Source organism: Scyliorhinus torazame, chromosome 5 (genome assembly GCF_047496885.1).
Source record: "Scyliorhinus torazame isolate Kashiwa2021f chromosome 5, sScyTor2.1, whole genome shotgun sequence".
NCBI classification, from domain to species: Eukaryota; Metazoa; Chordata; class Chondrichthyes; order Carcharhiniformes; family Scyliorhinidae; genus Scyliorhinus; species Scyliorhinus torazame.
In genome coordinates, this window is record NC_092711.1 from 165,998,360 (window position 1) to 166,059,307 (window position 60,948).

Here is a 60,948-nt window from a genome sequence, read left to right on the forward strand (position 1 = left end):
AGAATTGTCTGTTCTGAATTTCTATCCTGTACTGACAGTGATGATTTTTGTAAAATCTTTTTGCAGGAAGTTAGAACGAGAGGAGTTTGAGGTGGATATCTCAAACTAAATATCACATCAAGAACTGGGAATCGAATATCATTGACCTTTGAATCTAGAAGGAGAAATGTTTGTCTATTCTGTCTGCTTCAAGAGATTTTAAACATCAGTTTGTTTGGAAAAGCACTGAGACACACACAAACCCACGTGAGATTGTTCCAGTGCACTGACTGTGGAAAGAGCTTTAACCAGTTACACAGCCTGAAAAAATACGATACCATTCACAGCAGGGAGAGACTGTATACGTGTTCTGTGTGTGGACGAGACTTCGACTGATCGTCCAGCGTGGTGAGACGCAAGATCACCCGGACCATGGAGAAACCATGGAAATGTGAGGACTGTGGGAAGGGATTCAAAGGCCCGTACGGGCTGGAAAGGCATCAACGCAGTCACATTGGAGAGAGGCCATTCACCTGCATGTGTGTGGGAAGGAATTTACAGCCCCATGCAGGTTGGAAAGGCATCAACGCAGTCACACTGGAGAGAAGCCTTTCACCTGCTCTCAGTGTGAAAAGGGATTCACTGACATTGGTAACTTGCGGAGACACGAACGAGTTCACACTGGAGAGAAGCCATTCACCTGCTCTGACTGTGCAAAGGAATTCATTCAGTTATCCTACCTGCAGAGACACCAGAGAGTTCACACCGGGGAGAGGCCATTCACCTGCACTGTATGTGAGAAGGAATTCACTCGGTTATGCCACCTGCAGACACACCAACGAGTTCACACCGGGGAGAGGCCATTCATCTGCACTGTGTGTGATATGGGATTCACTCAGTTTTCCAACCTGCAGGTACACCAGCGACTTCACACCGGGGAGAGGCCGTTCATCTGCACTGTGTGTGATAAGGGATTTGCTCAATTATCCGGCCTGCGTAGCCACAATGTCACTCACACCAAGGGCAGGCCCTTTAAATGCTCTGTCTGCAGGAGGGGTTTCAAAAGCTCACAGCTACTGATGTCCCACCAGTGCATTCACACTGAGGAGAGACCGTTCAGCTGCTCTCACTGCGCAAAGAGCTTTAGAACCTCATCCAACCTGATGAAACACGAGCGAGGTCACACCGGGCAGAGCCCGTTCACCTCTCCGACTGGGAAAAGATTCACTCGGTCATCACTTGCTGAGCCACAATGTCACTCACACCAATGAGAGACCCTTTAAATGCTCTGACTGTGGGAGTGGGTTTCAAAAAGCTCTCAGGTACTGATGGAACACCAGCGCATTCACACTGAGGAGAAACTTCAGCTGCTCTCACTGTACAAATAGGTTTAGAACATCATCCACATTGCGGAGACACCAGCGAGTTCACAATGGAAAGAAGCCATTCACCTGCTCTCACTGTGGGGAGGGATTCACTCAGTCATCCAACATGCTCAGACATCAAGGGGTTCACAAGTGATGTCAGGTTAGATTCTGCTGTTTTTCCTGCTGTTAATCACATCCAGGACTGAACCTGGAGTGGGTGGAGGGGTTTGTCTCCTCGTCAACTCCTGGTGCTCGGACGTGGCGACCCTGGCGAACTACTGCTGCCTGGACCTGGTATACCCGACTGTGAAGTGCCATCCATACTGCCTTCCACGGAGTTCACTTCTGCCATCATCACGGCGGTCTACATCCCACCCCAGGCGGAAGTGAAGTGGATTGGATTGGATTTGTTTATTGTCACGTGTACCGAGGTACAGTGAAAAGTATTTATCTGCGAGTAGCTCGACAGATCATTAAGTACATGGGAAGAAAAGGGAATAAAACAAAATACATAATAGGGCAACACAAGGTATGCAATGTAATACATAAGCACCGGCATCGGATGAAGTATACAGGGTGTAGTGTTAATGAGGTCAGTCCATAAGAGCGTCATTTAGGAGTCTGGTAACAGCAGGGAATAAGCTGTTTTTGAGTCTGTTTGTGCGTGTTCTCAGACTTCTGTATCTCCTGCCCGATGGAAGAAGTTGGAAGAGTGAGTAAGCCGGGAGGGAGGGGGCTTTGATTAGAAGAAGGCGCTTGATCAATTGTACACCACTATAAATAACAGTGAAACAGAATACCCGAAGGCCTTGTGCATAGTGGCCGGGGACTTTAACCAGACCAACCTCAAGAGTGTACTGGCAAAATTCCACCAACACATCTCCTGTCCCGAAAGGGACCCCAACATCCTTAACATCCTTGACCACTGCGACACAAACATCAAGGGCGCCAGGTCTGAGGCGTTCAACTCGGGCAACCCGGATCTATACAGAAATCTAGATACGACCTCCGCAAAGCCATCAGGGACTCCAAGAGACAATACCAGACTAAGCTAGAGTCACAGACTAATGACGTGGACTCTCTCGTCGGTTGTGGCAGGGCTTAAACAATATAACAGGCTACAAAGTAAAGCTGAGTAGAATCTTCAGCAACAGCGCACCCCTTCCCGACAAACTCAATGCATTCGATGCTTGTTTTGAGCAGGAAACCAACAAACTTGTCAACTGTAACAGCAGCCTTGGACACACCCATACCCACCGTCAGCCTCCAAAGTCAGATTGGCCTTCTAGAAAGTGAACCCTCGTAAAGCGATGGGTCCAGACGAGAACCCAGGTCATGAACCCAGATCCTGCGTTGACCCACTGGCAGGTGTGTTTGCGGAATCCTCAACCTCTCCCTACTCCGAGGTTCCCACCTGCTTCAAGAAGACCACCATCATACCGGTGCCAAAGAAGAAGCAGTCAACGTGCCTTGACATCGATCATTATGAAGTGCTTCGAGATGTTGGAGACATCAACTCCATACTCCCAGCATTCCTTGATCCACTGAAATTCGCACACCGCCACAACCGGTCCACAGCAGATGCCAACTCCCTGACCCTATACTCATCCCTGGATCATCTCGAAAACAAGCACTCCTACATCAGACTCTTATTGATTGACTACAGCTCCGCCTTCAACACCATAATCCCAGCCAAGCTCATATCAAAACTCCAAAACTTAGGGCTTGGCTCCTCCCTCTGCAACTGGATCCTCAACTTCCTGGTACATAGACCACAATCAGTAAGGATAAACAACAACACCTCCTTCATGATAGTCCTCAATACCGGGGCCCCACAAGGCCCCACTTAGCCCCCTACTACACTCATGATACACACACGACTGTGGCAAAATTTGGCTCCCGCTCCATCTACAAGTTTGCTGAAGACACGACCGTAATGAGTCGGATATCAAACAACGATGAGTCAAAGTACAGGAGGGAGATGGAGAACCTAGTGGCATGGTGTAATGACAACAATCTCTTCCTCAATGTCAGCAAGAGTAAGGAGCTGGTCATTGACTTCAGGAAGCAAAGCATTGTACACACCCCTTTCTGCATTAATGGGGCCGAGGTGGAGATGGTTAGCTTCAAATTCCGAGGTGTGCACATCACCAGCATTCTGTCCTGGTCCACCCACATCAGCGTTACAACCAAGAAACATATACTTCCTCAGGAAACTAAGGAAATTCAGCATGTCCACACCGATTGCCACATGGGCAGCATGGTAACACAGTGGTTAGCGTTGTTGCTTCACAGCGTCAGCGTCCCAGGTTCGATTCCCGCTTGGGGCACCGTCTGTGCAGAGTATGCATGTTCTCCCCTTGTCTGCGTGGGTTTCCTCCGGGTGCTCCGTTTTCCTCCCACAAGTCCCGAAGGACGTACTTGTTAGGTGAATTGGACATTCTGAATTCTCCCTCAGTGAACCCGAACAGGCGCCAGAGTGTGGCGACTAGGGGATTTTCACAGTAACTTCATTGCAGCGTTAACGTAAGCCTACTTGTGATAATTATAAAGATTATTATCATTGCCTTTTACCAATTATTACAGGTGCACCAACCTTTCCAGGAGCACCATAGAAAACATCTTATCTGGCTGCATCACAGCTTGTGTTATGGGCCAGAGTTTAGAAAACTCCAAAGTATATCATGGAGTTCACCTGACCTACAATTGTTTATTGATTTTGGTTCCGATGAGCACAAGGGCCGCCTTTCAGGTGTTATTCAACAGAGGCCTCAAGCACTTTTAATCAAAACAAGCTTTATTCTACGAATTTAGTTAACATTTTTATAAACACACACAGTAAGCATTTTTATAAATTACAAAGATAAATACCCCACACAGCTACAGTAATCTATGTATAACCCTGAATAAATTCCCCCCTTTAACTGTTCCAATTTAATAACAAAATCCCATAAACCAGTACCTCCTTTTCAAAGGTGTGGCCCAGCGCACAGCACTCAAAACCTGGTTTGGATGCTCTTGTTTCCTTTCCAAAACAGCAGGTTTGAATTCCTTCCAGAAAGCAATTATTTCTTTTCAAGTTATCAAGCAGTCTGGAAACAGCTTTTAAAATGAGGATAGAGAGACAGGCCAAAATACTCCTCTTTCTGAGTACAGCAGCCAAAAATGTGAAAGCGAAAGCAAAAAACACAGAGCCACAAAACAGCCCCAAACCAAAGCAGAAGTAAAACCAACTCCCAGAGCCACAGCCCAGCTCCACCCACACAATGACATCACTGAAGCCATGTGATAAGACAAAAACATTTCTTAAAGGGACTCTCATGACACTTGGTATGGCAACTGCTCAGCCCAAGACTAAGAAACTACAGAGAGTTGTGAACACAGCCCAGTCCCTCACACAAACCCGCCTCCCATCCATTGACTCTGTCTACACCTCCCGCTGCATTGGGAAAGGGAGCAGCAAAATCAAAGACCCTTTCATTGAGGTTATTCTCTTTTCCAATCTCTTCCATTGGGCAGGTGATACAAAAGTCTGAGAACACGTAATAACAGATTCTAAACAGATTCTTTCCGCTGTTACCAGTCTCCTGAATGACCCGTATGCTTCACCTGATGTCTACGTATTTAAATTGTGTATTTATCATATGTCCCATGTTTTTTCATGCATAAAATTATCTGTCTGTATTGTACGCAGAACAATACGTTTCACTGGACCTCGGTGCATGTGAATAAATTTAATCAAATCAAACTTTGTTCATTCTGACACTTGGTGAAGTGGGAGGGTCGGAGGGTTTCTTTCTGCTGGCTTGGCCGGTCTCACGATTTTGCTTCCAGTGGGCTGATGCTCTTTGAGCCTGGGAGAGCACATTTCCACTGAAATGATCCACAAAGGCTGAAGTACATTTATTTTATCCTGGATAGTAAATAGTGTTATTCCCCCACTACAGGAAAAAGAAACCAGATGGGTATTTACAACTATCGACAATGCTTTCATGGTCATCGATATCTTTTAATTCCAGATTTTTAATTAATTCAAATTTCACCATCTGCCGAACCTGGATCCCTATTGCATTAGAACATATAGAACATAGAACAATACAGCGCAGTACAGGCCCTTCGGCCCACGATGTTGCACCGAAACAAAAGCCATCTAACCTACACTATACCATTATCATCCATATGTTTATCCAATAAACTTTTAAATGCCCTCAATGTTGGCGAGTTCACTACTGTAGCAGGTAGGGCATTCCACGGCCTCACTACTCTTTGCGTAAAGAACCTACCCCTGACCTCTGTCCTATATCTATTACCCCTCAGTTTAAGGCTATGTCCCCTCGTGCTAGCCATTTCCATCCGCGGGAGAAGGCTCTCACTGTCCACCCTATCTATCCCTCTGATCATTTTGTATGCCTCTATTAAGTCTCCTCTTAACCTTCTTCTCTCTAACGAAAACAACCTCAAGTCCATCAGCCTTTCCTCATAAGATTTTCCCTCCATACCAGGCAACATCCTGGTAAATCTCCTCTGCACCCGTTCCAAAGCCTCCACGTCCTTCCTATAATGCGGTGACCAGAACTGTACGCAATACCCCAAATGCGGCCGTACCAGAGTTCTGTACAGCTGCAACATGACCTCCTGACTCCGGAACTCAATCCCTCTACCAATAAAGGCCAACACTCCATAGGCCTTCTTCACCACCCTATCAACCTGGGTGGCAACTTTCAGGGATCTATGTACATGGACACCTAGATCCCTCTGCTCATCCACACTTTCAAGAACTTTTCCATTAGCCAAATATTCCACATTCCTGTTTTTCCTTCCAAAGTGAATCACCTCACACTTCTCTACATTAAACTCCATTTGCCACCTCTCAGCCCAGCACTGCAGCTTATCTATATCCCTCTGTAACCTGCTACTTCCTTCCACACTATCGACAACACCACCGACTTTAGTATCGTCTGCAAATTTCCTCACCCACCCTTCTGCGCCTTCCTCTAGGTCATTGATAAAAATGACAAACAGCAACGGCCCCAGAACAGATCCTTGTGGTACTCCACTTGTGACAGAACTCCATTCTGAACATTTCCCATCAACCACCACCCTCTGTCTTCTTTCAGCTAGCCAATTTCTGATCCACATCTCTAAATCACCCTCAATCCCCAGCCTCCGTATTTTCTGCAATAGCCTACCGTGGGGAACCTTATCAAACGCTTTGCTGAAATCCATATACACCACATCAACTGCTCTACCCTCGTCTACCTGTTCAGTCACCTTCTCAAAGAACTCGATAAGGTTTGTGAGGCATGACCTACCCTTCACAAAGCCATGCTGACTATCCCTGATCATATTATTCCTATCTAGATGATTATAAATCTTGTCTCTTATAATCCCCTCCAAGACTTTACCCACTACAGACGTGAGGCTCACCGGTCTATAGTTGCCGGGGTTGTCTCTGCTCCCCTTTTTGAACAAAGGGACCACATTTGCTATCCTCCAGTCCTCTGGCACTATTCCTGTATCCAATGATGACATAAAAATCAAAGCCAATGGTCCAGCAATCTCTTCCCTGGCCTCCCAGAGAATCCTAGGATAAATCCCATCAGGTCCCGGGGACTTATCTATTTTCAGCCTGTCCAGAATTGCCAACACCTCTTCCGTACGTACCTCAATGCCATCTAATCTATTTACCTGGAGCTCAGCATTCTCCTCCACAACATTATCTTTTTCCTGAGTGAATACTGACGAAAAATATTCATTTAGTATCTCGCCTATCTCTTCAGACTCTACACACAACTTCCCATCCCTGTCCTTGACTGGTCCTACTCTGTCCCTAGTCATTCGCTTATTCCTGACATACCTATAGAAAGCTTTTGGGTTTTCCTTGATCCTTCCTGCCAAATACTTCTCATGTCCCCTCCTTGCTCGTCTTAGCTCTCTCTTTAGATCCTTCCTCGCTACCTTGTAACTATCCATCGCCCCAACTGAAACTTCACACCTCATCTTCACATAGGCCTCCTTCTTCCTCTTAACAAGAGATTCCACTTCTTTGGTAAACCACGGTTCCCTCGCTCGGCACCTTCCTCCCTGCCTGACCGGTACATACTTATCAACAACACGCAGTAGCTAATCCTTGAACAAGCTCCACTTATCCAGTGTGTCCAAAACTTGCAGCCTACTTCTCCACCTGCGTGAGACCCACGCAGACACGGGGAGAATGTGCAAACTTCACACGGACAGTGACTCGGGTCCTCGGCTTCGTAAGGTAGCAGTGCTAACCACTGCACCACCGTGCTGGCCCTTGCTCATAGCTAAATCTAATATTGCCTATCCCTTTGTTACATCTGGAACATATTGCTGCAGGAAACTATCCTGGACACATTCCAGAAATTCACTCCCATTCTGACAGGTGCTTGTCTGCCTCTCCCAATCTGTGTGTCAGTTATAATCCCCCCATTAATACTACTCTGCCTTTGCTACACACTCGCCTAATTTCTGCCTTTATACAATCTAGCGCCTCAGAACTGCCACCAGGGGGTCGATACACAACACCCATTACAGTTTTAGATTTTTTTCTTCCTCAGTTCCACTCCTATGGTCTCCACTGGATGCTTTCCCCTCATTGTTTCCCCCCTCACCATTAGAACATAGAACGATACAGCGCAGTACAGGCCCTTCGGCCCACAATGTTGCACCGACATGGGAAGTCAAAAAACAAAAGCCATCTAACCTACACTATGCCATTATCATCCATATGCTTATCCAATAAACTTTTAAATGCCCTCAATGTTGGCGAGTTCACTACTGTTGCAGGTAGGGCATTCCATGGCCTCACCACTCTTTGCGTAAAGAACCTACCTCTGACCTCTGTCCTATATCTATTACCCCTCAGTTTAAAGCTATGCCCCCTCGTGCCAGCCATTTCCATCCGCGGGAGAAGGCTCTCACTGTCCACCCTATCTAACCCCCTGATCATTTTGTATGCCTCTATTAAGTCTCCTCTTAACCTTCTTCTCTCCAACGAAAACAACCTCAAGTCCATCAGCCTTTCCTCATAAGATTTTCCCTCCATACCAGGCAACATCCTGGTAAATCTCCTCTGCACCCTCTCCAAAGCCTCCACGTCCTTCCGATAATGCGGTGACCAGAACTGTACGCAATACTCCAAATGAGGCCGTACCAGAGTTTTGTACAGCTGCAACATGACCTCCTGACTCCGGAACTCAATCCCTCTACCAATAAAGGCCAACACTCCATAGGCCTTCTTCACAACCCTATCAACCTGGGTGGCAACTTTCAGGGATCTATGTACATGGACACCTAGATCCCTCTGCTCATCCACACTTCCAAGAACTTTACCATGAGCCAAATATTCCGCATTCCTGTTATTCCTTCCAAAGTGAATCACCTCACACTTCTCTACATTAAACTCCATTTGCCACCTCTCAGCCCAGCTCTGCAGCTTATCTATGTCCCTCTGTAACCTGCTACTTCCTTCCACACTGTCGACAACACCACCGACTTTAGTGTCGTCTGCAAATTTACTCACCCAACCTCTAGGTCATTGATAAAAATGACAAACAGCAACAGCCCCAGAACAGATCCTTGTGGTACGCCACTTGTAACTGAACTCCATTCTGAACATTTCCCATCAACCACCACCCTCTGTCTTCTTTCAGCGAGCCAATTTCTGATCCACATCTCTAAATCACCCTCAATCCCCAGCCTCCGTATTTTCTGCAATAGCCTACCGTGGGGAACCTTATCAAACGCTTTGCTGAAATCCATATACACCACATCAACTGCTCTACCCTCGTCTACCTGTTCAGTCACCTTCTCAAAGAACTCGATAAGGGTTGTGAGGCATGACCTACCCTTCACAAAGCCATGCTGACTATCCCTGATCATATTATTCCTATCTAGATGATTATAAATCTTGTCTCTTATAATCCCCTCCAAGACTTTACCCACTACAGACGTGAGGCTCACCGGTCTATAGTTGCCGGGGTTGTCTCTGCTCCCCTTTTTGAACAAAGGGACCACATTTGCTATCCTCCAGTCCTCTGGCACTATTCCTGTATCCAATGATGACATAAAAATCAAAGCCAATGGTCCAGCAATCTCTTCCCTGGCCTCCCAGAGAATCCTAGGATAAATCCCATCAGGTCCCGGGGACTTATCTATTTTCAGCCTGTCCAGAATTGCCAACACCTCTTCCCTACGTACCTCAATGCCATCTAATCTATTTACCTGGAGCTCAGCATTCTCCTCCACAACATTATCTTTTTCCTGAGTGAATACTGACGAAAAATATTCATTTAGTATCTCGCCTATCTCTTCAGACTCTACACACAACTTCCCATCCCTGTCCTTGACTGGTCCTACTCTGTCCCTAGTCATTCGCTTATTCCTGACATACCTATAGAAAGCTTTTGGGTTTTCCTTGATCCTTCCTGCCAAATACTTCTCATGTCCCCTCCTTGCTCGTCTTAGCTCTCTCTTTAGATCCTTCCTCGCTACCTTGTAACTATCCATCGCCCCAACTGAAACTTCACACCTCATCTTCACATAGGCCTCCTTCTTCCTCTTAACAAGAGATTCCACTTCTTTGGTAAACCACGGTTCCCTCGCTCGGCACCTTCCTCCCTGCCTGACCGGTACATACTTATCAACAACACGCAGTAGCTAATCCTTGAACAAGCTCCACTTATCCAGTGTGTCCAAAACTTGCAGCCTACTTCTCCACCTTATCCCCCCCCAAGTCACGTCTAATGGCATCATAATTTCCCTTCCCCCAGCTATAACTCTTGCCCTGCGGTGTATACTTATCCCTTTCCATCCTTAATGTAAACGTCACCGAATTGTGGTCACTGTCCCCAAAGTGCTCACCTACCTCCAAATCCAACACCTGGCCTGGTTCATTACCCAAAACCAAATCCAATGTGGCCTCGCCTCTTGTTGGCCTGTCAACAAACTGTGTCAGGAAACCCTCCTGCACACACTGTACAAAAAACGACCCATCTAATGTACTCGAACTATATCTTTTCCAGTCAATATTTGGAAAGTTAAAGTCTCCCATAATAACTACCCTATTACTTTCGCTCTTATCCAGGATCATCCTCGCCATCCTTTCCTCTACATCCCTAGAACTATTTGGAGGCCTATAGAAAACTCCCAACAGGGTGACCTCTCCTTTCCTGTTTCTAACCTCAGCCCATACTACCTCGGAAGATGAGTCCCCCATCTAGCATCCTCTCCACCACCGTAATACTGCTCTTGACTAGCAGCGCCACACCTCCCCCTCTTTTGCCTCCTTCTCGGAGCTTACTAAAACACCTAAACCCCGGAACCTGCAACATCCATTCCTGTCCCTGCTCTATCCATGTCTCCGAAATGGCCACAACATCGAAGTCCCAGGTACCAACCCATGCTGCCAGTTCCCCTACCTTATTTCGTATACTCCTGGCATTGAAGTAGACACACTTCCTCTCCACCAGAATTTATTGGTGAGGGTCTTCCCAGAAGTCCGCGGGTCGACTTCCTGTTCCCACCTTAAACACTAGAATTTTTAAAAAAATTTATTTAAAGGAGAAACTTACCTCCCAGAAATCACTTCCGCACTGCCCCCGCTGAAATGGACTAGCCTGCTCCGCTCCTGCTGAAATCGACTTGGCCTGCAAGGTAAGTAAGTTGTTAATCTGTACTCACCTCACCACAGACAGCGACCTTTTAAATGGTCCCCTCTGCCTCGCAGCCCCCGCGCTTTTTCAAAATTCCCGCGCTGATTCTAAGGTCCCAGCTCTCACTCCCGAACTCAACAGCTGACCTGCAAGGTAAGTAAGTTAATCTGTAATTATCCTGGGACTCTGGATTACTGGTCTGGCTATTGTTTCCCGAGCTGTGTTTTGTGAGAGATGAAGTCAATATAGCCAATAAGTGAGCTGTTTTCGAGTTTCCTTGACGTCCTGTACTTTCCCACTAACTTACAGACAAAACAGCAGCAACTGTACTGTGTATAAACGTGTGTTATTGTAACTACTTCCAGAGATGCTTTGGTTCGCTGAAGCATTCCCTGCATGTTTGTAATAAAGATTCCCAAACTTTAACCAACTCTGGACTCCGAGTGACATTTGTCCCACAACAGTCTGGTGTCAGGAACAGGATCCACTGACGGCTCTGATTAAAGGAAAGTCCCCGTGGACAGCAGATACCGGGGTGAGTATTGTTTGTTTTATACCACCCGTGTATAGTTCAGTCTGACTGACCACTGGGGATTCCTCAGAACCTCGGAACTGTTTCTGGTCTGTTTCTTTGACATCCATTCAATGTAATTTCAATAACTGGAACATTTCAGGCAGGGAATTGTCGGTTTTACACCAAGGATATGTTAGGGGGCGATGCAGAAGTCCCCGTGACCGAGAGGGTTTTGTAGCTGCTGAAAAATGAGGGGATAAAGCCGTAAGGGAGGTGAAACAGCAAGATTTGGCAGTTGGACAGAGTTTGGCGTGTGTTCAGAGGTCCCAGATAGGGGTCAGCCAGCATCATCACATCAATGGATCTGCACAGAAAAGGTCCAACCGGATGGCGTTTATAAGGCCCAAGGTGCGGTTAATGGCGCAGGGATTTGAAGAAGCTTTGGGAGATAAAGAGGTCAGAGTGGACTCACCCACAGTGGGAAAGGTCATTCTGAAATTTCTTTGGCCCTTTCGTGACATTTTCCCGAACTTTCAGTCAAGAAACATAAAAGCTGCATTTGCGCTGGGGGATCACCTCCAGAGGGCAGTGTTTCTGCAACCTCCTACGGTGCCAGATGTAGATGGAAGACTTTGGAAGTTCAATAAGTTTGTCTTATGTTTTGAACGATGTTTTGTTCAATGTATGGCACTTCTCAGTTAGATCAGTTTTGTTCAAGTCTGGTTGTCTCTACCTGAAGGCAGAAGCTGCCGTGCTTTATTGGTACCATGGCAGGAAACTCTCGGGCATCTTTATGATGCATGTTGATGACTGCCTATGTGGTGGTACTAGTGAGTTCCAAAACAATGTTACTGACAGGATCAGAACAACATTTAAGGTTGGAGTCAGACTTCTGGGACCTTTAAATAAATTGGATTGGAAATCGGGCAGTGTGGGTCTGACGTGACTTTACATCAACAATCTCACGGAGACAGTACGAACCCTGTCACAGTCAATGGGGCCGGGGCCTCACAGAAAGATGAAGATGTTTCCAAAGCTGGGACTGAGCTGCTGCAAAGTTGAATTGACGAATGGGGCACACAGGCAAGGCCGGATACAAGTTTTGATGTCTTCGAGCTGAGTTCTGTAATGAACCATCCAGAACTCGAGGATATTTAACGGGCAAACAAAACATTAAAAAATACAAGATGGAGAAATGTGTGCTGAAATTTCCATCTTTGGGTGAGCTGCAAGATTTAAAATGGATTTTTTTAGTGATGCCTCACTCGGATGAGCCTGGCTCAGTGTCTGTACACTGAGTGATGTTTAAAAATCTCTTTCAGCAGAAGAACAGACAAATATTTCTCATTCTAAATTCAAAGGTCGATGATATTCAGCTCCCATGAATCGAGTGACTCTGTCACATCTTGATGTGATGTTTGGAGTGAAATTTCATTCTGTAACTCCTCCCCTTCTAATAACCTGTAAAAGGAGTTTACAAAAGCCATCACTGTTGGTGCAGGTTACCCAAACAGAATGTGAAATTTGACCCTATTGTAAGATCCGGGTTTGGCTTCAATCTCAATTGTAACACTCAAATCAATTACACGTCAGACTGTGTTGTGAAAGTTACCTGCAGCTCCTGACTAGTTACAGACCATTCCGGGTACAAGAATGTTGTTGCAGAATTTATTAAGTTAATTGTAATAAGTACAAAATCATAATAATTAACAGGCAGTGGATCAGTCCGTTCACTCTGGATCACCAGCTCTCAGCTTCCAGGTGACTATGGAGCTGTCTCTTGTTCTGTTGACTGAAGTCTATCCTCTTACTTCATGTTGTGTTGTGCACCAAGCTCCAGAGAATTGTAGCTCATTAACCCTTTCTAGTACCTACCTCGACGCATGGTCGGTAGTATCCTGTGTTCAGTTTTGGTCTCCTTACTTGAGAAAGGACGTACTGGCACTGGAGGGTGTGCAGAGGAGATTCACTCGATTAATCCCAGAGCTGAAGGGGTTGGATTACGAGGAGAGGTTGAGTAGATTGGGACTGTACTCGTTGGAATTTAGAAGGATGAGGGGGGAATCTTATAGAAACATATAAAATTATGAAGGGAATAGATAGGATAGATGCGGGTAGGTTGTTTCCACTGACGGGTGAAAACAGAACTAGGGGGCATAGCCTCAAAATAAGGGGAAGTAGATTTAGGACTGAGTTTAGGAGGAACTTCTTCACCCAAAGGGTTGTGAATCTATGGAATTCCTTGCCCAGTGAAGCAGTAGAGGCTCCTTCAGTAAATGTTTTTAAGGTAAAGATAGATAGTTTTTTTGAAGAATAAAGGGATTAAGGGTTATGGTGTTCGGGCCGGAAAGTGGAGCTGAGTCCACAAAAGATCAGCCAAGAACCGCGGGAGAATCGTCATCTTAACAGTCTGCACCCTCCCCGCCAATGACAGTGGGAGCGCATCCCACCTCCGGACCTCCTCCCTCACTCGTTCCATCAGTTGGGACAGGTTGAGCTTGTGCAACCTGTCCCAGTCCCGTGCCATCTGAATCCGCAAATATCGGAAACTCTCCCCCAGCAGCCTGAACGGCAACCCCTTCAGCCTACTCTCCTGCCCCCTCGCCTGAATTACAAACAACTCGCTCTTAGCCATGTTCAATTTGTATTCGAAGAACCGGCTAAATTCCCTCAGAGTTGCCATAATACCGTCCATCCCCACCATTGGGTCTGATACATATAACAGCAGATCATTCGCATATAACAAGACTCTCTATGTTCCACTCCCCCCGCCCCCCCCCCCCGGACTAGCCCTTTCCAGACCCTAGAAGATCTCAGTGCAATTCTACGGTGCAATCTCAGTGCAATCTCTATGGCCAGCACAAACAGTAGTGGGGAGAGAAGGTAGCCCTGTCTTGTCCCACGGTGCAGTCTAAAGTAGTCCGATGTTGTCCTGTTCGCCTCTGGGGCCTGATACAATAGCCTAACCCAGTCGATGAACCCCGCCCTGAACCCGAACCATCCTAGTACCTCCCACTGAAAATGCCACTCGACCCGGTCAACAGCCTTTTCAGCATCCATGGCTACCACTATCTCTACCTCCCTACTCTCCAGGGGCATCATAATCACGTTGAGCAGCCTTCTTATGTTGGCCACCAGCTGCCTCCCCTTTACAAACTCGCTTTGGTCCTCCACAGTTACATCCGGTACACAGTCCTCAACTCTGGTCACCAAAATGTTGGCCAGTGGCTTGGCGTCTACGTTAATCAAAGAGATCGGCCTGTATGACCCACAGGCCTCCGTGTCCTTATCCCATTTCAGAATGAGCGAGATGGTGGCCTGCGACATCGTCGGGGGTAAACTCCCTCTGTCTGTTGCCTTGTTAAAGACCCTGACCAGCACCGGCCCCACTATCCCAGCAAATTTTTTGTAAAACTCCACCGGATACCCGCCCGGCCCCGGGGCTTTACCCAACTGCATGACCTTCTAGCCCCCAATACCTCTTTGATCCTGACCAGGGCCCCCAGTCCGTCCACCAACGTCTCCCCACTCTTGGAAAGGTCAGTCCGTCCAGGAATCGCCTCATTCCCCCGGGTGGTTCCGAAGTGTACAGGTTCCTACAAAAGTCCCTAAAGACCTTGTTCAGCCCTGCTGGAACCCCCACTAGATTACCTTCCCCATCCACTACCCTCCCTATTTCCCTAGCCGCTTCCCTCTTCCTCAGTTGCTGTGCAAGCATTCTACTGGCCTTCTCCCCATGCTCATAAATCACCGTTACCTTTCTAAGCTGCTCTACAGCCTTGCTTGTAGTCAGCACCCCAAATTCGGCCGGCAGCCTCTGTCGTTTCCTGAGTAACTCTGGCCTCGGGGATTTCGCGTAACTCCTGTCCGTCCGTAGAATTTCCTTAATGAGTCGGTCCGACTCTGCCCTATCTGTCCTGTCCCTGTACGCCCGGGTTGAAATCAGCTCCCCTCTCACCAGTGCCTTCAGTGCCTCCCAGAGCACCGCTGCCGAGACTTCTCCAGTATTGTTCACCTGCAGGTAATTCTGCATGCATTTCCTCAGCTTTTCACATACCACCTCATCTGCAAATAGTCCAACTTCCAGTCTCCATGGTGGGTGCTGAAAGCTGTCCTTACAAAACTGCTGGTCTACCCAGTGCGGAGCATGGTCCGATCTGGCAATTGCCGAATATGCTGCCCCCACCATTCCGGCCAGCAGGTCCCTACTCACAACAAAGTAGTCAATTCGGGAGTACACCTTGTGGACGTGGGAGTAGTACGAGAACTCCCTCGCCGTCGGCCGGCTAAATCTCCACGTATCTGCTCCCCCCATTTCCTTTGAGCTTCTTTAGGTATATTCAGCTACTGTGACCTCCAATGGACTGAATACTTTCAGTTAGAAGTTTTCTTGTCATCACGCTGGAGATTTGCACCGAGATCGGGGAGGTATTTCTGTCTGTGAGAGCAATAAATTCTGGCCCGATACCACCCAGATTTGAGCTTGCATCAGCATCTCTCTCACTTGCAGCCAATCACTGACCGTTTCTTCCTGCCTCTGTATTTGTTCCTGACCTGATGCACTTGTGACTTTTTCAGCTCTGATGTGAAACAACAAATGTCACTGAACTGATTCTGGCACAGCTCTTTCCTGTGAAACTGCGATTCAGCTTCATTGAACATTTTGCTGGACAACAATAATTCATCATTCCCTGACCGGGAATCGAACCCGGGCAGCAACGGTGAAAGCGCCGAATCCTAACCACTAGACCACCAGGGAAACTGACGATAAAAATTATAACCCGGGTTGACAGTATATCACTCACCTTTTATTTTGATTTCCGAGTTTTCATTAGAAGTATAAAAAATGACATGTTTAAAATGAACACAAGTGACATCTTCAGCCAATCACAACACCGATTGTTGTTCGCTGTAACATGAAATCGACAGTGAGGTGAAATAGTCCCAAAAGCTGCTCATGTGTAACTTCCAATTTCCTAAACCCACCAACCTTATCACTGTGGCCCCTGTGAAACTGACAACTCGTCATCCGGCGTACATTCATTCGTAATTTCAAATAACTCATTTTACTTTTTGAAAACATAGTTAATCCTTTTCGCAATTAAGTTTTGATCAAAATTAGAATAGTTTCCAATTTTTGATGTTCTTATCAGTAAATAGAAATAACTCATTTCAATTGTTAAAAACATTTTTTGTCGCAATTACGTTTTGATCAAAATTTGAAGTTTCCAGTTTATGTTGATCTTTTTCTGAAGTGAAACTATCACGTTTGCTGAACATAAACAAACTCCCCTGTTTCAGACAGGGCACGAACATTAAAACTTACTCATCTGTAAGTATGAGGCAAAGCTTCCTCGTTCCGATTTGTTGTTAAACATTAACACAACACGTCATCTCACAGCCTTGTTACATTTCCACTTCCACAAGTTTGGAATGTGTTTCTCTCTTCCCCGGCTCCACAGTGGGTGAGAGAGGGACAAGCAGCAGGATTTTACCCTAATTCTCCATTCACCCGCTGCCAGCAGAACGCGGGGACTGCAGCTTCAATCAGCGGCTAACTGCCCATCCCGGGGACACTGTAACCAGGAGCAAAGCTCCCAATACACCGAGCACAGGCTCAGGCAGGTAGATTATACCCCGCTCACTTAACCACTGAGCAGCATTTACACAATCCCTCAGTGAGTATCATTTCCTTTGAGCTTCTTCTGCTGTATTCAGCTCCTGTGACCTCAATGGACTGAATAATTTGAGTTCGAAGTTTTCTTGTCATCACGCCCGAGATTCGGACCCTGATCGGGGCCCGGGGGTGGGGATTTTTGTGTCTGTGTGAGCATCAAAATCTGGCCCAATACCACTCAAATTTTCGGTTGCTTCATAATCTCTCTCACTTTGCAGCCAATCACTGACCGTTTCTTCCTGCCCCTGTCTTTGTTCTCCACCTGCTGCACTTGTGACTTTTTCAGCTCTGATGTGAAACGACAAATGTCACTGAACTGATTCTGGCACAGCTCTTTTCTGTGAAACTGCGATTCAGCTTCGTTGAACGGTTTGCTGGACAACAATAATTCATCATTCCCTGACCGGGAATCGAACCCGGGCCACGGCGGTGAAAGCGCCGAATCCTAACCACTAGACCACCAGGGAAACTAACGATAAAAATTGTAACCCGGGTTGACAGTATATCACTCACCTTTTATTTTGATTTCCGAGTTTTCATTAGAAGTATAAAAAATGACATGTTTAAAATGAACACAAGTGACATCTTCAGCCAATCACAACACCGATTGTTGTTCGCTGAAACATGAAATCGACAGTGAGGTGAAATAGTCCCAAAAGCTGCTCACGTGTAACTTCCAATTTCCTAAACCCACCAACCTCATCACTGTGGCCCCTGTGAAACTGACAACTCGTCATCCGGCGGACATTCATTCGTCATTTCAAATAACTCATTTTACTTTTTGAAAACATAGTTAATCCTTTTCGCAATTAAGTTTTGATCAAAATTAGAATAGTTTCCAATTTTTGATGTTCTTATTCTGAACTGAAACTATCACACGTTTGCGGAACAAACACAAACTCTCCTGTTTCACACTGGGCAGGAATATTAAAAAGTACTCATCTGTAACTATGAGGAAAGCTTCCTGGTTCCGATATGTTGTTAAACATTAACACAACACGTCATCTCACAGCCCTGTGACATTTACACTTCCACAAGTTTTGAATGAGATTATTTTTTGCCTGGCTCCACAGTGGGTGAGAGAGGGACAAGCAGCAGAATTTTACCCCAACTCTCCATTCACCCACAGCCAGCAGAACGCGGGGACTGCAGCTTCAATCAGCGGGTTACTGCCCATCCCGTGGACACTCCAACCAGGAGCAAAGCTCCCAATACACCGAGCACAGGCTCAGAAACATGCAGGTAGATTATACCCCGCTCACTTAACCTCCGAGCAGCATTTACACAATCCCTCAGTGAGTGGAACATCCTTTGAGCTTCTTTAGGTGTATTCAGATCCTGTGACATCAATGGACTGAATAATTTCAGTTAGAAGTTTTCTTGTCATCACGTTGGAGATATTTCTGTCTGTGAGAGCAATAACATCTGGCCCAATACCACGCAGATTTGCGCTTGCGTCAACATCTCTCTCACTTGCATTGCAGCCAATCACTGACCGTTTCTTCCTGCCTCTGTATTTGTTCTCGACCTGATGCACTTGAGACTTTTTCAGCTCTGATGTGAAACGACAAATATCACTTAACTGATCCTGGCAGAGCTCTTTTCTGTGAAACTGCGATTCAGCTTCGTTGAACGGTTTGGTGGACAACAATAATTCATCATTCCCTGACCGGGAATTGAACCCGGGCCGCGGCGGTGAGAGCGCCGAATCCTAACCACTAGACCACCAGGGAAACTGACAAACAGAGTTTTAACCCGTCTGACAGTATAGCATTCGCCTTTCATTCTTATTTCCCAGTTTTTATTAGAAATATACAAAATTACATATTTAGAATGAACAGAAGTGACATCTTTAGCTAATCACAACAGCAATTGTTGTTCGCTGGAACATGAAATCGACAGTGAGGTGAAATAGCCCAACAAGCTGCTCATGTGTAACTTCCAATTTCCAAAACCCACCAACTTGATCACTGTGGCTCCTGTGAAAGTTACAACGCAACATCCGGCAGACATTCATCAGTAAATAGGAATAACTCATTTCAATTGTTAAAAACATTTTTTGTCACAATTACGTTTTGATCAAAATTTGAAGTTTCCAGTTTATGTTGATCTTTTTCTGAAGTGAAACTATCACGTTTGCTGAACATAAACAAACTCCCCTGTTTCAGACAGGGCAGGAACATTAAAACTTACTCATCTGTAAGTATGAGGCAAAGCTTCCTCGTTCCGATTTGTTGTTAAACATTAACACAACACGTCATCTCACAGCCTTGTGACATTTACACTTTTACAAGTTTGGAATGTCTTCCCCGGCTCCATAGTGGGTGAGAGAGGGACAAGCAGCAGGATTTTACCCTAATTCTCCATTCACCTGCTGCCAGCAGAACGCGGGGACTGCAGCTTCAATCAGCGGCTAACTGCCCATCCCGGGGACACTGTAACCAGGAGCAAAGCTCCCAATACACCGAGCACAGGCTCAGAAACATGCAGGTAGATTATACCCCGCTCACTTAACCTCCGAGCAGCATTTACACAATCCCTCAGTGAGTATCATTTCCTTTGAGCTTCTTCTGCTGTATTCAGCTCCTGTGACCTCAATGGACTGAATAATTTGAGTTCGAAGTTTTCTTGTCATCACGCCCGAGATTCGGACCCTGATCGGGGGGGGGGGGATTTTTGTGTCTGTGTGAGCATCAAAACTGGCCCAATACCACTCAAATTTTGCCTTGCTTCATAATCTCTCTCACTTTGCAGCCAATCACTGTCCGTTTCTTCCTGCCACTGTCTTTGTTCTCCACCTGCTGCACTTGTGACTTTTTCAGCTCTGATGTGAAACGACAAATGTCACTGAACTGATTCTGGCACAGCTCTTTTCTGTGAAACTGCGATTCAGCTTCGTTGAACGGTTTGCTGGACAACAATAATTCATCATTCCCTGACCGGGAATCGAACCCGGGCCACGGCGGTGAAAGCGCCGAATCCTAACCACTAGACCACCAGGGAAACTGACGATAAAAATTATAACCCGGGTTGACAGTATATCACTCACCTTTTATTTTGATTTCCGAGTTTTCATTAGAAGTATAAAAAATGACATGTTTAAAATGAACACAAGTGACATCTTCAGCCAATCACAACACCGATTGTTGTTCGCTGTAACATGAAATCGACAGTGAGGTGAAATAGTCCCAAAAGCTGCTCATGTGTAACTTCCAATTTCCTAAACCCACCAACCTTATCACTGTGGCCCCTGTGAAACTGACAACTCGTCATCCGGCGTACATTCATTCGTAATTTCAAATAACTCATTTTACTTTTTGAAAACATAGTTAATCCTTTTCGCAATTAAGTTTTGATCAAAATTAGAATAGTTTCCAATTTTTGATGTTCTTATCAGTAAATAGAAATAACTCATTTCAATTGTTAAAAACATTTTTTGTCGCAATTACGTTTTGATCAAAATTTGAAGTTTCCAGTTTATGTTGATCTTTTTCTGAAGTGAAACTATCACGTTTGCTGAACATAAACAAACTCCCCTGTTTCAGACAGGGCACGAACATTAAAACTTACTCATCTGTAAGTATGAGGCAAAGCTTCCTCGTTCCGATTTGTTGTTAAACATTAACACAACACGTCATCTCACAGCCTTGTTACATTTACACTTTTACAAGTTTGGAATGTGTTTCTCTCTTCCCCGGCTCCACAGTGGGTGAGAGAGGGACAAGCAGCAGGATTTTACCCTAATTCTCCATTCACCCGCTGCCAGCAGAACGCGGGGACTGCAGCTTCAATCAGCGGCTAACTGCCCATCCCGGGGACACTGTAACCAGGAGCAAAGCTCCCAATACACCGAGCACAGGCTCAGAAACATGCAGGTAGATTATACCCCGCTCACTTAACCTCCGAGCAGCATGTACACAATCCCTCAGTGAGTATCATTTCCTTTGAGCTTCTTCTGTTGTATTCAGCTCCTGTGACCTCAATGGACTGAATAATTTGAGTTCGAAGTTTTCTTGTCATCACGCCCGAGATTCGGACCCTGATCGCAGGGGGGGGGGGGGGGGGCGCGATTATTGTGTCTGTGTGAGCATCAAAATCTGGCCCAATACCACTCAAATTTTTGCTTGCTTCATAATCCCTCTCACTTTGCAGCCAATCACTGTCCGTTTCTTCCTGCCCCTGTCTTTGTTCTCCACCTGCTGCACTTGTGACTTTTTCAGCTCTGATGTGAAACAACAAATGTCACTGAACTGATTCTGGCAGAGCTCTTTTCTGTGAAACTGCGATTCAGCTTTGTTGAACGGTTTGCTGGGCAACAATAATTCATCATTCCCTGACCGGGAATCGAACCCGGGCCACGGCGGTGAAAGCACCGAATCCTAACCACTAGACCACCAGGGAAACTAACGATAAAAGTTGTAACCTGGGTTGACAGTATATCACTTTTTTTTTGATTTCTGAGTTTTCATTAGAAGTATACAAAATTACATGTTTAAAATGAACACAAGTGACATCTTCAGCCAATCACAACACCGATTGTTGTTTGCTGAAACATGAAATCGACAGTGAGGTGAAATAGTCCCAAAAGCTGCTCATGTGTAACTTCCAATTTCCTAAACCCACATACCTTATCACTGTGGCTCCTGTGAAACTGACAACACGTCATCCGGCGGACATTCATTCGTCATTTCAAATAACTCATTTTACTTTTTGAAAACATAGTTAATCCTTTTCGCAATTAAGTTTTGATCAAAATTAGAATAGTTTCCAATTTTTGATGTTCTTATTCTGAACTGGAACTATCACACGTTTGCGGAACAAACACAAACTCTCCTGTTTCACACTGGGCAGGAATATTAAAAAGTACTCATCTGTAACTATTAGGAAAGCTTCCTGGTTCCGATATGTTGTTAAACATTAACACAACACGTCATCTCACAGCCCTGTGACATTTACACTTCCACAAGTTTTGAATGAGATTATTTCTTGCCTGGCTCCACAGTGGGTGAGAGAGGGACAAGCAGCAGGATTTTACCCGAACGCGGGGACTGCAGCTTCAATCAGCGGGTTACTGCCCATCCCGGGGACACTCCAACCAGGAGCAAAGCTCCCAATACACCGAGCACAGGCTCAGAAACATGCAGGTAGATTATACCCCGCTCACTGAACCTCCGAGCAGCATTTACACAATCCCTCAGTCAGTGGAACATCCTTTGAGCTTCTTTAGGTGTATTCAGATCCTGTGACCTCAATGGACTGAATAATTTCAATTAGAAGTTTTCTTGTCATCACGTTGGAGATTTGCACCGAGATCGGGGAGATATTTCTCTCTGTGAGAGCAATAACATCTGGCCCAATACCACGCAGATTTGCGCTTGCGTCAACATCTCTCTCACTTGCATTGCAGCCAATCACTGACAGTTTCTTCCTGCCTCTGTATTTGTTCTCGACCTTGTGACTTTTTCAGCTCTGATATGAAACGACAAATGTCACTGAACTGATTCTGGCAGAGCTCTTTCCTGTGAAACTGCGATTCAGCTTCGTTGAACAGTTTGGTGGACAACAATAAAGCATCATTGCCTGGCCGGGAATTGAACCCGGGCCGCGGCGGTGAGAGCGCCGAATCCTAACCACTAGACTACCAGGGAAACTGACAAACAGGGTTTTAACCCGTCTGACAGTATATCATTCGCCTTTCATTCTTATTTCCCAGGTTTAATTAGAAATATACAAAATTACATATTTAGAATGAACAGAAGTGACATCTTTAGCTAATCACAACAGCAATTGTTGTTCGCTGGAACATGAAATCGACAGTGAGGTGAAATAGCCCAACAAGCTGCTCATGTGTAACTTCCAATTTCCAAAACCCACCAACTTGATCACTGTGGCTCCTGTGAAACTTACAACGCAACATCCGGCAGACATTCACCAGTAAATAGAAATAACTCATTTCAGTTGTTAAAAACATTTTTTGTCGCAATTAAGTTTTGATCAAAATTTGAAGTTTCCAGTTTATGTTGATCTTTTTCTGAAGTGAAACTATCACGTTTGCTGAACATACACAAACTCCACTGTTTCAGACAGGGCAGGAACATTAAAACTTACTCATCTGTAATTATGAGGTAAAGCTTCCTCGTTCCGATTTGTTGTTAAACATTAACACAACACGTCATCTCACAGCCTTGTGACATTTACACTTTTGGAATGTGTTTCTCTCTTCCCCGGCTCCACAGTGGGTGAGAGAGGGACAAGCAGCAGGATTTTACCCTAATTCTCCATTCACCCGCTGCCAGCAGAACGCGGGGACTGCAGCTTCAACCAGCGGCTAACTGCCCATCCCGGGGACATTGTCACCAGGAGCAAAGCTCCCAATACACCGAGCACAGGCTCAGAAACATGCAGGTAGATTATACCCCGCTAACTTCACCTCCGAGCAGCATTGACACAATCCCTCAGTCAGTGGAACATCCTTTGAGCTTCTTTAGGTGTATTCAGATCCTGTGACCTCAATGGACTGAATAATTTCAGTGAGAAGTTTTCTTGTCGTCACGTTGGAGATTTGCACCGAGATCGGGGAGATATTTCTGTCTGTGAGAGCAATAACATCTGGCCCAATACCACGCAGATTTGCGATGCGTCAACATCTCTCTCACTTGCATTGCAGCCAATCACTGACCGTTTCTTCCTGCCTCTGTATTTGTTCTCTGATGCACTTGTGACTTTTTAAGCTCTGATGTGAAACGACAAATATCACTGAACTGATTCTGGCAGAGCTCTTTTCTGTGAAACTGCGATTGAGCTTCGTTGAACAGTTTGGTGGACAACAATAAAGCATCATTCCCTGACCGGGAATTGAACCCGGGCCGCGGCGGTGAGAGCGCCGAATCCTAACCACTAGACAACCAGGGAAACTGACAAACAGGGTTTTAACCCGTCTGACAGTATATCGTTCGCCTTTCATTCTTATTTCCCAGGTTTAATTAGAAATATACAAAATTACATATTTAGAATGAACAGAAGTGACATCTTTAGCTAATCACAACAGCAATTGTTGTTCGCTGGAACATGAAATTGACAGTGAGGTGAAATAGCCCAACAAGCTGCTCATGTGTAACTTCCAATTTCCAAAACCCACCAACTTGATCACTGTGGCTCCTGTGAAACTTACAACGCAACATCCGGCAGACATTCTTCAGTAAATAGAAATAACTCATTTCAATTGTTAAAAACATTTTTTGTCGCAATTAAGTTTTGATCAAAATTTGAAGTTTCCAGTTTATGTTGATCTTTTTCTGAAGTGAAACTATCACGTTTGCTGAACATACACAAACTCCACTGTTTCAGACAGGGCAGGAACATTAAAACTTACTCATCTGTAATTATGAGGCAAAGCTTCCTGGTTCCGATATGTTGTTAAACATTAACACAACACGTCATCTCACAGCCTTGTGACATTTACACTTTTGGAATGTGTTTCTCTCTTCCCCGGCTCCACAGTGGGTGAGAGAGGGACAAGCAGCAGGATTTTACCCTAATTCTCCATTCACCCGCTGCCAGCAGAACGCGGGGACTGCAGCTTCAATCAGCGGCTAACTGCCCATCCCGGGGACACTGTAACCAGGAGCAAAGCTCCCAATACACCGAGCACAGGCTCAGAAACATGCAGGTAGATTATACCCCGCTCACTTCACCTCCGAGCAGCATTTACACAATCCCTCAGTCAGTGGAACATCCTTTGAGCTTCTTTAGGTGTATTCAGATCCTGTGACCTCAATGGACTGAATAATTTGTGTTCGAAGTTTTCTTGTCATCACGCCCGAGATTCGGACCCTGATCGTGTGTGTGTGTGGGGGGTGGGGGGGGCGGGGGATTATTGTGTCTGTGTGAGCATCAAAATCTGGCCCAATACCACTCAAATTTTCGCTTGCTTCATAATCTATCTCACTTTGCAGCCAATCACTGACCGTTTCTTCCTGCCCCTGTCTTTGTTCTCCACCTGCTGCACTTGTGACTTTTTCAGCTCTGATGTGAAACAACAAATGTCACTGAACTGATTCTGGCATTGTGAAACTGCGATTCAGCTTCATTGAACATTTTGCTGGGCAACAATAACTCATCATTCCCTGACCGGGAATCGAACCCGGGCCGCGGCGGTGAAAGCGCCGAATCCTAACCACTAGACCACCAGGGAAACTGACAAACAAGGTTTTAATCCGCCTGACAGTATAGCATTCGTCTTTCATTCTTATTTCCCAGTTTTAATTAGAAATATACAGAATTACATATCTAGAGTGAACAGAAGTGACATCTTTAGCTAATCACAACAGCAATTGTTGTTCGCTGGAACATGAAATCGACAGTGAGGTGAAATAGCCCAACAAGCTGCTCATGTGTAACTTCCAATTTCCAAAATCCACCAACTTGATCACTGTGGCTCCTGTGAAACTTACAACGCAACATCCGGCAGACATTCATCAGTAAATAGAAATAACTCATTTCAATTGTTAAAAACATTTTTTGTCGCAATTAAGTTTTGATCAAAATTTGAAGTTTCCAGTTTATGTTGATCTTTTTCTGAAGTGAAACTATCACGTTTGCTGAACATAAACAAACTCCCCTGTTTCAGACTGGGCATAAACAATACAACTTACTCATCTGTAATTATGAGGTAAAGCTTCCTCGTTCCGATTTGTTGTTAAACATTAACAAAACACGTCATCTCACAGCCTTGTGACATTTACACTTTTACAAGTTTGGAATGTGTTTCTCTCTTCCCCGGCTTCACAGTGGGTGAGAGAGGGACAAGCAGCAGGATTTTACCCGAATTCTCCATTCACCCGCTGCCAGCAGAACGCGGGGACTGCAGCTTCAATCAGCGGCTAACTGCCCATCCCGGGGACACTGTAACCAGGAGCAAAGCTCCCAATACACCGAGCACAGGCTCAGAAACATGCAGGTAGATTATACCCCGCTACTTAACCTCCGAGCAGCATTTACACAATCCCTCAGTGAGTATCATTTCCTTTGAGCTTCTTCTGTTGTATTCAGCTCCTGTGACCTCAATGGACTGAATAATTTGAGTTCGAAGTTTTCTTGTCATCACGCCCGAGATTCGGACCCTGATCGCAGGGGGGGGGGGGGCGCGATTATTGTGTCTGTGTGAGCATCAAAATCTGGCCCAATACCACTCAAATTTTTGCTTGCTTCATAATCCCTCTCACTTTGCAGCCAATCACTGTCCGTTTCTTCCTGCCCCTGTCTTTGTTCTCCACCTGCTGCACTTGTGACTTTTTCAGCTCTGATGTGAAACAACAAATGTCACTGAACTGATTCTGGCAGAGCTCTTTTCTGTGAAACTGCGATTCAGCTTTGTTGAACGGTTTGCTGGGCAACAATAATTCATCATTCCCTGACCGGGAATCGAACCCGGGCCACGGCGGTGAAAGCACCGAATCCTAACCACTAGACCACCAGGGAAACTAACGATAAAAGTTGTAACCTGGGTTGACAGTATATCACTTTTTTTTTGATTTCTGAGTTTTCATTAGAAGTATACAAAATTACATGTTTAAAATGAACACAAGTGACATCTTCAGCCAATCACAACACCGATTGTTGTTTGCTGAAACATGAAATCGACAGTGAGGTGAAATAGTCCCAAAAGCTGCTCATGTGTAACTTCCAATTTCCTAAACCCACATACCTTATCACTGTGGCTCCTGTGAAACTGACAACACGTCATCCGGCGGACATTCATTCGTCATTTCAAATAACTCATTTTACTTTTTGAAAACATAGTTAATCCTTTTCGCAATTAAGTTTTGATCAAAATTAGAATAGTTTCCAATTTTTGATGTTCTTATTCTGAACTGGAACTATCACACGTTTGCGGAACAAACACAAACTCTCCTGTTTCACACTGGGCAGGAATATTAAAAAGTACTCATCTGTAACTATTAGGAAAGCTTCCTGGTTCCGATATGTTGTTAAACATTAACACAACACGTCATCTCACAGCCCTGTGACATTTACACTTCCACAAGTTTTGAATGAGATTATTTCTTGCCTGGCTCCACAGTGGGTGAGAGAGGGACAAGCAGCAGGATTTTACCCGAACGCGGGGACTGCAGCTTCAATCAGCGGGTTACTGCCCATCCCGGGGACACTCCAACCAGGAGCAAAGCTCCCAATACACCGAGCACAGGCTCAGAAACATGCAGGTAGATTATACCCCGCTCACTGAACCTCCGAGCAGCATTTACACAATCCCTCAGTCAGTGGAACATCCTTTGAGCTTCTTTAGGTGTATTCAGATCCTGTGACCTCAATGGACTGAATAATTTCAATTAGAAGTTTTCTTGTCATCACGTTGGAGATTTGCACCGAGATCGGGGAGATATTTCTCTCTGTGAGAGCAATAACATCTGGCCCAATACCACGCAGATTTGCGCTTGCGTCAACATCTCTCTCACTTGCATTGCAGCCAATCACTGACAGTTTCTTCCTGCCTCTGTATTTGTTCTCGACCTTGTGACTTTTTCAGCTCTGATATGAAACGACAAATGTCACTGAACTGATTCTGGCAGAGCTCTTTCCTGTGAAACTGCGATTCAGCTTCGTTGAATGGTTTTGGCGGACAACAATAAAGCATCATTCCCTCACCGGGAATTGAACCCGGGCCGCGGCGGTGAGAGCGCCGAATAATAACCACTAGACTACCAGGGAAACTGACAAACAGGGTTTTAACCCGTCTGACAGTATATCATTCGCCTTTCATTCTTATTTCCCAGGTTTAATTAGAAATATACAAAATTACATATTTAGAATGAACAGAAGTGACATCTTTAGCTAATCACAACAGCAATTGTTGTTCGCTGGAACATGAAATCGACAGTGAGGTGAAATAGCCCAACAAGCTGCTCATGTGTAACTTCCAATTTCCAAAACCCACCAACTTGATCACTGTGGCTCCTGTGAAACTTACAACGCAACATCCGGCAGACATTCACCAGTAAATAGAAATAACTCATTTCAGTTGTTAAAAACATTTTTTGTCGCAATTAAGTTTTGATCAAAATTTGAAGTTTCCAGTTTATGTTGATCTTTTTCTGAAGTGAAACTATCACGTTTGCTGAACATACACAAACTCCACTGTTTCAGACAGGGCAGGAACATTAAAACTTACTCATCTGTAATTATGAGGTAAAGCTTCCTCGTTCCGATTTGTTGTTAAACATTAACACAACACGTCATCTCACAGCCTTGTGACATTTACACTTTTGGAATGTGTTTCTCTCTTCCCCGGCTCCACAGTGGGTGAGAGAGGGACAAGCAGCAGGATTTTACCCTAATTCTCCATTCACCCGCTGCCAGCAGAACGCGGGGACTGCAGCTTCAACCAGCGGCTAACTGCCCATCCCGGGGACATTGTCACCAGGAGCAAAGCTCCCAATACACCGAGCACAGGCTCAGAAACATGCAGGTAGATTATACCCCGCTAACTTCACCTCCGAGCAGCATTGACACAATCCCTCAGTCAGTGGAACATCCTTTGAGCTTCTTTAGGTGTATTCAGATCCTGTGACCTCAATGGACTGAATAATTTCAGTGAGAAGTTTTCTTGTCGTCACGTTGGAGATTTGCACCGAGATCGGGGAGATATTTCTGTCTGTGAGAGCAATAACATCTGGCCCAATACCACGCAGATTTGCGATGCGTCAACATCTCTCTCACTTGCATTGCAGCCAATCACTGACCGTTTCTTCCTGCCTCTGTATTTGTTCTCTGATGCACTTGTGACTTTTTAAGCTCTGATGTGAAACGACAAATATCACTGAACTGATTCTGGCAGAGCTCTTTTCTGTGAAACTGCGATTGAGCTTCGTTGAACAGTTTGGTGGACAACAATAAAGCATCATTCCCTGACCGGGAATTGAACCCGGGCCGCGGCGGTGAGAGCGCCGAATCCTAACCACTAGACAACCAGGGAAACTGACAAACAGGGTTTTAACCCGTCTGACAGTATATCGTTCGCCTTTCATTCTTATTTCCCAGGTTTAATTAGAAATATACAAAATTACATATTTAGAATGAACAGAAGTGACATCTTTAGCTAATCACAACAGCAATTGTTGTTCGCTGGAACATGAAATTGACAGTGAGGTGAAATAGCCCAACAAGCTGCTCATGTGTAACTTCCAATTTCCAAAACCCACCAACTTGATCACTGTGGCTCCTGTGAAACTTACAACGCAACATCCGGCAGACATTCTTCAGTAAATAGAAATAACTCATTTCAATTGTTAAAAACATTTTTTGTCGCAATTAAGTTTTGATCAAAATTTGAAGTTTCCAGTTTATGTTGATCTTTTTCTGAAGTGAAACTATCACGTTTGCTGAACATACACAAACTCCACTGTTTCAGACAGGGCAGGAACATTAAAACTTACTCATCTGTAATTATGAGGCAAAGCTTCCTGGTTCCGATATGTTGTTAAACATTAACACAACACGTCATCTCACAGCCTTGTGACATTTACACTTTTGGAATGTGTTTCTCTCTTCCCCGGCTCCACAGTGGGTGAGAGAGGGACAAGCAGCAGGATTTTACCCTAATTCTCCATTCACCCGCTGCCAGCAGAACGCGGGGACTGCAGCTTCAATCAGCGGCTAACTGCCCATCCCGGGGACACTGTAACCAGGAGCAAAGCTCCCAATACACCGAGCACAGGCTCAGAAACATGCAGGTAGATTATACCCCGCTCACTTCACCTCCGAGCAGCATTTACACAATCCCTCAGTCAGTGGAACATCCTTTGAGCTTCTTTAGGTGTATTCAGATCCTGTGACCTCAATGGACTGAATAATTTGTGTTCGAAGTTTTCTTGTCATCACGCCCGAGATTCGGACCCTGATCGTGTGTGTGTGTGGGGGGTGGGGGGGGCGGGGGATTATTGTGTCTGTGTGAGCATCAAAATCTGGCCCAATACCACTCAAATTTTCGCTTGCTTCATAATCTATCTCACTTTGCAGCCAATCACTGACCGTTTCTTCCTGCCCCTGTCTTTGTTCTCCACCTGCTGCACTTGTGACTTTTTCAGCTCTGATGTGAAACAACAAATGTCACTGAACTGATTCTGGCATTGTGAAACTGCGATTCAGCTTCATTGAACATTTTGCTGGGCAACAATAACTCATCATTCCCTGACCGGGAATCGAACCCGGGCCGCGGCGGTGAAAGCGCCGAATCCTAACCACTAGACCACCAGGGAAACTGACAAACAAGGTTTTAATCCGCCTGACAGTATAGCATTCGTCTTTCATTCTTATTTCCCAGTTTTAATTAGAAATATACAGAATTACATATCTAGAGTGAACAGAAGTGACATCTTTAGCTAATCACAACAGCAATTGTTGTTCGCTGGAACATGAAATCGACAGTGAGGTGAAATAGCCCAACAAGCTGCTCATGTGTAACTTCCAATTTCCAAAATCCACCAACTTGATCACTGTGGCTCCTGTGAAACTTACAACGCAACATCCGGCAGACATTCATCAGTAAATAGAAATAACTCATTTCAATTGTTAAAAACATTTTTTGTCGCAATTAAGTTTTGATCAAAATTTGAAGTTTCCAGTTTATGTTGATCTTTTTCTGAAGTGAAACTATCACGTTTGCTGAACATAAACAAACTCCCCTGTTTCAGACTGGGCATAAACAATACAACTTACTCATCTGTAATTATGAGGTAAAGCTTCCTCGTTCCGATTTGTTGTTAAACATTAACAAAACACGTCATCTCACAGCCTTGTGACATTTACACTTTTACAAGTTTGGAATGTGTTTCTCTCTTCCCCGGCTTCACAGTGGGTGAGAGAGGGACAAGCAGCAGGATTTTACCCGAATTCTCCATTCACCCGCTGCCAGCAGAACGCGGGGACTGCAGCTTCAATCAGCGGCTAACTGCCCATCCCGGGGACACTGTAACCAGGAGCAAAGCTCCCAATACACCGAGCACAGGCTCAGAAACATGCAGGTAGATTATACCCCGCTACTTAACCTCCGAGCAGCATTTACACAATCCCTCAGTGAGTATCATTTCCTTTGAGCTTCTTCTGTTGTATTCAGCTCCTGTGACCTCAATGGACTGAATAATTTGAGTTCGAAGTTTTCTTGTCATCACGCCCGAGATTCGGACCCTGATCGCAGGGGGGGGGGGGGCGCGATTATTGTGTCTGTGTGAGCATCAAAATCTGGCCCAATACCACTCAAATTTTTGCTTGCTTCATAATCCCTCTCACTTTGCAGCCAATCACTGTCCGTTTCTTCCTGCCCCTGTCTTTGTTCTCCACCTGCTGCACTTGTGACTTTTTCAGCTCTGATGTGAAACAACAAATGTCACTGAACTGATTCTGGCAGAGCTCTTTTCTGTGAAACTGCGATTCAGTTTCATTGAACATTCTGCTGGACAACAATAATTAATCATTCCCTGACCGGGAATCGAATCCGGGCCGCGGCGGTGAAAGCGCCGAATCCTAACCACTAGACCACCAGGGAAACGAACGACAAAAAATGTAACCTGGGTTGACAGTATATCACTCACCTTTTATTTTGATTTCCGAGTTTTCATTAGAAGTATACAAAATTACATGTTTAAAATGAACACAAGTGACATCTTCAGCCAATCACAACACCGATTGTTGTTCGCTGGAACATGAAATCGACAGTGAGGTGAAATAGTCCCAAAAGCTGCTCATGTGTAACTTCCAATTTCCTAAACCCACCAACCTTATCACTGTGGCTGCTGTGAAACTTATCCGGCGGACATTCATTAGTAATTCCAAATAACTCATTTCAATTTTTCAAAACATTGACAGTTAATCCTTTCCGCAATTAAGTTTTGGTCAATATTAGAATTTTTGTTGATCTTTTTCTGACGTGAAACTCACGTTTGCTTAACATACACAAACTCCCCTGTTTCATACTGAGCATAAGCAAGAAACTTACTCATCTGTAACTATGAGGCAAAGCTTCCACGTTCCGATTTGTTGTTAAACATTAACAAACGTCATCTCACAGCCTTGTGACATTTATACTTCCACAAGTTTTGAATGAGATTCTTTCTTCCCCGGCTCCACAGTGGGTGAGAGGGACAAGCAGCAGGATTTTACCCAAACTCTCCATTCACCCGCTGCCAGCAGAACGCGGGGACTGCAGCTTCAATTAGCGGGTTACTGCCCATCCCGTGGACACTCCAACCAGGAGCAAACCTCCCAATACACCGAGCACAGGCTCAGAAACATGCAGGTAGATTATACCCCGCTCACTTAACCTCCGCGCAGCATTTGCATAATCCCTAAATGACTTATGCTTCTTTCGTTGTATTCAGCTCCTGAGACCTCAATGCACTGAATAATTTGAGTGAGAAATTTTCCTGATGCCACACCCGAGATTTGCACCCAAATCTGGGAGATACTTGTGTCTGGTGAGCAATAACATCTGGCCCATTACCACCCACATTTTGGCTGACGTCAACATCTCTCCGTCTCTTCCAGCATCTGTACTTGTTCTCGACCTGCTGCACTTGGACTTTTTAAGCTCTGATGTGAAACAACAAATCTCACTTAACTGATTCTGGCAGAGCTCTTTTCTGTGAAACTGCGATTCAGCTTCATTGAACGGTTTGCTGGACAACAATAAAGCATCATTCCCTGACCGGGAATCGAACCCAGCTCCGCGTCAACATCTCCCTCATTTTGCTGAATTCCAGTCGATTTGTCAAGCATGATTTTCCCTTTCATAAATCCATGCTGACTGTCGTCTTTTAAAATTTTTCCTCCTTCAAGACTGTGAAAAAAACAACTTTACACCTTGGTTTCGATAAAACTAACTTCGTCTTTATTGACCAAAGTCTGCATGCAGATGGCTACAGGTTAGAGAGAGAGAGAGCTGTTAAGGTAAACCTGCTCATTCTTTCTCAAGCTCGCAAAGACATGGAGAAAACGTTCAATATTTATACAAAAGCTGTATCATTTTACAAAAACAGAACTTGTTCAAAAATGTCAATACAGTCATAACTTCTGATCAACCATGTTGTCATAGAAAGACCCTGACTCGGCTTATTTGCAGTATTTTGTCTTTAGAGGATTTAAGACATGGTCCTATTTTGTTTTTCACCTCTGCCCTCATGATGCCTTGACGCAGATGGACCTAGGTCATGAGGAGGTTGTGTTATTGGGACATTCCTGGATCGTGGCTTTGTTATCAGGTTTTACTAAGGTCAGGCACTATTTTCCCTCTTCTGGCCTTGTATGATACGATTATGTGGATTCTTAGCTTTGTCTAGTTTGTCAGGGTCTGAACTTGGCACTTAGCTGACACAGCTGTCTTACACTTCGTTATAGGCCATAAAATTCTCAGCCATTGTCATCCAGGGTACCTGGGAATTATGCGTCCATGAGCTATTTGATGTTTTATTCCACACCCTGGACCAATCAAGAACAAACATACCCTTGTTGGAGGGTTTGGTATCGGTCCCTGCCATTCGGTTGTAAGATTACACCTACTCTGCCCCATTGATGGTCCTTCTCCTGATTTACTAAAACATCGGGATCCTTGCGCAGTGCTCGATGGGATGGTAAGGGCAGGGGGATTCGAAACATGGGGATATCCAGGTTGATACCAGGCTAAAAATCTAGTCATCCCATAGCCAGCCAATCTCCAAATTTTCATATCTCCACCGAACCCCTGTGTTCGGTTTTGACGCAGTACCCACTCAACTGTTTCTGCTAAGTGGAATGGGAGTGATTGGAGAGGTAGCCCCTCCTTGGAATGGATGGGGATACGGGTACTAACCCAACAGTTACTTACATTCAATCTGTCAGCATAAATATATGACATATATAGAAAGCTATTAGCACGCAGCTCTTGGTCAGTTTGTTCGCCTACTGTCGAATGGCCATTAAGACCAATTAGCCCAAATAGTCCAAATGTGATAATGAAGATCCTCATTCTGCATCCTCGTTGGGGCTGAAACCAATCTTCTTACAATCCGATAGGTGTACCCAACTCGAACGTCCTTCGAGTTTAACGGCAGTCGGTGTAGTCAGCAATACTTGAAAAGGGCCGCTCCAGCGTTGCCCTAACTTCTCTCTGTCCCAATTCTTTATCAGCACGTAGTCTCCTGGTTTGACTACTGGATATCGAGGGATCTTTGTTCCGGCTGCTGCTGGGAGATGGGCCTGTTTTACCTGCGAGTGGAGAAACTTTAAAGAAAATGTTAATTGCTTCAAATAACTCAGCATTTTATCTCCCATAACGTGGAGGTCTACTCCCTCTAGGGGTTCTTCATGGGCATACCAGGGAGTCCTCATTGGCCGACCGTAGACTATCTCTGCAGCTGACAGTCCGGACCGCGAATGTGGAGTAACCCTCATGTGAAACAGTGCCAAAGGCAATATCTTTAACCAATTTAATCCAGTTTCTTCGGTCAATTTAGATAATTTTTCTTTTAAGGTCCCATTTGCTCTCTCTACAATTCCTGCTGCCTGTGGATGATACGCGCAGTGCAGTTGTTGTTTAATTTTGAGTGCTTCGCATAATTCAGAATTGATTCGAGCCACAAAATGTGTTCCATTGTCTGAGCTCAGCATTCTGGGAATCCCAAATCGGGGAATAATTTCTGTCAATAGTAATTTTACCACCGTATGTGCAGTACAGTTGGTGGTGGGGAAGGCTTCAATCCATTTACTAAATACATCAATGATCACTAAACAATATTTATAGCATTGTACTTTAGGTAATTCAATAAAATCCAGCTGTATGCAGGCAAAAGGGGCATCTGGCAAGGGGGTTGTTCCGGGAGGGCATTTAATGCCTTTACCCTTATTATTTTTCATGCAAATAAGACATCGATCCAGCCGCATTTGTGCTGCTGTATTCAGATCTGGGTGCCACCAAGTTTTCAAAAGTAGCTGTACCATTCCCTCCTTGCCAAGATGTGTACAAGAATGCAAATAATCAATAAGTATCGGCAATAACGAATCTGGAACACAAACTTGACCTACTGGGGTAAGCCAGAGGTTTTGTGTCAACGAGTGCGAACACCCCATTGACTTCCATAGTGTGCGCTTAGAATCAGAGGCGTCCCTCTGTAACCTTTGAATTTCAGCTAACTCTGGCATGCCCTTTTCTGCTAGAATAGGTAGCTGATTTAAAGCCTGTGTACCCACTGCGGGAACAATCATAGGGGCTGATGCAGACGCTGCCTTAGCGGCTGAATCCGCATGGGCATTTCCTAATTGCACAGGAGTGTCCCCGGAAGTGTGCGCAGCACATTTAATGATAGCCAATTGACGAGGAAGTTGTATAGCAACGAGGAGATTTTTAACCCAAAGAGCATTTAGAATGGGAGAGCCTGCAGAGGTAAGGAACCCACGTTGCTGCCAGAGGCGGCCAAAATCGTGGGTGACACCAAAAGCGTACCTAGGGTCTGTGTACACATTCGCACTTTGGTCTTTGGCCAGAACACAGGCTCTAGTAAGGGCGAATAGCTCAGCTTTCTGCGCCGAGACTGGAATCTGGAAAGCAGCTGCTTCCAGAATGTCAGTGTCTGTAACAATGGCATACCCCGATTGCGGGACACCCATTTGGGAAATAGAAGAACTGCCATCAACATAAAAAGTGAGATCAGGGTTATCAAGAGGGTGGTCAGTTAAATCGGGTACGAGGTGCGGTAAGGAAATGATTCCTAAGCAAACAATCATGTGGTGGATCAACAAGTACGTCAGGGGGATGTTCGAGGAATGCTGCGGGATTTAAAGTGGAACAGTAATGGAAAGACAGATATGGGTTCTGTAATAGTGAGACCTCATATCGGCTCAAATGGGCCTGTGTCAGATGCTGGGTCTGCTGAGATGTAAGGAGAGCCACAACAGAGTGTGAGGTATGCGCAAATTAGAGGCTGTCTGAGCTAACACATGTACAGCAGTGAGAATTTGAGTGCAGGGGGGCAAACCTCAAGCTACCGGATCCAATTTAGTAGAATAATAGGCAACCATGGTCACCATGTTCCTGTGTCAAGACACCCGTGGCACATAGGTCCAGGACATTAACATACAACTGGAAGGGCCTGTCATAAAGAGGTCTTCCTAGAGCCGGGGCGGAAGCCAGCGCATTCTTGAGAGTAACAAAAGATTGCTGTGCTAAATCGGGTAGTTCAAACTTAAGGGGTGAATTCTGGGAGGAATAAGGAGTAAGCTCCTTGGTATGAGCAGTAACATTCGGAATCCATTGTTTGCAAAAGTTCACTAAACCTAAAAAGGCTCTCATCTGCTTTGGTGAGGTAGGAAGTGTGGTTTGCAAAATGGGAGTAATACGATCCTGCGTAAGGGAACGTTCAGTAGCGCTTATCAGAGCACCCAGAAATTTAACCTGCCTCTGTCCTTTGTGTACTTTATTAGGTGGTATTACATATCCCCAGGAATGGAGACGGGTGAGCAGACAAATGGAGTCGCTCTCGTTAGAAGCAAAGTCAGGGCTAGCAAGGAGTAAGTCATCGACATACTGTATAATAGTAGATCCCCCTGGGGGTGTCAAAGTAGCTAATTGGGAGTGCAGTGCCTGTGAGAAGAGTGTCGGTGAATGAATGAAACCCTGTGGTAGCCTAGTCCAAGTTTACTGGTACCCTTTGAATGTGAAGGCAAACAAATACTGGGATTCAGCCGCAAGGGGTATCGCAAAAAATGCATGTTGTAATTCCACAAGGGTAAAGACAGCTGCCTCAGGCGGGATATTACTGAGGGTTGTAGCCGGGTTAGGGACCAGGAGATGCAAGGGTTCAACGATCTGATTGATACGGCGGAGGTCCTGGACCAAACGCCATTCAGACGGCCGCCCAACCTTAGGAACCGGAAGAATAGGGGTGTTACAGGGCGATTGGCACGGAACCAAAATTCCCTGTTGAAGGAAGGACTGTATCATGCTGGAGATTCCCTCCTCAGCGTCAGGGTGAATAGGGTACTGAGAAGTGGAGGGCAGGGGCACACCGGACTTAACCTTAATGAGAACTGGAGGCACATTGGTAAGACCAACTTCGTGTTTGGACGCAGCCCATAAGTCTGCAGGAATCTCTGGGGACGGGGAACGGTTGGTCCGATGGTGGTTCAATGTACCATCAACACAAAAGGGCTGTGAAAAATACTGTAACGTGCCTTCAGGGAAGGTCTATCATCCAGTATAAAAAGGATCACATTTTCCTTGGAGGGTAGCAACCAGAAAGCCCAGTGACCTGGCACTGTAGCCTGCATTGACAGTGAGGGTAACGTGAGGTGCCACTAGTCCAGACTGATTCCAGAATACGAGGGGCACTTCAACAAGAAATGCAGAGCCCTCTTTTCCGTCAGCATGAGCGATGAAAGTAACCGCCACAGTGGACCCGAGGGAGTCCTGGTATACGGTCTCCAAATCGGGCGAGCACCCCGTGTGGTCATAGCAAAGGGTCACGTGTGGATGAGGAACATGCAAGGGAGGCGAAAAGTTGGAGGGATCAAAATCAACGGACCACCATTCGGGAGTGAAAAAAAGGGGTAAATTTCGAGGCTGGACTTGTGGAGCCGTGGAGATCGTGACGCCGTCATCAAGGCAAACAAACTCAACTTGTAAGGGACATAACAGATCACGGCCAGCAAGATTAACACCGAGGGTACGCGTGACAGTGAAGGGAATACAACATTTACGGTCATTAAATTGAACCAGAAGGGGTTTCGTGAGTTGGTATATAGACCCCTCACCCATAAAACCAGAAAGTTCCACATAATCGTCTGAGAGAGGAAAACAATATTGTTTAACTAACGTCAAATTCAACGTAGAAGCAGTTGCCCTGTATCAATGAGGAAGGGGACGGGAATACCCTCAATGTGAATTGTAGCTGTGGGTTCCTCAGAGTGGTCGCCAGAGAGAACCGGGAAATTGGAGCGGAATAGGGGTGGGAGTCTGTGAAGGGAGCATACCGCCGTGGAGGGGGTGCCCTGTCTCTGCGTGGAGCAGGGCAATCCCTAGCGTAGTGACCCGTCCGTCTGCAATTAAAGCAATTGACACTGTCTCGGGTTGGAGGACAAGGCCGGGGAGGGCCATGGTGACGTTCATATGGTGGGGGGTTCTTGCGAGGGGGTCGCTGGACAAACTCCGACTTTATTTTGGGTGTAGGAGGGTCCCTTCTGAAAGCTTCGCGGTCACGGCCATTGCTCCAATAATAAGAGATAGCACGTCGCATGTGGGATTTGGAGCTATCGGACCAATCCATATTATTCGTTTTAATACTGGTCGCTATGCGGTCAGGCACGACCTGCATAAGCAGCGCGTTGAACTGGGGAGATTTCAAGCCCGCATTAAAAGTCTCATCACCAGAATAAAGAGTGTAAATTCCACAAAAGCGGTCAAAAAATTCAGGACCCTCCTCCTTAGGAGTGGGTGTACAATCAAGAATTTTGGAGATATCTACAGGTTTACAGAGAGCACGCTTAAGTGCTGGGAACATTAAAGTGAGTTGCGCCTCATCTGATGGAGTGTTGGTCTTAAACGCATCCCATGTGGTCCCATGATCCCCTAATTCCCGTTTCCATTTCTCACCTAAATCTGGGGGAAGGGACGAAAATATAAGGGAATACTGATCCCTAGGGGTAGAACCATACACGGTCGCAGTTCTCCTCAGATATTCAGTAAAGCCCTCTGGGTCCGTCTTATGTGACGGACAGTGAGCCATGATCAAACAGAGTTCCTGAGGTTTAAAAGTCTACCATGTCTCAATAAATTGGTCGTCATCATCAGTCGCTCGAGGGTTAACGAGATGTCGGATTGGAAAATTTGCAGGGGGAGGCGGTGGTGGAAAAGGCTCCTCTACCGGTGCTGTGCGGATAGTTAATTCTTGGAAAGCCTGACTAACAGAGGTGACGGGCTGATCGAGGAAGGGGGTTGGTGCTTTTGAGCGAGTGCGTGTTGCAACGGGAGAAATAGCAGCAGGGAGATTATCGGCAGCAAGGTTGTTACAAGGGGGAGGGTGAGAACGGGGCTGCCGCACCGTGGAGGTGGGAAGAGGCGGATATAGGGGCATCGTGGGGTTTAATTCCTCCTCCTCCTCCTCCTCTGTATCAACCGAATAGGGAAACAATGGCATGCCAGAGGTAGTGGGAGGATCCTCCTGCTTATCACCCGATGCAGTATTATCCACCCCTTGTTTCTTAGGATCTTTCCTGTCCCATAGTCCACATTCGAATTTCAACGTTTCCCAGTCTTTGGTTTCTCCGGCTATATAATCAGCAATCCCTCTCCTTCGGGCATTGTCCCTCCAACTCATTAATAAGGACAGTTTGTGTCATCTGTCTGATTCTTTTTGCCATTTGGTGATTAATTTCTTCCATTTGGCTCCGGCATTCCGAGTCCAAATGGCTGTCTCTGCAGCGGTGCAGTTTTCTAAATTCCAGGTACCACCTAGTGGCCAAACTTCAGTTCCGAATTTCTTATTTAAAGCTGAAGACAAGAGACGTAAATTGCGCTTCTGATCAGGGAACGTAGTGCACATAAAAAGCAAGGGAGAATTGTCCTCCGTTTTGTCCAGGCTCTGGCCCATGACTTTTAAGGAGTGGAAAAAAAATTAAAAGAGAAAAAAAATGGGGAAAAACTGCCTTGCAAATTTAAAAGTCAAAAATCAAAATCTGGTCCCTGACCCTAGCCAAGCCTCTGTATCCCTGTCCTGGGGGGGGAAAAACAAGAGCAGGGGGTCCCTGACCTTAGGCTACGAACGACAACCGGGTCCCAGACCCTAAGAACTTTACTCACAGTCAAATTTAGATTCGAACACCGTCACCTGTCAGCGTTCTCCGTCAGGGACGAGGGGTCACAGCACCGATCCGAGAGAGAGAGAGAGACCAAGGTTAAAGCTTACCTTGTTGCGCCGTCCGTCTCTGCTCTCCGGGTCGCTGCTCGATCACTTGTTAGGTCCCCCACGGAAGTCACGCAGGGTATTGGTGAGGGCTCGCAGCGCCAATGTTGAATTGGAAATCTTTCCTACTTCGAGACTGTGGAGAAATCAACTTTACAACTCTGTTTTCTTAAAAATAACTTAGTCTTTATTGACCAAAGTCTGCATGCAGTATGGCTACAGTTTGAAGTGAGAGAGCAGTTAAGGCAAAACTGCTGATTCTTCCTCAAGCTCGCAAAGACATGGAGAAAACGTTCAATATTTATACAAAAGCTGTATCATTTTACAAAAACAGACCTTGTTCAAAAATGTAATCAGTAGTAAGGAATCAATACAGTCATAACTTCTGAACAAACATGTTGTCATGGAAAGACCCTGACTTGGCTTATTCGCAGTATTTTGTCTTTAGAGGGTTTAAGACGTGGTCCTATTTTGCTTTCACCTCTGCACTCATGATGCCTTGACGCAGATGGTCCTCGGTCATGAGGAGGTTGTGTTATTAGGACATTCCTAGATCGTGACTTTGTTATCAGGTTTTACTAAGGTCAGGCACTATTTTCCCTCTTCTGGCCTTGTATGATACGACTATGTGGATTCTTAGCTTTGTCTAGTTTGTCAGGGTCTGATCTTGGTAATAGCTGACACAGCTTTCTTATACATGGTTACATAAGTTGGCTATTTTTCCCATCATGCTATTGCTGAGTTTGTACACTTTCACACTACTGCTCAGACATTAGCATGTGTGAGCTCTTGTTTCCACTGAATAAAATCTAACCGCTGTCACCAATAAGGGTTATCACTGTGAATCATTCCCGAATTTGGGAAAGGTGGATAAAGGCTGTATTGACTCCCGGAAGCCCATTGTCTAACATCGCTGTGTCAAAAATATAATCTCATCTGTCCCTCAGGCTCCTTTACCAATTACCTTGGAGGGACTCACTTTCTGTTAAAAGAGTCTGTCAGGGACGGCATGGTAATGCAGTGGTTAGCACTGCTGCCTCATGGCGCTGAGGACCCGGATTCGATCTCAGCCCCAGGTCACTGTCTGTGTGGAGTTTGCACATTCTCCCCGTGTCTGCATGGGTCTCACCCCCACAACCCAAAGATGTGCAGGGTAGGTGGATTGGCTCTGCTAAATTGCCCCTTAATTGGATAAAACATAATTCGGTACTCTAAATTTATTTTTAAAAAGAGCCTGTCAACCCCTCTCACCCACTTTCCCGAAAGTGCATCAATCTAATCATGAAAAGTCTCAAAAATCAACATTTTTATAACAAATGTTAATTAATGAAACAAACAAGGTGAGAAAGACCAAATGACTTGAGGATCAAAGACAACCAGAGTAAAGGATGTTCACAATGTTCAGGATCCAAATTGTTTCTCTTTGGTTCCTCTGTACCATGACTCCCTGCTTTGGACATGAGAACTGAACCCTGTGGGTCACGATACCAAAGCCCCCCCCCCCCCCCCCGGCCACACACACACACACACATTGTCCCATACCTTGTGCCCTGATTGGTAGAGCCCTATTTCCAGTCCATCCTCCAGCACCTTCCTGTCTCTCTACTGGTGAGGTGCCCATGGTAATGTGATAGGAGGATGTATTCGATCTATAATCAATAGGGAGTGTGTGGGGAACAGTGATTTATAGTTTGAGAGGGAAAAGTATGTTCTCTGATGACTAGAATTGTCAGTTCTGGATTTCTACCCTTTACTTACAGCGATGTCCTTTGTAATCAACTTTCCCAGGCGATGAGCAGAGAGGTTTTGCAGACAGGAAACACAAACCAAACATCCCTATTCTGAGCTGTGTCATAGAGGAATCATAGAATTTACAGTGCAGAAGGAGGCCATTTGGCCCATCGAGTCTACACCGGCTCTTGGAAAGAGCACCCTACTTAAGCCCTCCACCCTCCACCCTACCCCCGTAACCCCAGCTAATCTTTTTTGGACACTAAGGGCAATTTATCATGACCAATCCACCTAACCTGCACATCTTTGGACTGTGGGAGGAAACCGGAGTACCCGGTGGAAACCCACGCAGACACGGGGAGAAAGTGCAGACTCCTCACAGAGAGTGACCCAAGCCGGGAATTGAACCTGGGACCCTGGAGCTGAGAAGCAACTGTGCTAACCACTGTGCTACCGTCCTTTTAGATTGGACACTATACTAGTCAGTAACAAAAATAAGTAATGAAATTGAGTTCAGACTGCGATCTGCATGAACTGACACCACTTTGTTGACAGATTAACAGAGTAATCACTATACTTGAATCAATGTTATTCACTTTTGGAATTGAATGAATTAAGGGTCAGGTTAACTATATCACCCCCAGTATCAGATAGGTCTGTTTTTTACAGAACAGGGATAACCCAGTGTCCAATATTAGAGGACTCTGTGGCTGTTGGATGCCTGGTTTCACTGTACAGCTGACAAGCCCACAGTCTTACAGGTTAAAGTCCAACAGGTTTGTTTCAAATCACTAGCTTTCGGAGCACAGCTCCTTCCTCAGGTGAATGAAGAGGTGGGTTCCAGAAACATATACATAGAGAAAGTCAATGATACAATACTTTTGAATGCGAGTCTTTGCAGGTAATTAAGTATTTACAGGTCCAGGCGGAGTGACTGGAGAGAGGGATAATCACAGGTTAAAGAGGTGCAAATTGTCTCAAGCCAGAATTTTGCAAGCCCAGGCCAGATGGTTGGGGGGGGGGGGGGGCTGAATGTAATGTGACATGAATCCAAGGTCCCGGTCAAGGCCGTACCCATGTGTGGAACTTGGCTATAAGTTTCTGCTTGGCGATTCTGCATTGTCGCACGTCCTGAAGGCTGCCTTGGAGAGGCTACTCCTACTTAATAATAATAATAATAATCTTTATTTTTGTCATAAGTAGGCTTACATTAACACCGCAATGGGGCAGCACGGTGGCGCAGTGGTTAGCACTGTCGCCTCATGGCGCCGAGGTACCAGGTTCGATCCCGGATCTGGGTCACTGTCCATGCGGAGTTTGCACATTCTCCCTGTTTTTGCGTGGGTTTCGCCCCCACAACCCAAAGATGTGCAGCCTAGGTGGATTGGTCATGCTAAATTGCCCCTGAATTGGAAAAAATGAATTGCGTACTTTAAATTAAAAAAAACACACGGCAATGAAGTGACTGTGAAACTCCCCGTGTCGCCACATTCTGGCGCCTGTTAGGGTCCACAGAAGGAGAATTCAGAATGTTCAATCCACCTAACAGCACGTCTTTCAGGCATTCTAGAACGAGAGGTAATAGTCTTAGGTTAAGATGGGCAGCATGGTAGCACAGTGGTGAGCACAGTTGCTTCACACCTCCAGGGTCCCAGGTTCGGTTCCGGCTTGGGTCACTGGCTGTGTTGAGTCTGTATGTTCTCCCCGTGTCTTTATAGGTTTTGTACGGGTGCTCTGGTTTCCTCCCACAGTCCAAAGATGTGCAGGTTATATGGATTGGCCATGATAAAAGGTAGATTGGCCATGATAAATTGCCCTTAGTATCCAAAAAGGTTAGGTGGGTTTACTGGGTTACGGGGATGGGGTGGAGGCGTGGGCTGGGCTGGGGTGCTCTTTCCAGGGGCTGGTGCAGACTCGATGGGCTGAATGCCCTCCGACTGCACTGTAAGTTCTATGATTCCACCGGGTGCTTCGGTTTCCTCCCACAAACCCCGAAAGACGGGCTGTTAGATAATTTGGACATTCTGAATTCTCCCTGTGTGCCCGAACAGGAGCCAAAATGTGGAGCGTTGGGGCTTTTCAGAGTAACTTCATTGCAGTGTTAATGTAAGCCTACTTGTGACAAAGAAGATTATTTAAAAAAAGAGGTAGCAAATTCTAAAGAGTTGAGGAGAAGCTGCTTCTCCCAAAGGGCTGTGAATCTGTGCAATTCACTACCCCAGAGTGCGGTGGAGCTGGGACAGTGAGTAAATTTAGGGAGGAGCTAGACAGATTTTTAATCGGGTTGAAGGGTTATACTCGATGGGCCAAATGGCCTCATTCTGCTCCTATATCTTATGAAAGGCATTGATTTGCTCCCAGATGTTGCCCAGAGGAGGAAGTTTTAGTCTGAAACTCATTGCCCAACCTCCACATTGTGACATCCCAAACGAACTCGTCCTCTAAATCAACCAATAGGAATGAGTCCGCTCTGCGGTGACGTCACTTGCCAGCGCGCAGACGCGGGAGCCCCGCCCCATCCATTGTTCCCCATCCCCCACTTATCCTCGAGACAAGGTTCCCAGGCAACCGGCTGACAGTTCCGGCCGTCAGTGGTCTCCCCATCCCTGACCCGGGACTGCGCATGTCTGAGGGAAGGGGCATCTGCGCATGTGCATGTGAGATCACTTCCGCTGACCTTCCTGCTGAGGTGTTGACCAATCGGAAGAGTGGAGGACCGGAAGGACTCTGCTCTTCCACCAATCAGAGCTCCCCCATTGTCTCAATGCGGAAGCTGGACATGGAGGTTTCTGCCGAGCAAAGCTGTTGTTCCCCCAATTCTGAATGAGCTTGAGCTGCACACAGACTCCTGTCTCCAACATCTGTGAGTAAAACACTTTCTTTTCTCCCTCTTTCCATTTATTGTCTCATTCTGACCTTCAACTGGTGACTTGCAGCAACGAAAGGGAAAGAAAATTAACCCAGGGAGGGTACCGACTCTGGAAAGGTTGGCCCATGTCTCTCTCTGTCTGAAAGACATTGACAGCATTTGCACCCTCAGCTTGACACATTTATTTGTCTGTCTAAAATGATAGTCTCTTTCCTAATGTTCACATTTAAAGGGCTAGTTTCCCCAGGAGATGGCTGACATGAAAGGGAACAGTAAACAGAACAAATCAAACCCAACCAATTACTTTCCTGTCGGAATACTCTCCACCATCAGCAAAGTGATGAAAGGACTCATTAACAGCGCTATCAAGTGTGACTTACTCAGCAAAACTTGCTCGTGGACGCTCAGTTTGGGTCCAACCAAGGTCACTCAGCACCTGACCTCATTACAGCCTTGGTTCAAACATGGACAAAAGAGCTGAATGCCAGAGTTGAGGTGAGAGTGACTGCCCTTGGTATCAAGGCAGCGTTTGACCGAGTATGGCATCAAGGAGCCCCCGCTAAACTGCAGTCAATGGGAATCGGGGAAAACTTTCCGCTGGTTGGAGTCATACCTGGCACAAGGGAAGATGGTTGTGGTGGTTGGAGGTCAATCATCTCAGCTCCAGGAGTTCCTCAGGGTGCACTCCTTGGCCCAACCATCTTTTGCTGCTTCATCAATAACCTCCCTTTCATGATAAGGTGAGAAGTGGGGATGTTTGTGGATGACTGCACAATGTTCAGCACCATTCGTGACTCCTCAGATAATGAAGCAGTCCATGTCCAAATGCATCATGACCTGGACAGTATCCAGATGTGGGCTGATAAGTGGAAGTTACATTTGTGCTACACAAGTGTCAGGCAATGACCATCTCCCACAAAGGAGGATCTAACCACCGCCCCTTGACATTCAGTGGCATTAGTATCGCTGAATCCTCCACAACCAACATCCTGAGGGATACTATTGATCAGAAACTGAACTGGACTAGCCATATTAATATGGTGGCCACCAGGGCAGGCCAAAGATTACAGTGAGTAACGCACCTCCTGACCCCCAAAGCCTGTCCACCATATACAAGGCACAAGTCTGGCGTGTATTAGGATAATTACCACTTGCCTGGTTGAGTGTAGCTCCAACAACACTCAAGATGCTGCTCTACACCATCCAGAACAAAGCAGCCTGCTTGACTGCTCCCCGTTCCACAAATATTCAAACCCTCCACCACCGAAGAACAGTGGCACCCGTGTATACCATCTACAATGTGCAATGCAGTAACTCACCAAGGTTCCTCAGACAACACCTTCCAAACCCACGACCACTACTATCTAGAAGGACAAGAGCAGCAGATACCTGGGTACCCCACCACCTGGAGGTTCACCTCCAAGTCACTCACCAGACGGACGTGGAAATATATTGCCTTTCCTTCATTGTTGCTGCGACGACATCCTGGAACTCCTTCCCTGAAGCACAGGGGATGTACCTACAACTCAAGGACTGCAACAGTTCAAGAAGGCAACTCATCACCACCTTCTGAAGGGCAATTAGGGATGGGCAATAAATGCTGGCTGAACCGCGACTCTCACGTCTCATAAATGAATTTTTAACATTTTATATCAGACAGAGATATATCTAGTGTTATATGGAATATATTAGATCTATTATTGATGGTTCTGTGATAAAATACATGTATTATTAGTTCTAGTTTTGTAATATAATACTGTACCTACATTATATATTTCCAGTCATACAGTCATTGCAGCACTGACAGAATCCATTTGGGAACTCAAGTCAATGCTGACTCTCTGTACAGTAATCCAGTCAGTCCCATTCCCCCTCAATATCCCTGTTGAAAAATGAAATGAAATGAAAATCGCTTATTGTCACAAGTAGGCTTCAAATGAAGTTACTGTGAAAAGCCCCTAGTCGCCACATTCTGGCGCCTGTTCGGGGAGGCTGTTACAGGAATTGAACCTTGCTGCTGGCCTGCCTTGGTCTGCTTTCAAAGCTAGCGATTTAGCCCTGTGCTAAACAGCCCCTAAATGAAATGAAAATCGCTTATTGTCACAAATAGGCTTCAAATGAAGTTACTGTGAAAAGTCCCTAGTCACCACATTCCGGCGCCTGTTCGGGGAGGCTGTTACGGGAATTGAACCGTGCTGTTGGACTGCTTTCAAAGCCAGCGATTTAGCCCTGTGCTAAACAGCCCCTGCTGTTCCCCTGCAAGTTTATTTTCTTCATATTTTATTTTGAATTATTGATCATCTCGACTTCCACAACCCTTGTGGGCAGTGGGTTCCTGCTCCATGACCACTCCATGACTAAATAAAATTCTTCCTCCGAATCATCCCATCTCTAATCAGTAAATATACTTAGATGGAGAGTCTCTACTCTTGTACGGGTTGTAATGAGTTTAGATTTGTTGATCAGCATCAATCAGCACCTTCATAAGAATTGGGAGGGGAAGGAAGTGAATCCAGTCTGTACATTACACACATTTATCGTCCAGTAACAGAGACATATATCTGTCTGGCAGCCTCTGTGTCCAGGACAGGAAGCAGTGAGCATGGATCTGTCAATCAGCCTGATTCAGTGCCCTCAGGAGAATTGGGAGGGTGAATATTAGATACAGCAGAGTGAGAATGGAGGGAGAATGTGTGGGATTGAGATTGAGAGAAGTTCAGGGAAAGAGAGAGGAAAGAATGTTCGATATAAACTAGAATTGTCTGTTCTGAGTTTCTATCCTGTACTGACAATGATTACTATTGTAAAATCTGTTTACAGGAAGTTCGAACGAGAGGAATTTGAGGCCGATATCTCAAACTAAATATCACGTCAAGAACTGACTGAGTCACTCAATTCTTGGGAACCGAATATCATCGACCTTTGAATCTAGAAGGCGAAATGTTTGTCTATTCTGTCTGCTTCAAGAGATTTTAAACATCCGTGTGTCTGGAAAAGCACTGAGACACACACAGACACCCGTGTAAGACTGTTACAGAGCACTGACTGTGGAAAGAGCTTTAACCACTGACACAGCCTGAAAAAATACTACACCATTCACAGCAGGGAGAGACTGTATAGGTGTTCTGTGTGTGGACGAGGCTTCAACAGATCGTCCAACGCGGTGAGACGCAAGAGCACCCGGACCATGGAGAAACCATGGAAATGTGAGAATTGTGGGAAGGGGTTCAAAGGCGTGTACGGGCTGGAAAGGCATCAACGCAGTCACACTGGAGAGAGGCCGTTCACCTGCTCTATGTGTGGGAAGGGATTCATAGCCCCGCACGAGCTGGAAAGGCATCAACGCAGTCACACTGGAGAGAGGCCTTTCCCCTGCTCTCAGTGTGAAAAGGGATTCACTGACATTGGCAACTTGCGGAGACACGAACGAGTTCACACTGGGGAGAGGCCTTTCACCTGCTCTGACTGTGGGAAGGAATTCACTCAGTTATCCAGCCTGCAGAGACACCAGCAAGTTCACACGGGAGAGAGGCCTTTCACCTGCTCTCAGTGTGAAAAGGGATTCACTCGGTTAGCCCACCTGCAGAGACATCAGCGAGTTCACACCGGGGAGAGGCCATTCACCTGCACTATGTGTGATAAGGGATTCACTCAGTTAGCAAACCTGCAGGCACACCAGCGAGTTCACACCGGGGAGAAGCCGTTCATCTGCTCTGTGTGTGATAAGGGATTCACTCAATTATCCAACCTGCTGAGCCACTATGTCACTCACACCAAGAGCAGGCCCTTTAAATGCTCTGACTGCAGGAGGGGTTTCAAAAGCTCCCAGCTACTGATGTCCCACCAGCGCATCCACACTGCACAAAGAGCTTTAGAACCTCATCCAACCTGATGAAACACGAGCAAGCTCACACCGGGGAGAGCCCGTTCACCTCTCAGACTGGGAAAAGATTCACTCAGTCATCACTTGCTGAAACACAATGTCACTCACACCAATGAGAGACCCTTTAAATGCTCTGACTGTGGGAGTGGGTTTAAAAGCTCTCAGGTACTGATGGAACACCAGTGCATTCACACTGAGGAGAGACCGTTCAGCTGCTCTCCCTGCGCAAAGAGATTTCAAACATCATCCACATTGCGGAGATACCAGCAAGTTCACACTTGATTCACCTGCTCTGATTGTGGTAGGAGATTGTGTCAATCATCTGCCCTGTTGACACACCAGCGAGTCCACACTGGAAAGAGGCCATTCACCTGCTGTAACTGTGGGCAGGGAGTCATCCAACATGCTGAGACATCAAAGGGTTCACAAGCGATGACGGTTAGATACTGATGTTATTCCTGCTGTTAATCACATCCAGGACTGAACCTGGAGTGGGTGCAGGGATTTGTCTTCTCATCAACTCCTCCTGCTGCTAGGACGTGGCGACCCTGGCAAACTACTGCTCCCCGGCCTGGAATACCCGACTGTGAAGTGCCGTCCATACTACCTTCTATGGAGTTCACTTCTGCCATCATCACGGTGGTCTACATCCCACCCCAGGCGGAAGTGAAGAAGGCGCTTGATGAATTGTAACCACTATAAATAAAAATGAAACAGAATACCCGGAGGCCTTGTTCATCGTGGCCGGGGACAACCAGGCTAACCTCAAGAGTGTACTGCCCAAATTCCACCAACTCATCTCCTGTCCCGACAGGGGCTCCCAACATCCTTGACCACTGCTACACAAACATCAAGGGCGCCTGATGATCCATCCCTTGACTGCACTTCGGAAAATCGGACCACAAGACGGTGCTCCTTCTCCCGGCATACAAGCAGAAACTTGAGCGGGCGAATCCGTTTAAGAAGGTCGTGCAGTGCTGGTCTGAGGTAACAGAAGAGCTCCTACTCGACCGCTTGGAGTCAGTGACTGGTCCATATTCAAGAACACAGCAGCCAACCTAAACGAGTATGCCAGCACCATCACAGACTTCATCAGTAAGTGTGTAGAAGATTGTGTGTCAAAGAAGGTAGTACGTACGTTACCCAACCAGAAACAGTGGTTTAATCGGCAAATTCACTCCCTGCTGAAGGCCAGGTGTGAGGAGTTCAAGAGAAGCGATCCTGACCTATGCAAAAAAATCTAGGTACGACCTCTGCAAAGCCAACAGGGATGCCAAGAGACAATACCAGACTTTACATCTTCCTGACAACACACATTCCCACCCAGTTTTGTGTCATCTACGAACTTGGAAATATTACATTTAGTCCCCACATCCAAATCATTGTATAAACTATGAACAGCTGGGGCTCAAGTACTGATCTTTGCAGTAACCCACTCGTCCCAACTGCTAAGGTGAGAATGACCCATTTATTCCTCCCCTCTGATTTCTGCTTGTTAGCCAATTCTCAATCCATGCCAGTATATTACCTCCCATCCCATGTGTTTTCATTTTGCTGACTAACCTCCTGTGGGGTGTTTATCATAAACCTTCTGAAAATCCAAGTGTGCCACATCCACGGACTCCCCTTTATCAATTCTATTAATAACATCCTCAAAAACTCCCAAAAGTTTGTCAAACATGATTACCTATTCCTAAATCCATGTTAAGAAGTCTTACAACACCAGGTTAAAGTCCAACAGGTTTCATAGTTTCATAGAATTTACAGTGCAGAAGTGGCATCTCCATATCATAAATCCAGGTTAATTATTATTATCCAGGTGTCCATTTATCTCATGCTTTATAATAGATTCTGGTATTTTCCCAATACTGATGTCAGGCTAACAGGTCTGTAGTTCACCATTTTTTCTCTCCCTCCCTTCCTGAACAATAGGGTGACATTTGCTACCTTAAATCTGCAGGAACCATTCCAGAATCTATAGAATTGTGGAAGATGATCATCAATGTATCTGTGATCTCGATAGCAACCTCTTTCAACACTCTGAGATGTAGAATATCAGGTCTCCCGGACTTATCAATATTCAATCCCATTACTTTCTCCAATGCAGCCTCTGAGTGATCCTTTATTCCTCATTCTCCCTCGTTCCTTGGATCTCTAATTTTGGGAGATTTCTTTGGCTAAATTTTCCATTCCTGAGACTAAGTGTTGATGCTAGGACAGGATTCGCGAGTTCTACGATAGCAAAACTGATGCCGCACCTGGTCCAATTCAACGACTGTTGAGGGGCCAGGACCGGCACCACATGGAACTCAATCCATTCCAATGAGAAACGGTGCCGGATTTGCCGGATTCACGATTGACACTCGGGAGGCTGACAAGCTGCATAAACACACTTCACTCCCCACACACCATCCCAGCCAACAAGATGGCAATGAGGAGAGTGGCACCCCGCTTTACGGACACCGAGCTTGAGACCCTGCTGGACGCCATGGAGGAGAGGCGGGCAACCCTGTACCGCGGCCCGGGAAGGAAGCTGCCAGCTGCCACCATTCATCATACCTGGGCACAGGTGGCAGAGGCAGTAACCTCCGTGAGCAACACCGTCCAGACAGGCCAACAGTGCTGTAAAAAACTGTACAACCTCCTTGGGGTGTGTAGGCAGCACTGTGCCTCTGGCACCAAACCCATCCCATGCTGTTCCTTAGCTCCACCCAAACAGATTTAACATTTTGTATTCCTGATCTGAGATCCTCCCTTATTAATGTACTGATGCCGTCCCTTATTATCAGTGCAACACCACCCCCTTTTCCTTTTTGCCTGCATCAACAGCAAACTCAACAATCATTACCTTCAGACCCATCATCCAAGTCATTGATATAAATTGTAAAAGATTGACTCCCCAGCACTGATCCCTGTGACACACCACTCGTTACATCTTGCCAACCAAATAATGACCTATTTATGCTAGTCTCGGTTTTCTGGTAGCTCGCCAATCTTTCACTGTGAAAGACAGTTCTGGAGTTAAAGGCTGCCAGATTGGGAAAAGAAAAGAACGGAACCCTCAGGAATCACTTTGGACTGATACTTTTATGGTGTAGGTTTCCTACAAAAATAATATTTAGTTAATGTTGCTTCTAGTTTGTTTGTTCCAGTAAAAGTTATAAAACCTTAAGTCATGTCATGTGATCCTTTAATTTGTTGACTGGGGATTTGATTTTTGTTTTGAAGTTACTGATCTTTACAGAGATTCTAATCTACAAGTTCTGTCTACCTATTTAAGCCTCTGGCACCTTTCTGTCTCGTTATTGATCGTGTCAATGACAGCGAGGCAACTGAGCTGAGGGCTGAATTTAGCTGAGAAGAACGGGGCCTGTGCCCCAGTTGGGAATCTGCCATGGGTGTCACACTAATAGACAGGAAGCTGCTGGAGGACTGACTGGGAAATCAGGTGATGGGGATGATCAGGGCTGATGGTGTCTCGAACCCAGGGTTTTGTGCTCCTGTGTTCAAAGTGGGGAGTCAGAGGAACAAGCTACAGAGGAACCGAAGAGAAACATTTGGGTCCCGAATATTGTGAACATCCTTTCATGGTTACTCTTTTACTCTGGTTGTCTTTGATCCGCAAGTAATGTTCCGATATTATTTACAACCATGTTCTATTTCATGAATAAACTTGTTTCATTGAAAATATTTGATTTTTGGTGGTATTTTTCTGCTTAAATTCATTCACTTTGGGGAAAGTGGGTGAAAGAGGTTGACAGGCTCTTTAACTGAAAGTGAGTCTCTCTTAAGCTAATTGTAAAAGAGCCAGAGGGGGAGAGGAGATTTTAGTTTTTGACACAATGTTTGAAAATATGGTTCAGAGAGTCAATTGGGATTGACTAATTTATGGAGTCTTTTTCAGGAAATAATGTCAATATAGGGGAACCTGTTTATCTAGGTTTCCAGAAGGTATTCCCCAGGGTGCCACATCAAAGGTTATTGCACATAATAAGAGCTCAGGATGGTGGGGTGGGTGGGAGGAGCAACATATCAGCATGGTTAGAAGGTTGGTTAGCTAACAGGAAGCAGAGAGTAGGTATAAATGGGTTACGTTTGGGTTGGTAAGATGCAACAAGTGGAATGTCACAAGGATCAGTGCTGGGCCCTCAACTATTTTACAAACTATATGAATGAGTTGGATGATGGGATTGAATGTATGGCAGCTAAATTTGATGATGGCACAAAGCTTGGTAGGAAAGTAATTTGTGAAGTGAACTTAAGGAGTCTGCAAATAATAATAATAGACAAGAAATAGGTTAAGTGAGTGGGAACAAATTGACAGACGGAGCATAACTTGGGAAAATGTGAATGTGTCCACTTTGGCAGAAAGGGTTAAATAATACAGAACATTATTTAAATGGGGAGAGATTGCTGAAGCATGAGGTACAGCGATATCTGGGCGTTTTCAGAACCCCAAAATGTATCATGGAGTTCAACCAACCTCTCCCTTTAATGGATTTCTTGCTTTTCCGAGCACACGGCTTTTTCCTTAGATGTGGGATTACAATTATGGACACGTGGGTTTTTAAACACAAAACACTGTTTATTCCATGAACTCAACTTAACATCTTAAATAAACTTTGGATCTCTTAACACCCCTTACTTCAAAGATAACTCAGAAAATATTGCAACAGTAAATAACTCCTTAAAATGTTCCTTCAAACTTCCAAGAGACTTAACACCTTGAAACAGTATCACATCAGGTTAAAGGCTTTACTTTAAATCACCCAAATGATCCAGAGATAGTCTTTCATGGTAGAGATCCAGCTCACTGCAAAACACAGACACACACCCAGCTCTTTTCAAAACTTGCAGCTCTCTGGAAACACACAGACACACACACGCTGCTTTTTAAACTGAAACTAAAAACCTGCAAAGTGGTTGACCTAAGCTCAGCCCCACCCACTCTGACATCACTGTTTTCTTAAAGGTACATTGCTTAAACATCCATGTCTTAAAGGTACCCTCACATGACAGTGTCCTGGTACAGGAACGATAGTAAATTAGTTTGCAGGTACAGCAAGTGATTAGGAAGGCAAATTGAATATTGTCATTTGTTGCAAAGGGACTGGAATATAAGTCGGGATGTTTTGCTGCAGTTGTACAGGGCCTTGGTGAGACCATATTTAGAGCACTGTGTATAGTTTGGGTCTCCTTATTTCAAAATGAAATGCATTAGAAGCAGTTCAGAGAAAGTTGACTCCATCGGTTCCTGGAATGGGGAGGTAACCCTCTGAGGAAGGGTTGGTCAGGTTGGGACTGTATCCATTGCAGTTTAGAAAAATGTGAGATGATCTTTTTGAAACACGTGAAATCCTGAGTGGAACTGACAGAGAGAATGTGGAGAGAATGTTTCCCCTTGTGGCAGAGACTAGAACTACATTTAAAAAGGATTTCCCATTTAAGATACAGATGAGGATATTTCTTTCCCCTGAGGTCTATGGGTCTGTGAATCTCTCTTCTCCAGGGAGTGGTAGAGTCAGGGTCATTGATGGACCACCAGACGGACAACCAGCCTCACTGAAGTTCTCAACATGAGAGTTTTAAATGGATGTTCAATGGCTCCTCTCTTTATCCTGAACCCTCAGGAGGAGTCCAACAGGTGAGAGAAAACTCAGAGCTCTGGCCTCACAGTTGCTTAATCAGAACGGAAATTACAACTTGCCAACCGCTCCCAGGTTGTGCAGAAAGAGGAAGATATTTGGCCACAAGCCCTCAGCTGAGAGAGATCTGCTTTCGCTTTCACAGGCTGGCTGGAAGCATTTTAAATCTCCAGGCAGAGGGGTAATAGAGAGAGTCCAGACTTGCAGTGTGCTGCCTTCCAGGTGTAAATAGAAGTGAATTAAAATGGAGATTGCTTCTTCTCCTAGCCTTCCCTTCAGAGGTTTCTGAAGGGTTCCACCAATCACAATGAAGAATGGGGTAAATCTGAGCTGATTGACTGCTAGTCAAGTCCATCAAAATGACATCACGGGACCCTACCACACAGCACAGAGGGGAATCCCTTTGGCCAGTTCAACTAACAGCTTGCAGCGGGGTGTTTCCAAAGCCTGTAGTTCAAACCCAGAAACTGCAATAGTGCAGCAGTGAGCAAGACAGTAAAATAAAGGGACACATCGAACAGACAAGGATTTTAAAAAGATTCCTTATACATGGACCAATTACAAAACCTGTCATTGAACCATCTGTACCCGCCCAAGCCACGTCAAACTCTCAAACAATTGTCTTCCCCACGCTCCGTCCCCGGTACAGGGAGTCAGCATTCCCATGCCAAGCAGTGAAAACATGGTGGCCTTGACACCCAGGTGTTGTCCAGGATTCCAGGCACTCTTGTTTTCTCTGTCCTCTGGGAGCTGTTTATCTCCCTGTTCCCACACAGCAAGTCGTCTGTTCTCAGCTCTGCTCGATTTCTGCTGGAGTTTGGTCCCTTTTACACCTTTCGGATCAATAAAACATTTGGTCAGTGAAGACCCAAACCACAATTTCCCATCCTGTCACCTGTCAACCATCCTGACCCAGAGCGTAATCACAACAGGAATAAAAACAGGAGAAGTGTAACAATCAAATAAAAATAAATCCACAGCCAGTCATAGAATTTAATTTAACGTTCATTAATTAGCAAGAAAACCTGAAGTAGGGGGTCCTCCAGGATTTTTACAGTCCACACCTTGAGGGGGAGGAAAACTCTCTCCGACCCCTCACTCAATTTCATTCAGTTATTTTCCCGTTCTGTTCTGGCTCCACCTGGGGTAACATCTACTCGATCTTTTCTTCTCCTGAAGGAGCACCGTGAGTTCTAGGTCACTGGCACATTAGGACAGATGCTTCAAGGAACAGATCAAGCATGGATGTAAAAGATTCTCTAGCTCTCTAATTACTCTTATCCAACTTGTGGATAGTTCTTACTCAGTATTATTTCTCCCAAGCCCTTCATTGTCCCATTATCACTTTAATTTCACTCCCACTTTGACCATGTCCAGTGTGTTTAATTCTATCCTGATTGTTTTAAAGTCAGTTTCACTCTGGAGAGTGTGTCAATGTCTTGATGATGTCACAATGGTGTCTCAATATCCTGGCCACATTAACCATTTCATCTCCTGCTGTGTCTCCAGTAGCTGTGTGTGTTTGGGACCCGGTCTTCAGTCCATTTCATCATGAATTTAGGCTTGTTATTTTTCACATGTAAGAAATCACATCTGCACATCCACACCGGTATCCCCAAAATCATGTCACATATTCTTAACTCTCAGATGCTCTGATGAAAAGATCAAAGTGAGTGTCTGTTGGTCTTACCTGCCCTGTTATGGTGGTGATATTTCGTGTAGTATCTGGGCTTTCAAATGTGGATTTCTTTAAAATAAAGTTCATGGGCCAGGGTGTAAATATATCTGGGTGGCACGGTGGTCAGCATTGCTACCTCACGACGCCGAGGACCCGGGTTCGGTCCCGGCCCCAGGTCACTGTCTGTGAGGAGTGTGCACGTTCTCCCTGTGTCTGCGTCGGTCTCACCCCCACAACCCAAAAGAAGTGCTGGGCAGGTGGATTGGCCACGCTAAATTGCCCCTTTAGTGGAAAAAAATAATTGGGTCCTCTAAATTTTTTTTTAAAGCATGTCAATATTTCCAAGAGATAGTGATCAACTTTTTCATCCCGTCTGCACATTCCAGACTTTCACTAGAACGTCGGAGGATACCAGATTGATATATTCCATTCACCCACACCCAAGGCAAACATTCCAATCATTAATTGTCCAGGACAATATTCCCAGTATCTTTCAAACAGAAATTAAACATTCCCGTTCGATCTCAGGTATTAACATATTCTGTTTGTTTGTTCATGTCAGGCCTGGGATTGTTCACCTCGGAGCAAAGGAGGTCGAGGGGAGATTTTAGAGAGGTGGACAAGAATATGACAGGTTTATTTGATTTGATTTATTATTGTCACATGTATTGGTATACAGTAAAAAGTATTGTTTCTTGCATGCTATGCAGACAATGCATACCGTTCATGGGAAAGGAAGGAGAGATTGCAGAATATAATGTTACAGTCATAGCTCGGGTGTAGAGAAAAGATCAACTTAATACGAGCTAGGTCCATTCAAAAGTCTGATGGCAGTATGGGAGAAGCTGTTCTTGAGTCGGTTGGTACGTGACCTCAAACTTTTGTATCTTTTTCCTGACGGAAGAAGGTGGAAGAGAATATGTCCGGGGTGTGTGGGGTCCTTAATTATGCTGGCTGCCTTTCGAGACAGCGGGAATTATAGGCAGAGTCAACGGATGGGAGGCTATTTTGTGTGCTGGATTGGGCTACATTCACAACCTTTTGTAGTTTCCTGCGGTCTTGGGCAGAGCAGGATCCATACCAAGTTGTGATACAATCAGAAAGAATGCTTTCTATGATGCATCTGTAAAAGTTGTTGAGAGTCATAGCTGACATGCCAAATTTCCTTAGTCTTCTGAGAAAATAGAGTCGTTGGTGGACTTTCTTAACTATAGTGTCGGCATGGGGGGGACCAGGACAGGTTGTTGGTGATCTGCACACCTAAAAACTTGAAGCTCTTGACCCTTTCTACTTCGTTCCCATTGATGTAGACAGGGGCATGTTCTCCACTACGCTTCCTGAAGTCGATGACAATCTCCTTCGTTTTGTTGACATTGAGGGAGAGATTATGGTCGTCACACCAGTTCACCAGATTCCCTATCTCATTCCTGTACTCTGTCTCGTCATTGTTTGAGATCCGACCCACTATGGTGGTGTCATCAGTAAATTTGAAAATCGAGTTGGAGAGGCGGGGAATATTTTGATGTGGCGAATGGTAATGACCTGGAACTCGCTACCTGTGAGGGGAAGGTGTTGTGTGGAAATGAAGTCAATGGAAGATTTCAAACAGAAATTGGATCGGCATTTGAGGGAACTAAGCTGCAGGGATAGAATGGGGCACTGGGAACATATCAGCCATGACAGGTCAATGGATGGGAGGCAGGTTTGTGTGATGGACTGGGCTGCGTTCACGACTCTGCAGTTTCTTACGGTCTTGGGCCGAGCAGTTGCCATACCAAGCTGTGCTGCAGCCAGATAGGATGCTTTCTATGGTATCTCTGTAATAAAAGGTAAGATTCAATGTGGACATGTTGAATTTCCTTAGTTTCCTGAGGAAGTATAGGCGCTCTTGTGCTTTCTTGGTCGTAGTATCGACGTGGGTGGACCAGGACAGATTGTTGGTGATGTGCACACCGAGGAATTTGAAGCTGTCAACCATCTCCACCTCGGCCCCATTAATGCAGACAGGGGTGTGTACGATACTTTGCTTCCTGAAGTAAATGACCAGCTCCTTAGTTTTGCTGACATTATTGTCATTACACCATGCCACTAGGTTCTCTATCTCCCTCCTGTACGTTGACCCATTGTTGGTTGAGATCCGACCCACTACGGTCGTGTCATCAGCAAACACAGAGGTGGAGGTTGAGCCAAATTTTGCATATAGGGAGCTAAGTACGCAGCCTTGTGGAGCCCCGGTATTGAGGACTACCGTGGAGGAGGCATTGTCGTTTATCCTTATTGATTGTCGTCTGTGGGTCAGGAAGTTGATGATCCCATTGCAGGGGGAGGAGCCAAGTCCTAGGTTTTGGAGTTTTGATATGAGCTTGCCTGGGATTATGGTGTTGAAGGCGGAGCTGTAGTTAATGAATAGGAGTCTGACATAGGAGTCCTTGTTGTCGAGATGCTCCAGGAATGAGTGTAGGGCCAGGGAGATGGCGGTGGCATCTGCGGTGGACAGGTAGGGCCATGGCGTCTGCGGTGGACTGGTTGCGGTGGTATGCGAATTACAGTGGATCAAGGCACTCTGGGAGTCTGAAGTTGATGTATCTCATGGCCAAACTCTCGACGCACATCATAATGATCGATGTCAAGGACACCGGATGGTAGGCGTTGAGGCACATTGCCTGGTTCTCCTTTGGCACCGGTATGGATGGTGGTCTTTTTGAAGCAGGTGGGAACCTCGGAACGGAGTAGGGAGAGATTGAGGATGTCCGGAAACACATCCGCCAATTGGTCCGTGCAGGACCTGGGTGCACGCCCAGGGCTCCTGTCAGGACCCACCGCTTACCGAGGGTTCACTTTCAAGAAGGCCAATCTGACTTGGGAGGCTGTGACGCTGGGTATGGGTGTGTCCAAGGCTGCTGGGTCAGTTGACAAATGTTTGTTGGTTTCCTGCTGAAGGGAACATAGAATGCAATGAATTAGTCTGGTATTGTCTTTTGATGTCCCTGTTCGCTTTGCAGAGGTCGCACCTAGATTTCTTGTATAGGTCAGCGTCACCTGTCTTGAACTCCTCAGATGTGGCCTTCCGAATCTCCCGAATAACCATAGTTTCTGGTTGGGTAACAAACGTACTACCTTCTTCACGCAATCTTCTACCCACTTGCTGATGAAGTCTGTGATGGTGCTGGCATACCTGTTTAGGTTGGCTGCTGAGTTCTTGAATATGGACCAGTCCACTGACTCCAAGCAGACACGCAGGAGCTCTTCCGTTGCCGCAGACCAGCATTGCACGACCTTCTTAATTGGATTCTCCCGTTATGTTTCTGCTTGTATGCCGGAAGAAGGAGCACCGTCTTGTGGTCCGATTTTCCAAAGTGCGGTTGGGGGATGGATCGAGAGGCGCCCTTGATGTTTGTGTGGCAGTGGTCAAGGATGTTGGGGTCCCTGTTGGGACAGGAGATGTGTTGGTGGAATTTTGGCAGTACACTCTTGAAGCTGGCCTGGTTAAAGTCCATGGCCACAATGAACAAGGCCTCCAGGTATTCTGCTTCATGGTTAGGTGTGACCTCGCTTGTGTTTCATCAGGTTTGATGTGGTTCTAAACCTCTTTGTACAGTGAGAGCAGCTGAACGGTCTCTCCTCAGTGTGAATGCGCTGGTGGATCATCAGTACCTGAGAGCTTTTAAACCCACTCCCACAGTCAGAGCACTTAAAGGGTCTCTCATTGGTGTGAGTGACATTGTGGCTCAGCAGGCTGGATAATTGACTGAATCCCTTCCCACACACAGTGCAGGTGAATGGCCTCTCCCCAGTGTGAACTCGCTGGTGTGTCTGCAGATGGGCGAACCGAGTGAATCCCTTATCACACACAGTGCAGGTGAATGGCCTTTCCCCAGTGTGAACTCGATGATGGACCAGCAGGTTGGGTAACTGAGTGAATCCCTTCCCACACACAGAGCAGGTGAATGGACTCTCCCCAGTGTGAACTCGATGGTGTCTCTGCAGGTGGGATAACCGAGTGAATTCCTTCCCACAGTCAGAGCAGGTGAATGGCCTCTCTCCAGTGTGAACCCGTTCGTGTCTCCGCAGGTTGCCAATGTCAGTGAATCCTTTTCCACACTGGGAGCAGGTGAATGGCTTCTCTCCAGTGTGACTCCGTTGATGCCTTTCCAGCTCATGTGGGGCTGTGAATCCCTTCCCACATACAGAGCAGGTGAACGCCTTCTCTCCAGTGTGACTGCGTTGATGCCTTTCCAGCCCGAATGGGCCTTTGAATCCCTTCCCACAGTCCTCACATTTCCATGGTTTCTCCATGGTCCGGGTGATCTTGCGTCTCACCACGTTGGACGATCAGTTGAAGCTTCGTCCACACACAGAACACGTGTACAGTCACTCCCTGATGTGAATGGTGTGATGTTTTATCAGGCTGTGTAACTGGTTAAAGCTCTTTCCACAGTCAGTGCTCTGGAACACTCTCACTCGGGTGTGTGTGTCTCGGTGGCTTTTCCAGACACACTGATGTTTAAAATCTTTTGAAGCAGACAGAATAGACAAACATTTCTCATTCCAGATTCAAGACCGATGATATTCGGTTCCCAAGTATTGTGTGACTTAGACAGTTCTTGACGTGATATTTAGTTTGAGATATCGGCCTCAAGCCCCTCTTCTTCTAACTTCCTGCAAGAAGATTTGACAAAAGTCATCACTGTCAGTACAGGATAGAAATTCAGAACAGACAATTCTAGTTTCTATCGAACATTGTTTGCTCTCTCTCTTTCCCTCAAATGCTCCAAATCTCCATTCCACACACTCTCCCTCCATTCTCACTCTGCTGTATCTAATATTCACCCTCCCAATTCTCATGAAGGCACTGAATCAGGCTGATTGACAGACCCATGCTCACTGCTTCCTGTCCTGGACACAGAGGCTGCCAGACAGATATGTGTCTATGTTACTGGACAATAAATGTGTGTAATATACGGATTGGATTCACTTCCTTCCACTCC

The 60,948-nt window shown here is 45.7% G+C and overlaps 2 long non-coding RNA genes and 13 other non-coding genes across 15 annotated transcripts; 1 reads left to right on the top strand and 14 right to left on the bottom strand.

Moving 5' to 3' along the window:
- Window positions 1-16,224: 16,224 nt before the first annotated feature.
- trnae-uuc (transfer RNA glutamic acid (anticodon UUC)) lies at window positions 16,225-16,296 on the bottom strand. Its single transcript has one exon. It is a non-coding gene; the product is annotated as a tRNA-Glu (tRNA).
- A 1,313-nt stretch (window positions 16,297-17,609) lies between these two features.
- trnae-uuc (transfer RNA glutamic acid (anticodon UUC)) lies at window positions 17,610-17,681 on the bottom strand. Its single transcript has one exon. It is a non-coding gene; the product is annotated as a tRNA-Glu (tRNA).
- Window positions 17,682-18,875: 1,194 nt separating this feature from the next.
- trnae-cuc (transfer RNA glutamic acid (anticodon CUC)) lies at window positions 18,876-18,947 on the bottom strand. Its single transcript has one exon. It is a non-coding gene; the product is annotated as a tRNA-Glu (tRNA).
- A 1,198-nt stretch (window positions 18,948-20,145) lies between these two features.
- On the bottom strand, window positions 20,146-20,217 carry trnae-uuc (transfer RNA glutamic acid (anticodon UUC)). The gene has a single exon. It is a non-coding gene; the product is annotated as a tRNA-Glu (tRNA).
- Window positions 20,218-21,543: 1,326 nt separating this feature from the next.
- trnae-uuc (transfer RNA glutamic acid (anticodon UUC)) lies at window positions 21,544-21,615 on the bottom strand. Its single transcript has one exon. It is a non-coding gene; the product is annotated as a tRNA-Glu (tRNA).
- Window positions 21,616-22,790: 1,175 nt separating this feature from the next.
- On the bottom strand, window positions 22,791-22,862 carry trnae-cuc (transfer RNA glutamic acid (anticodon CUC)). The gene has a single exon. It is a non-coding gene; the product is annotated as a tRNA-Glu (tRNA).
- Window positions 22,863-24,054: 1,192 nt separating this feature from the next.
- trnae-cuc (transfer RNA glutamic acid (anticodon CUC)) lies at window positions 24,055-24,126 on the bottom strand. The gene has a single exon. It is a non-coding gene; the product is annotated as a tRNA-Glu (tRNA).
- A 1,210-nt stretch (window positions 24,127-25,336) lies between these two features.
- On the bottom strand, window positions 25,337-25,408 carry trnae-uuc (transfer RNA glutamic acid (anticodon UUC)). The gene has a single exon. It is a non-coding gene; the product is annotated as a tRNA-Glu (tRNA).
- Window positions 25,409-26,622: 1,214 nt separating this feature from the next.
- Window positions 26,623-26,694, bottom strand: trnae-uuc (transfer RNA glutamic acid (anticodon UUC)). The gene has a single exon. It is a non-coding gene; the product is annotated as a tRNA-Glu (tRNA).
- A 1,176-nt stretch (window positions 26,695-27,870) lies between these two features.
- trnae-cuc (transfer RNA glutamic acid (anticodon CUC)) lies at window positions 27,871-27,942 on the bottom strand. Its single transcript has one exon. It is a non-coding gene; the product is annotated as a tRNA-Glu (tRNA).
- A 1,192-nt stretch (window positions 27,943-29,134) lies between these two features.
- trnae-cuc (transfer RNA glutamic acid (anticodon CUC)) lies at window positions 29,135-29,206 on the bottom strand. The gene has a single exon. It is a non-coding gene; the product is annotated as a tRNA-Glu (tRNA).
- Window positions 29,207-30,416: 1,210 nt separating this feature from the next.
- On the bottom strand, window positions 30,417-30,488 carry trnae-uuc (transfer RNA glutamic acid (anticodon UUC)). Its single transcript has one exon. It is a non-coding gene; the product is annotated as a tRNA-Glu (tRNA).
- A 1,214-nt stretch (window positions 30,489-31,702) lies between these two features.
- On the bottom strand, window positions 31,703-31,774 carry trnae-uuc (transfer RNA glutamic acid (anticodon UUC)). The gene has a single exon. It is a non-coding gene; the product is annotated as a tRNA-Glu (tRNA).
- Window positions 31,775-33,092: 1,318 nt separating this feature from the next.
- On the bottom strand, window positions 33,093-40,188 carry LOC140420487 (uncharacterized). The gene is made up of 2 exons (XR_011946404.1): window positions 40,158-40,188; window positions 33,093-34,482 (listed from the first exon to the last, which is right to left on the bottom strand). It is a non-coding gene; the product is annotated as an uncharacterized lncRNA (long non-coding RNA).
- Window positions 40,189-44,645: 4,457 nt separating this feature from the next.
- On the top strand, window positions 44,646-52,325 carry LOC140420485 (uncharacterized). Its single transcript, XR_011946402.1, has 2 exons — window positions 44,646-44,748; window positions 47,575-52,325. It is a non-coding gene; the product is annotated as an uncharacterized lncRNA (long non-coding RNA).
- The last annotated feature ends 8,623 nt before the right edge of the window (window positions 52,326-60,948 follow it).